Below are 72,089 nucleotides of genomic sequence, written 5' to 3' on the forward strand. Positions count from 1 at the left end.
ATAACAGTACCTCCCGATATTTGGTATTTTGATGATTTTAGCGACATTATTCACCGGAATTGTTTTAAATTTGGCATTTGAAGTTCGTAATGGATACTACAGCCTATGACAGAAAATAGTTCGTACAGGTCCACGTCTACGTATAGCTCTCATATAATGGTGTCTCCCTATATTCGGTATTTTGATGATTTTAGTTACATTGTTCTACGAATTTCGCATTTGAATATTGTAATGGCTTATGACAAAAGTTGCCTATTCCTAATATAACGGCTATATTCGGTATTTTTAAGATTTTAACAGATTTTTTAACGAATTTTAGTTATTTATTTTTTTTATTTTATTTATTTATTTATTTATTCATTTATTATTTTTTCTTTTTTTTTAAATTACCAAATTTTTTCTAAATGGTGGAGGGTATTCAAACTTCGGTCCGGCCGAACTTACAACGAAGATAGTTTACAGTCAGCTTAAGACCAAAGATAAACATTTTTTTTAATGAAATAGACTTTTCGAAGGTATTGATGATTTTGAGTAAATTTAATGAAGTTCAATTTTTCTTTTTGGCTCTGTAAATGGGCTTTTAGTAACAAAACACAAATCAAAAAAAGTAATAATAAGCGTAAGGATAAGTAAATATTCTAGCAGAATTTTATTCAAAAAAGAAGAAAAAAACTTATTGAACATTGTGACTTCTAAAAAAATAATAAATGGAATAATATTTAACATAATTAGTTTTTAGTTTTGATAATATACGTATTTAAGTATGCAAAGTTGTAAAATAATAAAAAAAAAAACAATATAAACGACAGCTTCACAACAACATAATATTAGTAAAATTAACATAGATTTAAACTAAAATAGGGATAGATAGGTAGAATTAAAGGAAGTTACCCAAAAGGAAGAAAGGCATAATAAAAGCCATTTTTAATGGAAGCAATACAATTAATCCAATTCTATTATATTAATATTTCCAGCTCTGCGGGTGGATAATATGGCTGGGCCATTGTCATTGGGGCCTTCCGATTTCAATGAATCAACAATTTTAAATAGATTATTCATTTGTATTTTATACATTTTGCCCGTACGTTGCAAAACATCACGACGATCTTTTTCCTGAGCCAGTTTCAATTCCAAATCATGTGCGGTATTTTGTAGTTTTTTATTGAGTAAAATTTCTATGTTTATACAAAAAAAAAAAAATAAAAGAAAAATAACAACATAAATATTTAATAACAATGATATAGAAAAGTATTTTATTTTATATTTAATATTACAACGTTGAAGATGTTGACGAGGTGGAAGTAGTAGAAGAGTAAGATGACAAACCTTTTTGCAACAACTTATCATTGCTTCTCTTACAGGCCGGACATGTTTTCGTTTCACTTAAAATCTCTTTGGGATCCTGAGTAACATTTGCAGGCACATCTTCTTCGCGTTGGCACTGTGGGTGATAGTGGGATTTACATTGTTCACATTGCTCCAATATATAACCTCCTTTGAAGCATTCATTGCATGTACGTTTATCATCCTGAGGACTGCTGGAAGCTGAACGAGATGGAGGAGCTGAGTTAACATCCGAAGCATTGTCAGCACTGCGCCTTTTATTGCGTTTATTGGGTATGGCAGCTTTCTTCACTTGTGGTGATAGAAGGAAAGCTTTACGCTTCTTTTTCGCCTCGGGCTCACTGTAATTGGTACCAGAGGCCTGTAAAGAAAGAAATTTGTAAAGGTTATTTATAAAGTATGCGGTTTGGGATCGGTTCCAAATCATGACTTACCCCATAATGATAACTGTTATTTTGAACACAACGACGACGTCGTTTAGAACGTCTTTGTTGCATATGAGCATACACCTCAGGTGTAAATAAGTCAAATATTCTCAAAAACATCTCTTGGCCATATTCTTCGGCCTTGGTGCGAGTTTCTTCCAATTCATCGGGCCAATAGGCATGTGGTGGTGTGGGTCCTCTTTCTGGGGTTCCCTCTTCAGAGGAAGAAGAAACTTCAGGTGATTTGCGAAGCTTTGCAGCTGCGGCGGCTGCAGCGGCAGCAGCGGCAGCAGCAGCAATGGCAGCCTTGGATGGTCTTCCCTTGGTAGCTGGTGGTTTGGTGGGAACCACAGCAACGGGTTGTGGTGGTGGCGGTGGTGGAGGAGGTAATGGTGCTGAAACAGCAACAGCGGCTGGTCCTCTAACAGCTGCTTGGGCCCTTTTTAATGCCTGTCTCAAATTCATACGACTCATCTTCACATTGGTTGACACCGGCTGTTCCTCCTCTTTCTCCTGCCTACGTTGATTGTAAATCTCAGCTAATGTTGAAGTCTTTTCCAGTTTGGTTTTGACATCAGTCACAACTGGTGGCACTGTTTCATTGACAACACGTTGATTCATCGGCTTGAGCAGTGATGTTTGCGGCCCACTGGGACTGGTCATAACCATTTCAAATTTCTTCAGTAGACTCTCACCGTTGTTGTGGGCATTGCTACTACTACTACTAACAGTGCTTTGTGGGTATTCCCTTTTTTGTCCCCTTTGCCTTTGCTGCTGCGTTTTGGCAATTTGTTCCATAATATTTCCATCGTCATCTAAGTTAATTATCTCTACACAATTGGCCATCTCCTTTTTGTGTAAGTGTGTTGGAGGAGATGGTGGTGGTGAGGCCACAGCTTGAGGTTCCCTTTGTACCTCGAAATATTTTTCTATTAATTTCTCCTCACTATTACGATGTGTAACTGTTATGGGCTGTATATCAACACTTGTATCGCTAATAAGTGGTACAATTTCACTGGAAACCATAGCATTGGTAGCATTTACGTCTGTGGGTATGCCATTCTTTTTAAGCATTTTATAGAATTGATCGATAATACGACGTAAACGAAGTAGTAGAAAATTTTGTTCAGCATTGATTTCATAAATTTCCGATTCCAGTTCATCTATGATACGTTTCTTCTGCTTGGGATCCTAAACAAAAGATTGAGAGGAGGAAAAGGTAAGTTAATAAAAGTTTGTATATTTTTTATGTATGTATAAAGTTTGTATATGTATATATTACATTCCAAAAATGAGACTGAAAGTGAGAAGATATTTTGATTGATATAATTTTTCTTTCATTTTGATATAATACTATTTTAGATAAATTAATGAGAGTAAAATATATTAAAAAATGTATATATCGGAGCCAAGATCCACAAAATGGAAAAGTACGTCCCAAAATTCACTCCATTTGGGCTGATATTAGCCATTATTGAAATCGGATTAAGGATATATATGGGAGCTATATCCAAAGATTAGCCGATCTCGATAAAATTTGGCAAAGGTATTTCCGAGCTCTATAAAATATCTGCAACCATATATCATTGTTTTCGAATGCATATTACGAATGTGAGGGACTTAAAAACCAAATCGGATGAAACATATATATGGAAGCTATAGCTATATCTAAACCGATTTTCTCCAAATTTGATGTACTTACTTCTAGGTTGAATTCAGTCGGATATACAAAAATTCAGGTCGTTAAATATATATATGGGAGCTATATCTAAATCAGATCCGATTATCACCAATTTCAATAGGGTTCGTCCCTGGGTCAAACAAATATTGTTTGCAAAATTTCATCTCAATCGGATAATAAATGCGACCTGAATTTTGATCACAAGAATAACATGGACTGACGGACTGAGATGCATAAATCGACTCCAAATGTGATTCTACGAAGATCCTCAAAAGTAACCATGGGTCTATCTCGCTTTCTTCTTCATGTTACAAAAAAATGCACAAAGACATAATACCTATAGCACTATGTGGTGTAGGGGATAATAACATCTATATTAAATAACAGATAAAAAAGCACCTAAGTTCGGGCGGGCAAAATTTAAATAACCTCCACCATTTTGAAGGAACTTGAAAGACGTTAAACCAATTCCGTTGAATAAGGTCCCTAAAATCATAAAAATACCGAAAAAACGGATTTACTGTTATATGTCGGGTACACGATGAGGTGAACCTGCATAGACAATATTCTGTCATAGGTTAGAGTATCCAATACGACCTTTAAATACGACATTTAAAACAAATACGTTTAAAAACTTCGCTAAAATCATCAAAATACCGAATATTGGGAGAAATCCTTAAATGGTGGCTATTCGAAGAACTGGACTTGCATACACAATTTGTTTTGCCATAGGCTGTAGCACAAATTCCGAACTTTAAATACGAAATTTTAAACAATTCCTGCCTATAATGTCTCTAATAAATACCATAAAGATACCGAATATTCGGAGATACCGTTATATAGGGGTTATACGAAGAGGTGGACCTGCATAAGTATTTTTTTTTTTCATAGGATGTAGTACACATTCAAATCTTCCTGTACGAAATTTGAAACAATTCCGGTCTATAATGCCGCTAAAATCATCAAAATACGGAATATTGTGAGGTACTGTTATCTTGAGATATACGAAAACGTGGACCGACATGACCCCTTTACGAACTTAAAGTATGATGAAGGGTATAAAAATTTAATAATTTATCGAAAAGTATTTGATTTTTAATAGAGAGAGAAGATTCAGCACATAAATCGACATAATGCCCTCAATCACTGTACTGTTTTTAAAAAGGTTTCTTTCCAATCGCTAAATTGCAGTTATGTAATGTGAAAATAAACAAACTGCTTCAAAATACCCTTAACTAGTGCGCGGTTATGTCCCATGTAACCAAATGTTAAAACAAGAGGCGATACATTTACAATTCTTCATTGTTTTCTGATTGAACATAACATTTGCCAATCGAATAGTGTAAAGTACCCTTAAGCTAAAAGTCATTGGTAAGTGTCAAGTGTAAAAATACAACTCAGCTACCCTCAAATAAATACAACCCTCAACAGGTAAATGGAAATTATGATATGCCATTAATAATAATCGTTAAGATATTTAGGCAAATGGTGATTAACGAATTGGAGTTAATTGTTTTCAGATCTTTACAAAGACAAAAATTCGAGCACACATACATACATAATATGAACAAAGATCTTTGAATGGGAAAGAAAGTAACAACTTATATTGTATTCATAGTATGTATATATGTTATAGTATGTATATAATATATATTATGTTCCTCATTATTTTTACACACACAAGCACACACATTTATTGATAGAAACCAACTTTACGAGACTGAGGGAAAAGACAGACTACAACAACAAGCAGCGTACAATAACACAATTTAACGACCTTAAATAAATAAATAGCAAAAATAAAACACACACACAAATGTGTACATGAGTACTAGTACAAGTAGATGATAAACAAATCAGAGAGCGAATAACATAATAATAGCAACAACAATTATGTACAAGAAGCATAGGTGAAAATGAAATTAGCATCAGCCACAAAATGGCGATCGATTGAGATTGCAGTGATTACAAATTTTACTTTCTCACCGGAAAGGACTTTGTTATGCCCTAAGGGGGAAATATGATGATTTTTTGTTAGAATAAAATTTGAAGAAAATGTGGATCAATGACAATTTTTAATAAATTATATGTGAATTCTCTGTCCATGACCAACTTGATATTCTTTTTAGGAGGAAAAATCACTTTGTTTGAAATTAAAGAAGAAAAATATTGGTCAATCTCTGTAGAATAATGACTCATTCTTTTTCTGTGTTCATTTAAATCAAAATAAATAACGATTGAAGCGACATGTAGGTGTTGTTTTAATACAATCTATGTTGGTCGACTGTAATAACTTTATAACTAAACTAACAGCAGCAACAACAACAAGAAGTAAAGCGTGTACACATTACTTTCATTTGCAAGAAAACCCCAATGGAATTCCAAAAAGGTGTTGCTTAACCTTGACGCTATTGGCAAACATTTTAACCGGTTTAACATATTGTATTCTATTTAAATGCGACAAAAGATGAGAAGTCGATTAAGCTATGTTGAAATCTTATAAAAGCCCATTTTTTTATGTAGAGTTTTAAAATTTGGAACAAAAATTTACATTAATATATTCAATTGTGTCAACTGTAATTTGACATATGGGGTAGGCAATGGGTGGAATTTGTATTGACAATATAACTTCAATATAATCCCTATATGGCCTATAAAGAGATCACACAGAAATAATAAATGATTTCCAACTTTTGATATAGTTCCATTGTTTGGTATAAAAATCCCATTGCCGTATTTCCTCGTTATAGTGTTTTGTAAGTTTCAGTCAAAACTTTCAATTGAATTGGCTGTAATGTCCCATCTGGGTTCGAGCCTGTCCAATTTTAGGGGGTTTGTAGGTTGTTCCAACTAGGTCGAACTTAAGGTTTTTTACAATTTTTCTAATTTATACCCTTTATACATTCTACTTTTTCATTAGGTTAGAGGATGGGTAGTTACAATTGAAATGGTAACTACTTCACTCAGAGACCTTTCGGTCCATTGTGATCAGCCTGCGTGAAAAAGAAAAGGAAAAAGGTTGAGATAGATGAAGGGTAATAGATCTGTTTATAGAATTAGAAAGGATGAAGAAAAACGTCGAATAGAGTAATTTTTTAATTCCGGCGACAGAACAAAGCCTTGCGAAGTTATAGATGACTCGTACTGTTAATTAAACTGTAATTTTACATTTGGGGTTGGCAATGTTTGGAATTTGTACTGACAAAATAACTTCAATATAGTTCCTACATTGTCTATAAACACATCACACAGAAATTCCAAGTTTTGATATAGTTTGGTATAACAACCCCATTGCGATCTTTCCTCTTAATGGTGTTTTTGAAAGATTCAGTCACAATTGACTGAACCTGTCCAATTTTAGAGGGTTTGTAGGTTCTTCCAACTGGGTCGAACTTAAGGCTCTTTTTACAATTTTCAATCCGATCTCCACGCATTCCACTTCTTAGGTTTGGTTAGAGAATGGGTAGTTACAATTGAAATTGTAACTAACTCACTCGGAGACCTTTCGGTCCGTTGTGATCAGGCTGCGTAAAAAAGAGAAGGAAAGAGGAACAAGTGTTGAAATAGATGAAGGGTGATAAATCTGCCTATAGAAGTAGAAAGCATATAGAAAAACGTCGAATAGAGTCGTGTTTTAAGTCCGGCAACATAGCCAGCAAAGCCATTTTGCGAAGTAATAAATGGCAAAGGGATCCGTGTCTGAATGTACACTAAGTACATGAGTCGAATGTTCGCCCATAGCTCTCTTTCCTTTGGGAGAGCAGGACATTGGTATTAAAGGTGTTCTATCTCTTCATTCTCTTCCACACACAGACTGCAGCATTCAAAGTTTTATCATATGGGCGATTTCAAAATCCGTTGAAGCGAGTACATCCATGCCAAATCATCTCATTTCCTTCAATATTACAATGACCAGGTAACCAGCAAAGCCGAAGAGAAGGGGGCAGATTTCACAGAGCCGTTCTACAGGACTGCATTGGAATTGATTGTAGAAGATTAAATAGTTTTAATAGCCACTTGAGTATCCATATAAAGGGTCATCGATCCGCAGATTTCATTCTCCATAGTTTAAATCAATTATGCCGCAAAGATCTCTACCTGAATGTGCCATACATTTTCGAGTAGTAGGCCATTCCTAGTTGCTCACACAATACTCCGGCTCCCGTACCTTCTTCCATATTAGATCCTATATATATCGGCTGACTGATTAGAGGTAGTTTAGTTAGGTTCCATTCATCCCTGCTTGGAATCAGTATCTCAATTCTATCAAACCCCATGGTTTGGGATACAGGATGAGATGAAAAAATGTGAAAAAAATCTTTTGTGTCTCGTACCATTGCTCGTTACCCTGATACTGATAGCATAGACCGACGTCAAGGAAGTGGACGGAAGAAAACAGCAACATCAGCAGAAATGGTTCGAAAAGTAACGAAGCGTCTAGATCAAAACCCCGAAACATGGCCCGTGAGCTGAACATATCGCAATATTCCATTCGGCAAATATTGAAAAATGAGCTCGGGGTAAAGCCATTGAAAATCCAAAAAGTGCAAAAACTTACACCGCAACGGAAAGAAAGTGTGTGACGGTTTCATTGGCCTTTTGAAAGGCATAATTCGTGCCAAAGGTGACCAATTCAAACAAATCTAAGCTTATTATAAAATTTGATGTTATTTGCTTTCATTCAATAAATTCAATAAATTTTAAATCTGCCTATAGAAGTAGAAAGCATATAGAAAAACCTCGAATAGAGTCGTGTTTTAAGTCCGGCAACATAGCCAGCAAAGCCATTTTGCGAAGTAATAAATGGCAAAGGGATCCGTGTCCGAATGTACACTAAGTACATGAGTCGAATGTTCGCCCATAGCTCTCTTTCCTTTGGGAGAGCAGGACAGTGGCATTAAAGGTGTTCTATCTCTTCATTCTCTTCCGCAAACAGACTGCAGCATTCAAAGTTTTAAAATGTCGGCGATTTCAAGTTCCGTTGACTGCGAGCACATCCCAGCCAATTAATCTCATTTCCTTCAATATTACAATGACCAGGTAACCAGCAAAGCCGAAGAGCAGTGGGCAGATTGCCCAGAGCCGTTCTACAGGACTGCATTGGAATTGATTGTAGAAGATTAAATAGTTTTAATAGCCACTTGAGTATCCATATAAAGGGTCATCGATCCGCAGATTTCATTCTCCATAGTTTAAATCAATTATGCCGCAAAGATCTCTACCTGAATGTGCCATACATTTTCGAGTAGTAGGCCATTCCTAGTTGCTCACACAATACTCCGGCTCCCGTACCTTCTTCCATATTTGATCCTATATATATCGGCTGACTGATTAGAGGTAGTTTAGTTAGGTTCCATTCATCCCTGCTTGGAATCAGTATCTCAATTCTATGAAACCCCATGGTTTGGGATACAGGATGAGATGAAAAAATGTGAAAAAAATCTTTTGTGTCTCGTACCATTGCTCGTTACCCTGATACTGATAGCATAGACCGACGTCAAGGAAGTGGACGGAAGAAAACAGCAACATCAGCAGAAATGGTTCGAAAAGTAACGAAGCGTCTAGATCAAAACCCCGAAACATGGCCCGTGAGCTGAACATATCGCAATATTCCATTCGGCAAATATTGAAAAATGAGCTCGGGGTAAAGCCATTGAAAATCCAAAAAGTGCAAAAACTTACACCGCAACGGAAAGAAAGTGTGTGACGGTTTCATTGGCCTTTTGAAAGGCATAATTCGTGCCAAAGGTGACCAATTCAAACAAATCTAAGCTTATTATAAAATTTGATGTTATTTGCTTTCATTCAATAAATTTTAGAAAAATTTAAAAATTATGGCGTTTGACTTTGTTGCAGTTTTTTATCTCACCCTATATAATAAGGGATCATACACAAATTTGTCTGTACAGAAACACGTTTTCTGTGTGGTTCCAACCGTTTGGTTTAGTTTCGCCCACAAAATTTTCCAATTGCTGTTTTGATTGCTCGCCATATATTTTTGTAGAAAGTTCGTAGTCTTACAAAAATAAAAGTGTAATAAATTCATTTAGTCAAAATGATGGGAGCAATTGGCAAATTCAGAAAAAGGTTGTCCATACGTTAAAATGTTAAAATTCTCCCTGTTTCTTTAATTCCAATACCAATTAGAAGAGGGATGGTAAAAAGGTACAGTTGTGTCATAGATATCATTTCATACTTATCATCAAAGATGTTATCTACTTGAAAAACATCTTCAAATCAAGATTTATTTGTCAACGTAATCAAATGCTAAAAATAGATTCTCTTAATTTTGTAATATGTCTATTGCCTCAGAATATTGGAATACGAAAACTAATATGATATTATAAACAACAGCTGCACATTTCGCTTTTTAGAGGGGGAGTTCAGTCAGTTCACTGATGCAAGACTAAAGTCGAGATTTTAGAAGCGAAGAAAAAAATCTAATAAGAAAACATTGTACGTGACACATGAAACGTAATTTTCAAGATTCCTTTGGGCAGCTGCATGCACGTGTTTTCAACAAGACCCCCAATATTGTCTGTATAACATAAAATCAATATGAATGAGAAAAGGAATCTCTAGGTAAATATTTGTTTTTAGAGCATAAAGTAAAGACTCCATTCAGAATGGCCAAATTGTCTGTGGCGTACATTGAACCATAGGAATACATATGATTGATTTCAATTGTATTCTATTTAAAAGTCGATTCTAAGGAAACGAGAAGCCTAATATGTTTTAAAATTTTTTTCCTAGCTAAAGCATTGATCGATTTAGGTCAAGGTATTTTTTAACATCAACATTTTCTTTTAAGGTAAAATGAACGCATGTATTGGGAACATGACAAAGTGAAAATTTTCAGTTAGGAACTAAAGTAAGTACTTTTGTCTTTTAAATTAAACTAATGACACTTTAGAAAAAGGCATCCAATTTTCAATTGATTTTTAAAAAAATTCTTTCCTAAGGTAGCAGCTATCAAATACCAACCTTTTCTTGGCGAAGATGCGGCAAAAATTCAGGAAATATCAGGAAAATACCTCTTACTTCCGAGTGTGTCCAACTCGGATATCTTTACAAAAAATATTCTTTGTTGGCTTCGGAGTTAGTTTCTGGAATTGTGTAGCAAGGCCATATAAAAACTTCAGTTTTTTTCTTGCTAATCCATAATGCTTTAATTTCAATTGTCGGAGGGGAAATCCCTTTTAATTTTTTTTAATTTTTGTTAGGTAATAAAGTTTGCAGTAAATAACCGACTTCATGTCTTATTGAACAATAAATGACTCATTAAGAAAATAGTGATGATAGAGGAAAGAATTTCGAGTGAATATTTGAAAATTTAAGTTTGGCCGGACCGAACTTTTTGTACCCTCCACCATTGGGTACAGAAAATAATTTTTATATAAATATCTGAATTCAAACGTGTTCCACATTAAACTACAAATATCAGTAACACTGTTTAGATAATGCTGTTAAACTTTTCAAAAAAAAACATAAAGTGGGTGAGGCCATTATATAGGGGCCATACCAAAACGGGAATCTATATATGCAATTTTATACTTCAAAAATGGTTATCTCGGAAATCTCTTGAATACCACATTTGAAACAATTTCGTGGATAAATGTGACTAGGATTATCAAAATATCGAATATCGGTGGGTATCGTTATATGTGTGCTATTGAAAAACATGGACCTATATATACGAAGTTTCGCCACCGGAGCTAGAACCCATTATGAACTACAATTACGAATTTTTAGACAAATTCGTAAAAAAATGTAGCAAAAATCATCAAAATATCGATTATCGGGAGGTACCGTTACATGGGGGCTATACCAAAACGTGAACCTACATATGCAATGTTTCGCATCGCAGCTAGAATCTATTATGACCTACAAATACTAATTTCTAGACAAATTCGGAGAAAAATGTGGCAGAAATCATAAAAATACCAAATATCGGAAGGTACCGTTATATGAGGGCTATACCAAAACTTGAGCCGATATATCTTATATTCAATACCAACCATCCTAGACGCAATACAAATTTTGGAGCTCTCCATCAAATGTGGGCTGTATAGTGATTTCAACAGACGGACGACAGACGGGCATCGTTTTATGCGGATCATGAATATATATACTTTATGGGGTCTATGACGAATATTTAGGGATGTTACAAACGGAATGACAAAGTATCGGCCTGTGTTACTGATGACCATCAATTATCGATACTTCGCCGTTTGCAGCAATTGAGCTTCTGCAACTCAACAACGTGGAAAATTTTGGGAAAGGAGTTATGTGTGAAGCCTTTTTAAATACATCTGGCACAAGAAATAAAGCCGAACGACCTATCGCACCGCAGAATTTTCGGTGAATGGGCTCTTGGAAAGTAGACCGAAGATCTTCTCTTTGATGGGAAAATTGTATTCAACGAGGTAGGTCATTGGTTTGGTGATTGGAGAAGAATTGTCGATTTTGCAGTGAAAATCTGCCAGAAGCATTGCAAAAGCTACTAATGCATCCAGAAAAATTCGAAGTTTGGTGCGTTTTACGTTCTGGTGGCATCATTGTGACGTACTTCGTTAGATATGCTGCAAATCGTAATGTAATTGTGAATGGTATTCAATATTTGCCCCAAAATTCAACAGACTTGCATGCCATGTGGACTAAACCATTTTTTGTGCGGCTATATTAATGATCATGTCTATACAGACGAGCCCATTTTGACGCCTTGGGAGCATTTATTTGTAAGTCACTGGCCGAAATGTTGGAAAGAGTGTGCAAAAATTGGATAACGCGTATGGACGACTTTAGGCGCAGTCGCGGTCAACATTTGCATGAAACAATCTTCAAACATAAAACTATTTTAAAACAACGTTTGTTTATGAGTGGAGAACGATGGTAATGTTTACCAGGGGGTAAGGCAGGGAATACCTAGGTTTCGGAAAGAGCCACCAATCCTCATCAGTTCCCTTGTTTCTTGTCTGGGATATTCTCCCCAGAAGTTATTTAAAAAAATAACTTCTATGACAAAAAACATTTTTTACCCAAGTGACGAGATCGTAAGCTCAATAGAAGAGGAACAAAAGAATTACATAAAACTAAAATTCTTTTGGAAAATCTTCTAAATCTTACAACCGCACTTATAAACATTTACATCTTTCTCCACTTTGTTATGCTTTCGTTCAACCTGAACGAAGTAACATAACCATGTAAGTTTGTTTTGTCTGTTACAACAAAAACCCCTTCGTCGACCGTGCCTGTGTCTATTAATAGAACAGAGTTTGGCTTGCTTGTTTGGGATACCATAGTATTTTGTTGTTGCAAAATCGTCAGGCGAAATCCCATTATTGTTGTTTTTATAAAAACAACGTTTGTTTATGAGTGGAGAACGATGGTAATGTTTACCAGGGGGTAAGGCAGGGAATACCTAGGTTTCGGAAAGAGCCACCAATCCTCATCAGTTCCCTTGTTTCTTGTCTGGGATATTCTCCCCAGAAGTTATTTAAAAAAATAACTTCTATGACAAAAAACATTTTTTACCCAAGTGACGAGATCGTAAGCTCAATAGAAGAGGAACAAAAGAATTACATAAAACTAAAATTCTTTTGGAAAATCTTCTAAATCTTACAACCGCACTTATAAACATTTACATCTTTCTCCACTTTGTTATGCTTTCGTTCAACCTGAACGAAGTAACATAACCATGTAAGTTTGTTTTGTCTGTTACAACAAAAACCCCTTCGTCGACCGTGCCTGTGTCTATTAATAGAACAGAGTTTGGCTTGCTTGTTTGGGATACCATAGTATTTTGTTGTTGCAAAATCGTCAGGCGAAATCCCATTATTGTTGTTTTTATAAAAACAACAAACAAACCTAGGTATTCCCTGCCTTACCCCCTGGTAAACATTACCATCGTTCTCCACTCATAAACAAACGTTGTTTTTATAAAAACAACAATAATGGGATTTCGCCTGACGATTTTGCAACAACAAAATACTATGGTATCCCAAACAAGCAAGCCAAACTCTGTTCTATTAATAGACACAGGCACGGTCGACGAAGGGGTTTTTGTTGTAACAGACAAAACAAACTTACATGGTTATGTTACTTCGTTCAGGTTGAACGAAAGCATAACAAAGTGGAGAAAGATGTAAATGTTTATAAGTGCGGTTGTAAGATTTAGAAGATTTTCCAAAAGAATTTTAGTTTTATGTAATTCTTTTGTTCCTCTTCTATTGAGCTTACGATCTCGTCACTTGGGTAAAAAATGTTTTTTGTCATAGAAGTTATTTTTTTAAATAACTTCTGGGGAGAATATCCCAGACAAGAAACAAGGGAACTGATGAGGATTGGTGGCTCTTTCCGAAACCTAGGTATTCCCTGCCTTACCCCCTGGTAAACATTACCATCGTTCTCCACTCATAAACAAACGTTGTTTTTATAAAAACAACAATAATGGGATTTCGCCTGACGATTTTGCAACAACAAAATACTATGGTATCCCAAACAAGCAAGCCAAACTCTGTTCTATTAATAGACACAGGCACGGTCGACGAAGGGGTTTTTGTTGTAACAGACAAAACAAACTTACATGGTTATGTTACTTCGTTCAGGTTGAACGAAAGCATAACAAAGTGGAGAAAGATGTAAATGTTTATAAGTGCGGTTGTAAGATTTAGAAGATTTTCCAAAAGAATTTTAGTTTTATGTAATTCTTTTGTTCCTCTTCTATTGAGCTTACGATCTCGTCACTTGGGTAAAAAAAAAATGTTTTTTGTCATAGAAGTTATTTTTTTTAAATAACTTCTGGGGAGAATATCCCAGACAAGAAACAAGGGAACTGATGAGGATTGGTGGCTCTTTCCGAAACCTAGGTATTCCCTGCCTTACCCCCTGGTAAACATTACCATCGTTCTCCACTCATAAACAAACGTTGTTTTTATAAAAACAACAATAATGGGATTTCGCCTGACGATTTTGCAACAACAAAATACTATGGTATCCCAAACAAGCAAGCCAAACTCTGTACTATTTTAAAATAATGAAAATGTCATGATTTTTTCTGAATTGTATGCGTTTTTAACTTTCCGATAGCTCTGAAAAAATCAACATTTTTAAATTTAGCCTGTAAAGTTTGAAAAAAGTAGAAATCACCTCAGGTTACCAAAAGGAATGCTAGCTAATAACTACAAAATAATCCAAAAACAAGTTAAAACCCCCTCATAAGCAATTATCTACGCAAATATCTTACATAATCATCCCAATAAGGACAATTGCTTAATATCAATACAATTTTGTATGTGAATATTGAGTTTTGTAAGAAATATTGGCTGGGGGCTGGTCATGTTTATAAATAGACGCAATATGAAAATATCCCAAAGTAATTTACGACACTTCAGACTCTGATTCAGAAAACCCCACGATTTGCTTGACCAAGAGCCACCAGTTATAGTACGTCGTATAAAAGAACAACAAAAGGTTATGGAAGCCAGTATATTTTAAATATCTTCCCAATTGTCCCACTTTATCAACCAAATCAATACAAAAATCTGCCAGAGTCAGTTCTCTTGTTAAAATGATTGCCTAAAGATTGAGTAGAAACTTTTGGTAATTTTATGGATAACAAAATGGTCGCATAATCAATGTAAGGTGGGCGCATAGCGGCTACTGCTAAATAAATAAATGAACATTTTCGGGTAATTTACCGCATCATGTAGTTCTATTAAGTATAAATTCAAATAAATTCCAAAAGATGTTATCGTCATTTCATTTAAAATATTTTTAAAACAATGAAAATCGGCCATTTAATTTTCTTGCTAAAGCCTGTTAACGCCATTTTACTCACACATCAACAACGACGTTAATCAAATTGTTGTTGTGTTACTCAAGCGCCATCTATCGCCATCAGCCGTTTTGCCACCAGCAGAAAGAAAGAGAAATGTCACTTTGACATTCAATTTTGATTGCTCAGTAAACAGCGATATGGAGCAACAATAAATTCTGTGGGAAATGGCATTCTACAGAATCAATTGTTAGGATAAAATTTTGGAGATTTTAACAATAATTTTTCAATGAAATTAGATCGATTAAATGCTTAGTTTATAGTTGGCAACATTACACCATTTCAGTATGGCCAATGTATTACCTAACACATTTGCTGATTTGTTAATTCATGGACGGAAATTGTGTCCAAATTTTCATTCATGGTGGCAAAACTAAAGGAATCCTCCGACCCTACATGAATTTCGCGTAGCCTTTTTATGATTTTCTTAAAATGCCTTTAAAAGAACAAAGGAAAATTTCAAGATTGGTATTGTTGAGTTAACCCAGCGGAGGTGGAAGATATTCTGGGGAAACAAAAGTTCTAGATGAATTATCCTTGGAAACTCCAAATTTAATTACAATTTCTACCAGAAATAAGATGTCAAACTCCCACTTTTTGTTAATTATGTTATTTCCTCCTAATAATTGATGCATACGTCACGTACTTTAGTCACAACATCTTTTGATATTATGTTTGTGTGTATGTATGTATATACATATCAAAGTGAATATTTATGTACATGGGGTTTATCAATTTATTAATTAAATGGATCGAATATTAACCAATTTTAAAGATACTTTATGGAAATATTTTTACATTTACGTGAAATTAATATTACACACCCTACATTCCAAACTTGAAATGAAACTAAAACGAATTACAATTAACAACAAAAACACGTTGTACATGTGACGTCTTTGGTGTTCTGTAAACCTTTGAACGTTACTTCAATAGGCAAAACATTTACATGCTTCCAAAAACAAAACTCATGATCGTCGCAGTCAGTTTCCTCTTAATTTACAGATTTTCCCAAGGATTTTCATTAAAAACACTATTTGGTACAAATAACAGTGAAAGTTCTGAACATATTTCGTTTAGGTGAGCCATCCAACTCAAAAACTAAACCAAAGCATTATGATAGAGTAGCACATTACCTCAATCAAAAAAGAAAGAAAAAACGTGTGCAAATCCAAAAACCTTAAAATTTTTGGCATTAATGTCGATTGGATATAATCAATCACTAATTGTAATAGCACTTGAAAAGTCAAGAAATATTTCAAAACGGCTTATCCTTTTGAGTCCTTTGCAGGTCCATTGTAAAAAATAAGTAATAATTGGGGCAATACTTACTGCATCGGGTTGCTGTTGAAACACATCCAAGACCATCTGAATAAGGCCAGCACAATGATGATGAAACACAAAAAACAGAAAAGTAAAACAAAAGACGAATTAGTTTTTTAATAAATCAATAATCGAACTCATTTCACGACGAGAAAAAAGTAATTACAAAATAAATGACAAAGAAAAATATTTTAAACAATGGCCATCCCATCCATCCAACCAACCTGTGCGTATATGGCTGACTGGCTGGCCACTACTAATAAATTTACACATCCAAACATACTAAGTACTTTTGCCATTTTGTTACAATTTTTTCCCCGCAACACACTCTTACTCACCTGATGAACCTTGATGTGAGCCTTCAGTGCTCGTTGGCAATAGATTATATCATTTTTAATATCTTTGGGAATTTTGAAAAAACTCTCCATATAGAATTGGAATAAACGGGAACCAGTTAAATCCCGTGAAGCGGCAGCCAAAACAATGTCACTATCGCCGCCAGTGCCACCGCCGCCACTGGAATTAACCACAAATGGAACTGCTGCTGACATGCTTGCTAATTTTTGTATAGCTGACAAACGACGACTCTGTATTTCTCTTCTTAAGCTTGCTGCTTGTGTTATCTGCTTTATATATTTTAAAAATAAATATCTTCGTCGTTTCTGTGTGTCTTATATCTTGTCTTTAAGCAATCACTTGGCACTCGATTTACTATTCATTAGCTGAATTATGTTACCGTTTTCTAATCGCACTCTACAGATAACTGCAAGGATAATATTTCAAATTCAAAAATGTTACATATTTACTCCTCTTTGAAATTTAAAAAACGTTGTTGATTGCTCCACAAAATCCAATCGAATGGAGTCAACAAGCAAAAAAGCAAAATGTTCTGCTGCTGGTTTTTTCAAACGTACATTCCCCAAATCTCTCTGTCTCGTGTTATACTCCCTCTCTTCTGTCGTTTGTGTCTCTCAACCAACAAACCATTCATTCATTGACTTTTGACAGTTCGAGCGCGCCTTTGTTGCTGGACGAAATAACTTGAAAATTGTCTTTATTCATATCACAGGAATTGCATCTTCTTTTTATTTAAAAAGTATTAAATTGTTAATAAAACACTACATTACAATCACACAACTTTACTTGTTAAAATGTTTTACTTTGCCAACAGATACAAAAAGCACTTGCATTGATGATTTTAAATTTGCGTCTGCTTCTTTTTTCGGTTTGTAACGTCGTCGTTGATTTGTTTGCCAATGACAGCTGATGGCTGGTGCTCACACACATCGATGCCAAGTGAATATCTGTGCGGGCCTTGAGTTGGATGTTTATTTTTTCTCTTAATTTACAAACAATTCCAAAAATTAAATTTATAATTGATGAATTAATTATTTTTTATTTAATAACTTCACTCCAACACTTTATATTCCTAAATAATCACCACAAAGCATTTCAGTTTCTTTTGAGGGTATAGGGATATATAGATCGATTTTCTATTAATCGATTCGCTAGTAATGAAATTCTTAATAATCGATTTCAGTCAAAATATGAATAGTCAATATATGCATTTATTAAATAAAGATATAATTAAAAAAATAAAGATATAAAAACGAAATTAAAAAAATTTAACGTCAACTTTTCAAGTTTCCTAAGATGAATGAAAAAAATATTTTCAAAGCCAATGATTGGAAGACACGTACATTGCGGCTCGCTCATTAAAGCTATTCGCCAGTTTTGTCATGTTATTGAATGATCGAACTATTTTGATCATATTTTTGAAAGAAAATCCAGGCATTTAATTCATTTTTCACGCTGTGTAACTGATCTTAAAAAATGGAAAATATTGAATAAATGAAAACAACTTGTTTGCATGCAAATTTGACAGGAAGCGGTCGTGGCCTCAGGGGTGTATTTCTGTAGTTTTACGAAGCTGTTCTACCTCCTTATTGTACCATGCGCTGAACAAAAAAGTCAATTGTTGTGTTCCAGAACTACAAGAATTTTGCAATTTTTACTACGATAGCCGGTTTTCCTTAATTATATCGAAAAATATTGCAAAACTAGTAGATTCTTGCATTATTCAAAATTATATGCAACAAGTTGTTTTCATTCATTTGATATTTTCCCTAATTCTTAAAACGAATTAAATAGCGAGAAAATAGATGAAATGCCTCGATTTTCTTTCAAAAATATAATCGAAACAGTTCAATCTTCTAATTCGCAATGCAATGTACGTTTCTTCCAATCTTTGGTTTTTAAAATATTTTGTTTTTATTTTTCAACACAATAAATACCTACACAAAAAAACTTTATTCCAGAACCTGCAGGTATCTACTTTTTTTGCCTTTTTTTCGATATCATAAAGGGAAAATCGTTTATCGTAGTAAACACATCCTTGCAGTTCTGGAACAGACCAGAGCATGGCAGAAGAATACAGGATAATATAAGTAGATTTTTATATGTTTTCTTATACTACGTCATTCGGAGGCTATTATAATTCGCGTTTTTCAAAATTTTTTACAAATTTAAAAAATTTTTCATTCAACATTTTCAATTCCAAAATTGGTTTGACAGTTCATTGGCCCCAGGAGCTGTGTCGACGCGTCTACCTATATTCTTCTACCATGGACCAGAGCATATACTACTAGTTTGAAACTTGCTGTTAACTTCATTGTTCTACCATGAAGAAGCCAGCCAATGACTTAAGCCGGTCAAAAAAAGCCTTTTATGTATTCTCACCTTTAGTCTCACATGCATTTCGGGCTGATATGCAAATTGCTTTCTGACTCTACAACTTTTTTTTCAATAAAAAGGTAAAGTCATGTAATCATATGTTCACAATTTTTTTCAAATTTTTACATTTGACAACATCTAATTGTCAAAATCTACATTCAAAAATCCATTGTATACACACACAAAATCGGAGATGGGAACTGTTTTTTATGCATTGAAATTTGACAACGTAAATTACAGAAAATGCATGGCTGGGAATGTTAATTTGAAATGAGGTTCTCTTATTTCATTGTACCATGGGTAGCTGTTATTTGACTCATTTTAGAAATTAACAAAAATATCAAATAAATTAAAACAACTCGTTGCATATAATTTTGAAGAATTCTGACAGGAAGCGGGCATAGCCTCAGAGCTGTATTTTTGCAGTTTTACGAAGCTGTTCTGCCTCCTTATTGTACCATGGGTAGAATCAAGAAGTTAAAGTCATGCAAACATATGCTTACAACTTTTTTCAAAATTATTCGTTTGACAACATCGCATTGTCAAAATATATATTTATAAATTCATACTAAATGCACAAATCAGAGATGGAAACCTATTTTTTATGCAGTGAAATTTGACAAGGAAAATTACAGAAAATGCAGAGATAAGTATGCTTATATCTTCTTAATTTTACCATGGTTACACCGTTGACAAAATTTCATTGTCAAAATGTATATCCAAAAATTCATTGTATTTCCACAAATTAAAAAAATTAAATTTGACAAAGTAAAATACAGAAAATACTAAGTTTGATGTTATGGTGGAATTAAAAAGCTAAAGTTATGCAATCCTATGTTTAATTTTTTTCTAAATTATTCATTTGACAATAATTTTTATATTTACTAATCCATTGTATATAAAGAAATCAGAGATGGGAACCTGTTTTTATGCAGTGAAATATGACAAGTCAAATTACAGAAAATACAGAGATTTTTTTTTTAAATTTTGTTTGTTGATTTTAATGGGAATTTATACGAAAATACATGAAATTCTCACTAAAATAAATAGAAGAAATTATTTTTTTCTCCAAATGATTTATCATATCATTAATTTTACAATTTACATTCATGTTTTCCACTTTTTAAGTAAATGTTGACAATTTGAACATATTTTTTTATATTTTTCTATTTTTAAATTCTGCTGGAGAGACGCCATTCAACATTGTAGTTTTTATTCATAACTTTCAGTCCTCCCTATTTTTTTTTAAATTCCATTAAATTTTTCTATTTTGAATTTTTAAATTCATAATTTATTTTTTTGATAAATGCTCTCATTTATTAGGGATGACACACATTTCATCATAGTTTTGAGAGTGATTTGAATGGAACAAAGAACAAAAACCATTGTTCGCTCAGCAAGTTTTGTGTGGAGAATTAAGTAGATATTTCTTTATTAATAGTCGAACAAGGAATAGAGATCGAATCACGTGCTATGTGAACTTAGCATAAGTTACATAAAATGCAGAAATGGATATGTTTATTTGAAATGAATTTACTTTCTTCATTCTACCATGATGGTTATTATTTGAGATGAGCTTACCTTTAATTAATTGTTATTTCTTTGGATTGACATGACAACTTTAGGTGTGTTTGGGTGTGTATTCTTTTCAATCCTTTGAGAAGTGCAATTATTTCAAGGTAGTCTCATTTCAATAAGCAATAAACATATCCAACTCTCTATTTTTCTGTAATTTACCCTTCAAATTAAGCTGGTTTGGCAAGGTCCATCTTTGATTTGTGTATATACAGTGGGTTTATAAATACACATTTCGTCAATGGAATAATTTTGAAGAAATTATAAACATGTGATCATTATTAATTCTACCATGGAAAAGTGTTTACAAATGTTCTATTCCAGAAATGCAAGAGTATAAAAGTTTTTACTACGATAACCGCTTTAACGTTTATGATATTGAAGAAAATAGGAAAACTAGTAGATTTTTGAAGGTACTGGAACTGAAAAAAAAAATATTTAAATTAAGTTCTAAAAAACAAATAAATCAAGGTAATCTCATTTCAAAAAATAACATCCTGCTCTGCAGTTTTCTCTAATTTATATGTCAAATTTAAAGTCATTGAATAGAAATTCCCATCTCTCCATTGTGTATACACAATGGATTTATAAATAAACTTTTAGACAATGAGGTGTTGTCAAAATTTTACCATGGTTGTGACAAAGATTATGTATGGCTCATTTAAAATTTTTATATGACTTAAACGTAAAACAGAATTGATAGAATTCCGACTGGATTTTTTCTTAAAAGAACAAAGTATTTCAGGTAGACCTAGTATATTTTTGACAGAAAGTCAAACACATTGTTTCGTAGTCGTTTTCCCATTGTTGCTGTTTTTGTCACCAGAAAACAAAATCAAACATCTGAAGAAAACAAAACAAAATCAAACATCTGTTGAAGGCTTTTTTCGTTCAGTAATTAATATCCGTTATAACTGCATGAAATAAATGGGCATCACTATTTTATATGAAGTGGCAACACTGATATACAAAAAGTGCTGCCATTCGCAAGTGACACTGACAGCTGTTTAATTTTTTTACTAGCCGCACTGACATTTCGCATTTTGGAGAACCGTAGCAGCCGAGGTTTTTCACGTAAATTCCAAAGGACATTTGACTGGAAATACAAATAAATAAATAGGTAATGACCGGTGTACAGTCTTAATTGCTTCATCTCCGTTCAAAATATGTATATTTTCAATAAAATTCCACTTTACAATCGTTGATTATGTTTGTTGTTTGGTGGTCATAACCTACAAAGTTACATAATGGACAAAATTTCAAGAATTTCGGGAGTGTTTCTTGGAGGACTAAATTCTATTTGTGTATAAGGATATGCGTTTTAATCGAAAAATCTTTTCATATTGCAGAACAATATGTCTTTCGTCAAGAACGCTCGTATGTTGGCCGTCCGCGGTTCCCGCATGATCCAAAGCCGTGGATATGCCGATGAAATGAAACTTACTTTTGCTGCTGCCAACAAAACCTTCTACGATAATGCTGAAGTGCGTCAAGTCGATGTGCCCTCCTTCAGTGGAAGCTTTGGTATCTTGGCCAAGCACGTCCCAACCTTGGGTAAGTTTGACAAAACAATGATGATGTGAATATTTATAATTTCTCTTGTGGGACGATGCGTTTTTATGTAATAAACATAGATTGAAGTTTTGAAAAGATACAACATTTCATCGAATTAATTTAGTGACATAAAATTGATATGAATTTTTTTTCGGAATTTAAGTTGCAATTTTCTCGGAGACTTAAGAACGGCACTGTTCCACAACAATGAAGTTGGATGGTTTATTGGCATTGGCTTCAAATAATTTTGGCAGTATCAGAGCTTTAACTAAATATTTTTGGAATATATCAAGGAAATGCAAATAATGTATAATGCCCTTACCTAAAATCTGACAAACAGCAAACACAGTACTCACCTTCCCATTATTGAAAAATGTTCTGTAAAACGACATTAAACAACAAACGGTATTTAAGCCAGACAAATGAAGGAAATTCGAATTTTTCAAAATAATTAAACTGATTGCAAATTTACTTAGTGAATATCAAGTCTATTATGAACTGACAATGGCTTGGAATATTATATTAAAACAACAACAATACATATATTCGAAAAACAAAAAAAAAAAAAAAACATTGAGAAATGATATCAATACGTTGTCTCTGCTAAAAAGGAAGAACAACTTCTTGAGCAGGAGTATTATGCACTGCGCAATCTTATCGTATTTTTCTACTTTTTTATAAAAACAATATTTTTAATTTATTTCTACATTATATTTACAAAAAAACGGATTTACCATGTAATTTTCTCATCTAATTCTAGCTGTCTTGAAGCCTGGTGTTGTTCAAGTCTACGAAAATGACGGCAAAACCTCCAAATACTTCGTTTCCAGTGGTACCATTTCCGTAAACGAAGACTCTTCTGTCCAAGTTTTGGCTGAAGAAGCTCACAGCGTCACCGACATCGATGTCAATGAGGCTCGTCAATTGTTGAGCCAATACCAATCTGCTCTTTCCTCTGCTTCATCTGATGAGGTATGTTTTCGTTAATCGGTCTTGTATAAAAATAGTATTTACATTTATTTTCCCTTTCAGGCTAAGGCTGAAGCTGCCATTGCCGTTGAATGCTGTGAAGCCCTCATCAAAGCTGCCGAATAAATTTAATAAATTTTCAGTGTATTTAGATTAAAATCGCTCATTGGAGCAAAAAAACAAGAAACAAGAAAAGTATCATCATCTTTCTTTAAATTCCGTTGTAATTTAAAATAACAAATTATTTAAGTAAAGAAAAAGATTTGTGGTTTTCAAAAAACCCTGATTGTCGAGAACAACAACAAAAAATGGGAAATGGTATTTATTTGTTAATTAGATCGGGATTTGAATACTCAATTATATTTTAATGTGAATACATGATTTTAGAGCGGGAGATTTTGACTTGATGTTCAAGAAAATACAGATTTGGTTTTAGAGCGGCAGATTTTGACTTGATGTGCAAGTAAATACAGATTTCGTTAATTTAAATTTTGAGCAAAATAATGATTTAAAGAAATAATGTTTCAGACAAAAACCAAAATTCTTCAATAATTTAGTTGTGAATGAGAAGAGAGGTTAAAAGTCGGGCAGGACCGACTTTTTGATACGCTTCACCAATCCTATTAGAGCTACCCGTAAAAAGTAGCCGTTAATATTTGGAATTTAAGTGTAGTAGATCACAACAACCATGAACCTTTTTTGAATACGTATTATGGTTTTGTACTTACACATTTATAATTTTATACTTTATACAATGTGAAATTGAATGAAAATAATATATAGGAGGTGTATTCTTGTTGGAATCGATTTCCACTATATTTGAAGGAGGCACTTGTGTCATCCGATTTTCGCCAAAATCCATCCAACTTCCAGCTGATTTAACACTATTATATATGGGATCTATATCTAAATTTGAATCTATGCTGTATCTGATAGCTGGATCCAATACCTTTGGTGGAGTACATTTTACCAGTGTGAGGGACCGTCATCCTTGGGATGCTTGGAGGGACAATTGTCCTTGGTTTCAATAAATGCACTTTGCAAAGTTTCAAATCAATCGGACAATGAATGTTCAATTCTTGTCCTTGAAATTGTGAATTGAAAACTATAAAAACTATGAAAAAATTTGAAAAAGTGAAAATGAAATAGAGATATAGAGGAATAATGTTATATATCATATTTTTTTAGAACAAGACCCCAGTGTCTGTATTTATACCCTATACCATATAGTGGTAAAGGTATTATGTATTTGTGCATTTGTTTGTAACATGGAGAAGGAAGCGAGATAGACCCATAGTTACTTTTGAGGATCTTCATAGAATCACTTTCTGAGTCGATTTAAGAATGTCAGTCCGTCAATCTGTCCATGTATTCTTGTGAACAAAATGCAGGTCGCATTTATTATCCGATTGAGATGACATTTTCCAAACAATATTTATTTGGCCCAAGGACGAACCCTATTGAAATTGATGAGAATCGAATCAGATTTAGATATAGCTCCCACATATCTTCAACCGATTTCGGATTAATTGTGCGTCAAAATTTGGTACATCCCACCGAATTCAGCCTAGAAACAAGTACATCAAATTTGCAGAAAATTGGTTCAGATATAGCTATAGCTCTCATCTATATGTGTCATCCGATTCGGTTTTAAGTCCTTCACATGCGTAATATGAACTCCGCAAGAATGAAATTTGGTACCGGATATTTTATAGAGCTCGGAAATACCTTTGCTAAATTTGATTAAATCGGTTTAGATTTGGATATAGCTCCCATATATATCTTCAATCGATTAACTGTGCACTAAATGACCAATTTCAGTCCAAAAGTTCTAAATTGGTATGGTACACCTGACCGAATTCAGTCTAGAAGCAAGTTCCAGTCATCTTATAGAGCTCAGAAATGTCTTTGACAAATTTTATCGGCTAAAATTTGAATATAGCTCCCATATATATCCTTAATCCGATCTCAGGCTTATTGTGCAAATAATGGATAACATCAGCCCAAATGGAGTGAATTTCGGAACGTACGTTTCCATTTTGTGGAACTCGGCTCCTATGTATATTTATATAAAATATTTATATTTTTATATAATCCTTCTTAAAGTGAAATCATGCACTCTATAGCAATGTTATTTGGCAAAAAAGATTATAATGTGTCCGTCAAATTTAGTGAAAATCGATTCAGAATTGGATATGCCTCCCATATATTAGTTCCCTCTGAAACCAAACTATAATTGCCCTATACGCAAATGTTGATAGGTGGTATGATCTACTTCAAACAAATTATTTTGTTACGGGAACTCTACCATATATGCATAGTGATGTAAGGTATCACATAGTCGGCCCGTCCGACTTTTGACTTTACCTTACTGTTTTTGTTTACAAAAATATATGGACAGAACGACCGACGAACGGACATGCATAAATTGACTCAGAATGTGATTCTTTGAAGATTACCAAGAGGAACTATGGGACAATTTAGTTTCCTTTTGCCTGTTACAGCAAATGCATAAAGACATATTATACTGTACATATACATAGTGGCGTAGGGTGTAAAAAAATTAAACCCTGGTTAAAAGGCATTTTGTCACGTCCATTGTATTCTGCCTAAAAGTATACTAGGCTATTCTAATATTTATATTAATATGTTCTGCTTTAATAGCCGATCTATCCTTTTTAACCAACAATTTTTAATAGACTATTGTGCTCAATTTCGATTGAAATTACTTCACTAAAATATATACGGACTTCTCCAAAAATTATAAACTCCAAAAAATTGTTATTTTATCTGAGCTAAAATAATGTTTCTTAATGGTTACTGGCCAAAATATCCATTATAAACCTTCGTATTACATTAAAACAAAGTTAGAGTACGTTTACAGTTTGCCAGATTTAAGTCCAGTGGAATGTTTGCAGCTGGAAAAGACTACATTTTGAAGAATATAAGTCTTAATGTTGATAACATGGTACAATTACCAAGGCAATCTTATACAATCACAATTTTTATACCCTCCACTATAGTATGGAGGGTATATTAAGTTTGTCATTCCGTTTGTAATGCCTGGAAATATAAATTTTTGACCCCACAAATTATATATCATCTGTCCATCTCTGGAAATTACTCTAGCTTCCGAACGAAATGAAGTAGATTGATAAAATTTTACTCAAATATATATTATGTCTGCAGGACTTTTGGTATTGAAAACAAAGACATAGAAGTATAAAGATGGGACAAGACAGAGTCACAAAATGGCAACCCTGTGAAAATACCTCTGTTGTTATGATATCGTAACAACATAGTTAGCAATGTTAAGCGATTTAAACCGCTTAGGCAATATACAATTAACTGGGAAAGTCTATGGAGTAGAATATTGAAACCCAATTTTTTGATTTTTCAAACTTTTGTTTGTCTTTTTGTTCTATAAATGGCTTTTTATACCCTCCACCATACTATGGAGGGTATATTAACTTTGTCATTCCGTTTGTAACTCCTCGAAATACTCATGTCAGACCCAACAAAGTATATATATTCTTGATCAGCGTAAAATTCTAAGTCGATTTAGCGATGTCCGTCCGTCTGTCTGTCTGTCTGTCTGTCCGTCTGTCTGTCTGTTGTAATCACGCTATCTTTCGAATGAATTGAGATAGATGGCTAAAATTTAGCACACATGTTTATTTTTCCAGTAGGCAGGTTAAGTTCGTAAATGGGCCATGTAGGTCCACGTTTTCATATAGCTACCATATAACGGTAACCCCCCTATATTAGGTATTTTGATGATTTTAGCGACGTTATTCACCGGAATTGTTTCAAATTTGGTATTTGAAGTTTCAAATGGATACTACACCCTAAGATAGAAAATTGTCTGTGCAAGTCAATGTCTTCGTATAGCCCCCATATAACGGTACTTCCCGATATTCGGTATTTTGATGATTTTAGCGACATTATTCACGGGAATTGTTTCAAATCTGGTATTTGAAGTTCCAAATGGATACTACACCCTAAGACAGAAAATTGTCTTTGCAGGTCCACGTCTTCGTATAGCCCCAATATAACGGTACCTCCCTATATTCGGTATTTTGATGATTTTAGCGACGTTATTCACCGGAATTGTTTCAAATTTGGTATTTGAAGTTCCAAATGGATACTACACCCTAAGACTGAAAATTTTCTGTGCAGGTCCACGTCTTCGTATAGCCCCCATATAACGGCACCTCGCTATGTTCGGTATTTTGATGATTTTAGCGACATTATTAACCGGAACTTTTTAAAATTTGGTATTTGAAGTTCGTTATGGGAACTACAATCTGTGACAGAAAATTGTCGGTGCGGGTCCAGTTTCGAATTTGAATATGGTAATGGCTTATGACAAACAATGCATATGTATGTCCACGTCATATAGACCCCAATATAACGGCTATATTCGGTATTTTTAAAATTTTAACAGAATTTTTTAAGGATTTTATTTTTTGAAAATTTCCAAATTCGTTGCAAATGGTGGAGGGTATTAAAAGTTCGGCCCGGCCGAACTTACTGCTTTTTAACTTGTTTATATTAGCATGGTCCTGTCATGAGCTGTTATCTAGATAGTATAGACACAAACCATTTGATCAAAATGCATTTTGTCTAGTCTTTACCATTTTAGGTCTTTGTTGAAAATCGGCCATGTAGGACCACGTTTTGGTATAGCCTCCAAATAACGGTACCTCTCGATATTAGCGACAATATTTACCGGAATTGTTTCAAATTTGGCATTTGAAGTTCGAAGTAGATACTACAACCTATGACAGAAAATTGTTCACGCAGGTCCACGTCTTCATATAACCGCCATATAACGGTTCCTCCCGATATTCGGTACTTTGTTGATTTTAGCGACATTATTCACCGGAATTGTTTCAAATACCAGGTCCACGTCTTCGTATGGACCCCAATATAACGGCTACATTCGTTATTTGGAAATTTTAACAGAATTTTAAACAGATTTTTTTTGAAAATTCGCAAATTCTTTGCAATTGGTGGAGGGTATTCAATGTTCGGCCTTAGTGCTTTTTTTACTTCTTACTGGTTATGAAGCTACTCTAAAACAAATAAAAAAAATAAGTTCGGCCAGGCCGAATTTTTAATGCCCTCCACCTTATCACCAAAAATCATCAACATAACGAATATCGGGAGGTATATACAATACAAAAACTTGAACCTATACATACAATATTTCGCCAACGGGGCTAGAACCCATTAGGACACACAAATATCAATTTTTAGACAAATCCACGAAGACATGTGGTAAAAATCATAATATACCGAACATCGGGAGGTACCGCTATATGGGGGCTATACCAAAACGTAGGCCTATACATGCAATGTTTCGCCACCGCAGCAAGAACCCATTATGACCAACAAATACCAATTTTTAGACAAATCTGCGAAGAAATGTGGCAAAAATCATCAAAATACCGAATATCGGTAGGTACCGTTATATGGGGACTATACCAAAGCGTGGACCGATATATCTCATTTTCAATACCAACCATCCTAGACACAATACAAATTGTTCTGCTAAATTTTGACGCTCGACGGACAAACGGAAATCGACTTAGAATTTTATGCTGATTATGAATATATATACGTTATGGGGTCTACGACGAATATTTAGGGATGTTACAAACGGAATGACAAATTTAATATACTCTCCTTTCCAAGGTGGAGGGTATAAAAATCAGATCAATCAGTTGTATGGAAACTTTTTTGTCACACCTTCCCATACATGTTGGACAGTGGATGCCGTGGATGCTTGTGAACACGAAGCAAGAAAATATATTTAAATATTTAAGAGAATTTGTTTCCCTTGGCCATCAATGTATGGAACATCAATTGTTGTTTCCGCCAACCTTTTTATTGTGTTTGTTTTAGTACAGGTGTATTGTTTAACTCACAATGTTTGTAGGCGGCACTATTCGATTGAATCTTCGAATTTAATCGTTGCCTTCTTCTTTTTCTTTGTAATGCTAATGACTCTTCTGAAGCATTCCAGATTACAACACCACCATTAAGATGATGACTTATTAAAATGTTATGCTAATGATTGAAACTGGAATGTTAACTATGGATGCATAGTAAAGAGTAGCTTGAGTAGACGATCAAAAGAGATGACACGATATAGAGTTTCGGTGTTTTTTGATGGCATGTTTTTATAAGTAGGCCAAGGTCAATGTCAACGTTGGATTAAGTGTTGGGGTCATTTGAAATTTAAGAGAAAACCCGCAACCGAATTCGAGAAAATTTGATAAGTTTTAGCACTGAAATCCATTGAAGTGTTATTGGATAAGGAATATTTTTCGTTAGTAAAGCCACAAACTTTATGAGTATTTTTGAAAAAAAAAGGTCTAGGACCTCAATAATAATGTATGAACTAAAAAATAAATAATTTTTAATTAACAAAAAAAGGTAGTTTTTTGAAATCAAATTTGGGTTGGCTTTTCCTGTTTTTAGAGAACTTGGGAAATTCGTCATACACGATTTTCCGATATGCCCAACAAATGAGACAGTCTTTAGGCTCTGGACTTTCCTTATATTTAGATGACGATCAAATCCGTTAATAATAGTTTCACTTTTTGATTCAATTGATTTGCCTAGCCCAGGTATTGATTGAAATTTTAGGATAAATTGAGATTCTTAGAGGTTTCTAAACACGGATTTCGAGATTCCTCGCCGATATAAAAACTCAATTTTAATTTTGATATATATTTTTGTTGCTTTTATTGTTTAACGCTAACTATTACTAATAACATTAACTAAATCTAAAATGCATGTAACAGGGCAGCTACAAAATGAGGTTTTGTGTTGTAGTCCGCTTGTTATGTTCTATATGGCCTTTAAGTATTTCCTCATGGAGGAATTTTCTAGAAAGTTCCTAATATTGAGGTGGTCCATACGTTTGAGCTGGAACGTGTTGGGGAACAGGTTCTGGGGCAACAAATGAGGGCTGGGCAACTGGGGCATTGTATTGGGGAGCGGGAGCATGGAAATGGGGTGCGGGTTCATGTACAGGTGGCAAATATGATGTGGATGGGGAAACAACTGGGGCAGGGGCACTGTATTGAGGAGCTGGTGCAGGGGCACTGTAGTGAGGAGCTGGAGCAGGGACGCTGTAGTGTGGAGCTGGAGCAGGGGCACTGTAGTGTGGAGCTGGAGCAGGGGCACTGTAGTGTGGAGCTGGGGCAGGGGCACTGTATTGAGGAGCTGGAGCAGGGGCACTGTATTGAGGAGCTGGAGCAGGGGCACTGTACTGGGGAGCTGGAGCAGGGGCACTGTATTGAGGAGCTGGAGCATGGAAATGTTGAGCAGGTTCCTGTACAGGTGGCAAGTACGAAGAAGTTGGGCCAGCAGATTGAACTGGAGCACTATATTGGGCAGCTGAAGAACTGAATGCAGAGCTGGAAGATGCGGGTGCCAAATAGGATGGTTCAGGAAGAGATACATGAGCCTCTGCTTGTGGTGCCAAATATGAAGTGGATGGAGCAACAGCCGAGCTTGAAACATGCTCATGAATTACGCGAAGAACTTTGGTTTGTTCCTGATGACCGGCACCAGCTGAATGGCCAGCAGCATGACCACCAGCAGAGTGACCTTCAGATGAGTGGATTACTTTAATGGTCTTGACGGCAGCTTGAGATTGAGCTTGACCATGACCATGGCTATGGCCATGTCCATGGGAAGAAGCTTCCTGTTGATGTACAACTTTAATGACTTTTTCGGCCGAAGCATGAGATTCAACAGAAGGAGCATAATCATAACCACCGTCAGAATGAGATCCACCAGAAGATGAGGCGGCATGGCTATGTACAACTTTGATAACTTTTTGTACGGGAGCGGGTGCACTTACATGGCCACCTGAGCCGTGAGATGATTGCTGATGAATAACTTTGATTACTTGAGGAGCTGCAGCAGCGTGTCCATGGCCGTGACCATGATCGTGACCAGCAGATGATGATGCATGTTGATGAATTACTTTAATGACTTTTTGTGGAGCACTATGACCACCATGACCACCACCGGAGGAGGCCGAGTGTTCAGACACAACCTTTATTTTATACACCGGACCGGATCCACCATGGCTATGACCATGACCAGAATAACCAGAGCCACCGCCTCCTCCACCGCCACCCAAGAGACCATTCAACAAGCCAGCATTGGCCACGGCCATCAAGGCGAACAAACACACAAATACCTGCAATGAAATGGAATGAATAAAACGTTGATAAATTAAATCCATGTTGGTTGTCATGTAACTGTCATAATTTACATACCTTCATTATGTTAAACCAAAGCTTAAATGTTACGGGATGGCAAACTTTAGATGTGCGTGTGTTATCGAATGCTTGTCTCGAGCGTTTGTTGCCAAACACATGGAGTTCATGACATTATATACCAGATCCAATTTAGAGATCATCATGCAGCATCATTGTCACACAAAATTAAAAAGAGATGCTTCTTTTTTCTATTTCTCCCTGTTCCCACTGTTCACTAATGAAATGCCAAAGTTGCTCATCTCTCTCTTTCTCGCTCTCGCTCTATTGCCACTTGACATAAAATCATTGAGAAATCAAAACATGCAAGGAAAGTGTTGATGTTTCACTGAAGCATTTCTTTATTCGGGGGAATCCAACGATTTTTGAAAAAATCGGGCCAAAAACTAGTAACAAAAAAAAAAAAAAAAAACATTAAATAAACGATCATTAAAGAAATGAGTATCTATCTCCACATCATAGTTGACCAAGTGAAGTTTTTAATGGGTTTATAAATATGTTGTTGCTAAAAAAAATAAATAGACTTTAATTGCCAACATTATTGTTTAACACCAATTTCACATTATATTTGTATTTATGTTATGTTATCTTGTTCGGAAGCCAAATTTGGAAAAAAAAATTGGATTTGCATAAAATAATATTATTGAAGATAATGCAAAAAACTAAAAATAAACGACTGCCAATAAATGCAGTACATGTGCACCAAAATCTCTTCATAAAACGGGTTTAAAATTTTGATTTATAATAACTTAGCATTTTATAAGTTGTAATTCCATTGAGGATTTCATTTTTAATATATTTGGAGTTACTAACAATGATTTAAGGGACTCAAATAGAGGGAATTTTTCAGATTTTTCATAATTTTTCAAGAGTGGAGTGGCAGGATTAATATTTTTTGCTTTTCAATTTTTTTTTAGATCTAAATATTTTTATGATCAATGAGAAAAACTCTTTCTAGTTTTGTAGGTTTCAGAACATTTTTATGTGTCTATATACAGTAGCTCCAAAAGAAACTCGCACTGCTAAAGAAACATTTTTATTTTTCTTTTAACTTCCGAAACTCAAAATTTACAAAAAAAATATTTTATTGGTACACTAGTAAGTAATTTAAAAAGCAAAAAAAAAACTTAAAATTTTAATTCATTTAAAGCAAAAAAAATCTTATTTCAATGCCAAAGCGAAACTCGTACACTTCGTATAATTTAAAGTATTTCTGGGCATTAATATTTTGTATGCATTCCTTTACTTTTTTACCATTTGTAGCCTACTATTTGGCATACTTTTAAAAGTTTTTCGCAAAAGTTAGGTTCAATTTTTTGCCATTCGCCCAATAAAGCTTTCTTCAGATCTTCTTTGCGAGATATGGCGGATTTTTCTATAGCTCCAAAATTCTCTATAGGGTTTATGTCTGGATTCTGGGCTGGTGCATCTATGACATGGGGACAAATGTATGGTAGCCATTACCTCTCTTTATAAGCCTTGTGTTTCGGATCATTGTCTTGATAAATATAATAATCTTCTCTAAGGTCGAGCTTTTCCTTAAAGAGTGGCCAACTTTCTTTCAAAATGTTAAGGTACATAGTCTGATCCATAATGCCCTCAATAAAATGCAATATACCAGCTCCAGAAGCTGAAAATGAACCCCACACCATTACTGAAAATTTGTCATAAATTAGTTTTTAGGGACTTCCCCAAATACATTTTCCACCAATCTCGTGAAGTTGGATGCAGTTCGAAACAGGGTTGCCGTTTAAATGTGAGCTACGTATCAAAAGTTTAGCTTTTGTATAGAAATTTGGTGAGTTTTAGAATAAATGCCATTACTTTATTAAATAAATAAAAACGGTAATCTTTTGTTCTTCGGTTAGTTCTAGTATCCTAATAATACACTAATAAAAATATAAGTTTCTTCTGGTAGTGAATTTGATAACAATCATATATTGCATTCAAGAAAATTGTTTGCTAATTGTACGAGTTTCGCTTGGAGCTACTGTACATCTCTACCTAAATATCTATCAATTACCTATTTTATTCCTTACGCCACACTGTGGTACGACCCATAATTCCTTTTGATGATCTTCATAAAATCACATTCTGGATCGATTTAGGCATGTCTGTCCGTCTGCCCATGTATTTTTGTAAACAAAGTACAGGTTGCATTTATTGTCTGATTGAGATGACCAACCCTATTGAAATAGGTACTAATGGGATCGGATTTGGATATAGCTTCCATAAATAGTGTCGTCCGATTTCATAAGTATTGTGCACCAAATGTGTAATATACACACGGCCAGGTTCAGTCCAGAAGTACATATGTCTGGCAATTTTGATGAATATCGGATTTAGATATAGCACCCATAAATATTTTCGCCCGATTACAATTTTTTTTGTTGCAACATGATTAATATTCGTTAATTAGAATTGGTTTTTTCACATACGACCAAATTCAGTCTAGAAGCAAATACTTTCAAGTTCGTGGAAATCGGTTAAGATTTAGCTATATCATCCATATATATGTTTTATCCGATTTGATATTTAAGTCCCTCACATTCGTAATATGCACTCCACAACAATGATGTTTGGTACCAGATATCAGATACAGATCACCACTGTTAAATTTTATCGATATCGGTTCAGATTTGGGTATAGCTTCCATATATATCGTCATACGATGTAACAGTTATTGTGCACCAAGTATGTAATATCAACCCAAATTAGATAGATTTTTGCATATTCACACTCTAAATCCTGGAGGGTATAAAAAGCTCGGTCCGGCCAAAATTTACATTTTTTTAATGATGAAACATGCAAAAGAGGAAATAGAACATAGGAAATAGTAAATAGTCTGAGAGAACTGTTACTTTACTCTCTGAGAAATAAGTAGCTGGAAAACCAAAGTCATCAGAGAAAGAGCCTATTTATCTCGAATATTTAACAAGTAAAAAACATTAAGTCTTGTAATTGACAGATGTACATATATCGTCATATTCATGTACCTATTATTAGAATATCACTGTTGACCCTCAATTATCTTAACTTTTAACTCTCTTAATTTAATTTGAATTTTAAGCTCTCTTTCGCTCTCGTTCTCTTTTTCTCTCTCTCTTTCTTCAGACACCCAGCGGATTTTTTAGCACATACATCTTCCATCTGAGACCAATGACGATGTAGGTGCGACCCATCCAAAGCCTGTATACAATTCCTACTTACATTTACACAGCGATGGCCTAGGCCGTCAGACTAGTCCGAAATCTACCAACAATGTAAGCGAATGTTGGATGGGTCCGAAATCGACCGACAACGTAAGCGAATGTTGGATGGGTCCGAAATCTATCAACATTGTAAGTGAAGGTTGGATGGGTCCGATTCCATCAAGATTTTAGATTGTGGAACTTAAATTTCAGCTGTTTTTTATTAAAATATTCGTATTATAGAACAGTGTTTTCAACAATAAAATATTCTTATTATAATTGGAAATAATGCTTAAAAAAGAAATTCATAAAACTTATTCAAAAGACGTGGGAAGAAACAAAGCTTAAACTGAAGGAAAAAAATTAAATTTTTCCAGTTTTTTTATTGTAGGACATTGTTCGGAAGTGTCTGGCCTTAGGGAATTTGAAACAATTTCTATTTTTTTGGCGTAATCCTGTTCAGTAAATCCTCCACATATCACAGCTTCTGAAATAAGGATAGAAAATATAGAACAATTTTTTAATATTAAACAGTTATACTATAGAATAGACCAATGGACTACATTTAAAGGTAATATAATATCTTTTCAATAATGTAAGAAAAAAATTAACTCACCGAAAATGGCCATGTTTAAAAGTTTATATTCCTTAAACGCACTTTTGTTTGGGGACCATCATAGTTGTAATATAATATTATAGAAATGTCAATAATCTTGCAGAAGTTTGCATGGAATCTGCTCATTTAGTACAATATCATTGTTTTCCAAACAGTCCGTCCTCAACTGTGCATTTCTTTTTAAATTGTCTGCTTCCACTTTCTTTAATCTCTTAAATTTCTCCTACTGAATCATAACATTTTATTTAACTTATTTAACACACAACACTTACTATATTCTTATTTTATTAATTTATTTTATTAACTTTTTTTCAATATACACAACTTGCACTTTCAAAATCACTTCACAGAATAAAATTTTGCTTTAAAAAAGAAAGAAGCATCAAAAATGAATAACGGTACAACACCGGCTGCAACAACACACAAAAAAAAAAAATTTACAAAACAATACAAAGGCATCCGATTCAGATGCAAGTGCGATGGACACATTTTATTATATTCTGTTTTGTTCTTTAATTCTAATATGGATTTTGTTCCACAATGTAATAGCAATGCGACTCATCCAAATCGGATGCTAGTTGTATGCTATAAACCACTTTTATTTCATTTTTTCCTATTGACAAAGTAGCATACATTTGGATGGGTATTAAATTGTAATGGCGAGCGGACTGCTGGGCATTATCAACCTCTCATACTCCCAATTTCTTTCAGTCTCATCCACTTAGCTCCCACCAGAATATTATTGTTATTATTTATATTATTGCACGTTCTTTCACAAAAGAATTCAATTGTTGTACACATCTTGAAAAGATATGTTGATGTCGGCTATTTTATTTATAATTGAATTTAAAAAATTGAAAAAATAAATACATTAATTTAATTTAAAATCTTTTTTATTTTTTAATGTTTTATAAGAAATTTGAAAGATAACTATATGTTCTTTTGTGTATTTAAGAATTTTGTGTTAATTTTATATATTTATTAGTCTAACTATATATCTATTGCATTTTAAGATGTTTTTTTTTCTTAAGAGTATTAAACATTTATAGACATTGGATCATTGCTACGTTTTAAGTTTACGTGTACAAATTTATTTTTTTAATGCTATTAGAATTTAGGATTAATATTATGTTTATATAAGAGTTGTGCCGGGGTTATGAGGATTTATTTGGTGTATATGCAATGAAATTGATAATTTAAATCCGGTAAACGGTAGACGTGTCATTACAAATGAAATTTTCGATTCCAAACCAATTTCAAGGTTAGTAAAAAATTACCTTGTAAATGACATGTTTCCCATGTCGAAGAATCGAATTAAATCAATAAACATAAATTGTCGTTTGCCAACTGGCGGTCTATCTCGTTATCATTTGAATGACATTTAATTCACCACTTCAGTCAATGAAATCAATCGAAAATTCCCGCGCATTGTGTGAATTTTTGCATATTTTATTGTGTATTTTTGGGCATTTGTAACGCACATTTTTTGTTAAATCTTCTGACATCTGGTTTTGTTTGAGTCGATTTTTGATGTTCCGATTGAATTTTTTTGGGAACTTGCATTGTTTTCATTTAGTTTCTAACAATGCCACCCTAGCAGCAGCACCTCTTCAAATGTTTTGGGATTTGGTAACAAACTTGTTGTTGAGTGCCATAAAAAGGGGCTAGTCGTGGTTTCTTAAGCCTATGAAAAAAAATTGAAGTGAACCTACCGGTGACCCCATCTACTGGGGAATAAAAAATGAATGCATAATTTGGTTTATATCTCTGCATAATTTGAGCTTAATTGTCATTTTTATTATGATTTTTTTTTTGGTAGGCTTTACAAACGAATGGAATGTGGATGCAAATATTATGACTTAAATATAAGTCTACGTGCCAAGTTCATAATGGAAATCTAAATCATAACTTAAGGTTAGAGATGAAGACATACCCACTTGTGTCTGTTACTAATGTTATATTATGCATAGATTTTATAAATTGACATTGGGGATTCTTTGAAAGTAAAACATGAATTATTTTTTAATTTTATATATCGGTATTGTCGAGACTTCGGAATTGAATACAACAATTACATTAAGCGATTGTAATTTGACATTTGGCTTGCTAACGGTCTGTAATGGTATATTTAATAAGGAATAAGTGACACCCAGCTGCTCTTATACTTTTTCCTAAATTGACTGCCGTAAGGGCAGTCCAATATACTTAAAATTTTGAAAAATTTATGAATGGCTATTTTTTGATATAAATTAACTAAAGTAAACAAGAAAAAAGCTGTAAGTTCGGCCGGGCCGAACTTTGAATACCCTCCACCATTTGGTACAAATTTAACAACTTTCCAAAAAAAAATCCGTTAAAAATGCTGTTAAAATCTTTAAAATACCTAATGTAATGTACGACGACGTGGACCTGCATAGGCAACTTTTGTCACAAGCTATTACAATATTCAAATGCGAAACTTGAAATGAAATCTGTATGTACCTAAAATTATCAAAATACCGAATATAGGGAGGTACCATGGGGGTTATAAAACGTGGACCTGGACAGACAATTTTCTATCATAGGCTGTAGTATCTATTACGAACTTTAAATACAAAATTTGATATAATTCCGTTAAATAATGTCGCTAAAATCATCAAAATACCGAATATCGAGGGTTCCGTTATATGGGGACTATACGAAGACGTGGACCTGCACACACAATTTTCTGTCATAGGCTGTAGTATTCATTACGAACTTCAAATACTAAATTTGAAATAGTTCCGGTAAATAATGTCTCTAAAATCATCAGAATACCCAATATCGGGAGGTACCGTTATATGGGGGCTATACGAAGGCGTGCACCTACATGCCCCATTTTCTGTTTTATGCTGTAGAATCTATTACGAACTTCAAATACCAAATTTTAAACAATTCCGGCAAATAATGTCGCTAAAATCATCAAAATACCTAAAATCGGGAGGTACCGTTATATGGGGGCTATACGAAGACGTGGACCTAGATGGTCCATTTTCAATACCAAAAATCCTGCAGACATAATACACATTTGAGTAAAATTCTATCAACCTACTTCATTTCGTTCGGAAGCTAGAGTGATTTCCACAGACGGACATTACTAGATCGACATAGAATTTTATGCTGATCAAGAATATATATACTTTGTGGGGTCTAAAATGTATATTTCAAGGTGTTACAAACGGAATGACAAACTTAATATACCCTCCATACTATGGTGGAAAGTATAAAAACGAACGGTTGATAGCTTAATTTGATCATTCCGATAGAATTCGAAACATATATTTACGTTACCCCCTGGTAAACATTATCATCGTTCTCCACTAATAAACAAACGTTGTTTTTATAAAAACAACAATAAAGGGATAAAGCCTGCCATTTTGCAACAACAAAATACTACGGTATCCCGAACAAACAAGCCACACTGTTCTATTCGAGAAAATTCTAAAAGTAGTCTGCACTGACTTAAACCTTCAATTGACAATTTATTTTCTATGACAACAATACCAAAGAAATATATAATCCGTATCTGATTTTGTAGGTCAAATACTAAACGAATGGTATTTTGAAGATTTTAGCCAAAATTTGTCAATGAAATTGTCTTAAAATCCACAAAAGGAGTTCCTTGTGAGTACATAACCCCCTGGAAGAGAAGTGTCTGTATGTCCACGATATCATATATCCTCCGTATAACGGTTCCTCCCGATATTCGGTATTTTGATGATTTTATCCACATTTTTCAACCGAATTGTCTGAAGATCCTCACAAGGAGTTCCTTGTGAGTACTTTATTCCCTAGATGAGAATTGTATATATGGGTAAACGATATCGTACCTCCCATATAACGGTACCCCCGAGATTCGGTATTTTGATGATTTCAGCCAAATTTTTTAAATGGAAAATCGACTCAAGGGGTTCCTTTTGAGTACTTTACCCACTAGAAGAGAATAGTCTAAATAGGTCCACGTTTTAGTATAGGGCCCATATAACAGTACCCCCGATTTTCGGTATTTTCATGATTTTTGCGACATTATTCACCGGAATTGTTTCAAATTTCGTACATATAGTTCAAACCGTTAGCACAGCCTGCACTTATGCAGGCCCACGTCTTCGTATAGCCCCCCATATAACGGTTTTCATTTGAGCGGTATTTTTCGACTTATTTTTTTTTTTAATTTTTCAAGCTTCTTCCAAATGGTGGAGAGTAGAAAAAAGTTCGGCCGAACTTATCTACTTTTTTACTTGTTTTTTCTTCTTGTTTCCTTCGTTTTATTGGGACATATTTCAGCTTCTTTTATAAACCCATGTTTTGATCTTTAAGACCGGTATTTTCAACCGAAATGCCAATGAGTGAGTGTCAACCGAAATGCCAATGAGTGACATAGCCTCTCAAAACGCCAGTCAACCCGGCAACGTCACTTAAAGATGAAAAATTTGGATATTTCGGTCTCGGGTTTATGGTTCTCAATCCATCCTCTTCTCTAGACCACGGCAAAAATTAAACTTTACAAAAAAAAAGAACTTACATATAACTCCATAGTTTCTACATTTTTGGAAAACTCATCCAAATTATAAAATAACCTAACGATAAGTGCCGTTTTCGGCAAATTTCTGCAAAAATAAAAATATGTGAATTGTGTAAAATATTTTGTGTAAAATATTCTTGTAGTTTTTATCTTTGTTGTAATTTAGTGCATACTTTATAGAAATGTGCACTTTTCTCCGCTTTAATTTTAGCTAACAATATCCAGAATTAAAATAATTCAAAAAAAAAAACAGACAATTTTAACTATTAAATAAATTGTGTTATCTTAAGAAACTAATTGGATAATATGATTTTTTTATGCATTATTTCATATGCATTATTATTATAAATTGTATTAATCCTTGTATCATTATTCCAATTAAAGTTTTTTGTTGTTCTCAATAATTTAAAATTGTTATCTTACTAAAAAGAATACTTTTTCTTACTATTCCAAAAGGAAAAATTTAAATGTTCGCCTAAAAGTATGCTGCACATTTAGGCATTTTATTTAATGCATAAAATATTTCATATGCGTCCAATAGATTAAGAAATTAATTAATGTTTATACCCTCTAACCATGGTATAATTAGTAGGCAAAAGCAAAAGAACAACAAATATAGTTCGACAACAACAATAAGGAAATTTGTTTTCGTAAGTAATGCCATAGTGTCATAGCAATCTGTCCAAAAATAAAAACAAAATAATTAATTTTCACTAAAAGAACAATTTTGGAATTTGTTTATTAAATTAAAAGTGAAGAAGAAATGTTTCTAAACTGCTTATTTTGTTGTTGCAAAATGGTCAGGTTTTATCCCTTTAATGTTGTTTTTATAAAAACAACGTTCGTTTATTAGTGGAGAACGATGGTAATGTTTACCAGGGGGTAAGGCAGGGAATACCTAGGTTTCGGAAAGAGCTGATGAGGATTGGAGGCTCTTTCCCTTGTTTTTCCTGCTTATTTCTAAAAAGTGTATAATTATACCCTAAGCCATATGGCTAGAGGGGGTATATATCATTTGATACGACCAATACGTGCCTCATCTAAATAACGGTTTTACACCCTAGGTCAATTTGGACCAAATCCGTTTCAGGACATTTGGAGTCGATCTAACGACGTCCGTCCGTCTGTCTGTCTGGCTGGTGCGCACGATAACTCTCGAAGGGAGTATCCGATTTGGTCCAAACTTGGTACATCGTAATATTTTTATCAGATTTCGGAGATGGTATATCGGTCCACTTCTCCCGGTCCACAAAAAATATTTTGCTACATCTTTGCAAATCCAAATATTTGAATCAGTTCTAGGTCAAGTAGGAAAATGGACAATATCGGTTCACTCTATCAAGTACCTGCTCTACAAAGGGTCAACATTTTGAATAATTATTACTCATATAAAATGTGATGTAAGAATCCGATTGTCTTTAAATTACATACATTACAATACGTTTATCAACCCATCTTCTGCTGTGAAGATGGAATATATCGGTCAACTCCTTCTTGTACCTCCCCCACAAAGGGTCAACATTTTGAACATCCATGGAGCTCATAAAACGGGAAATTAACACAATAACACTCAGACTTGGCACATCGCAATATTCCCATCAACGCAAGATCTGTTATATAGGTGTTAGAGACCGGACCATCTTCAAACATTAAATTATATTCGCCACTGCGAAGGGTACGGCCTCAATTTTGAACCAACTCAGATGTAATATGAAACAGTCAGAATCTTTGTTGATATATTAACTACTCTCAAACAAGCTTCCAACAAGTTTTAGAGATTTTGAATTTTTTAAATTGAAACCCAATGTAGGTCTACAAGGTTTTGCAATTATAAAAAAACTTGAAAAGTAGTGCTTATATAGACCCTAAATCGGCGAAAAATATACGGACAAGAAAAATGAGTATTAATGAAAACATCTAAAAAAGCAGTAAGTTCGGTCGGGCCGAACTATGAATACCTTCACCATTTGGAACCTGGACCTATATAGGCATTTCCCTTCTAGGGGGTAAAGTGCTTAGAAAGAACTTCTAGAAAGAATTTTCTGACAAACTCCATTGAAAAATTTAGTTAAAATCATCGAAATACCGAATATAGGGAGGTACCGTTATATGAGGGACATACGATATTGTGGACAATACTCTTCCAGGGGGTAAAGTACGCAGAAGGAACTTCTTTTGTGGATTTTCAGACAATTTATATGCTAAATTGCTCGTGAGCTGAACATATCGCAATATTCCATTCGGGAAATATTGAAAAAGGAGCTCGAGGTAAAGCCATTGAAATTCCAAAAAGTGCAAGAACTTACACCGCAACAAAAGGAAGGCCGAATGTGGTGAACTGCCGAATTTGGTTTTCTCCGATGAGAAAACATTCGTTGTCCATCAGTTTGCAAAATGCAAAACAAGCAAAATGATCGTGTTTACTTTCCAAAGAGGTCAGCTGAAAATGTGCACCTTCGATTAGCCACCAGAACTCAAGCGCCGGCCAATGTGATGGTGTGAGCCGCCATAACAGCCGATGGTCGCTCTCCGCTCATATTAATCGACCGTGGCATCAGAATAAATGCCGAATATTATCGCGAAAATATTCTGGAGGGTGATTTAAATATTTAAATATTATTATTAATATTAAATATTTTGGACGCAGACCTTGGACATTCCAACAAGACTCAGCACCATCGTACTCAGCACGCGCCACCCAAGAATGGTTAAAAAGTGAGGTTCCTCGCCTTATTTCCAGCGCACAATGGCCACAAAAATCTCCGGATACCAATCCGTTGGACTATTGTGTTTGGGGTATTTTGGAAAGCAAGATAGGCACTAAAAAATACCAAAGTGTCGATCACCTCAAGCAAGCGCTTCGCCGGTAATTGGCCAAAATACCGCAGAGCAACATTCAGGCAGCGTGTGACGGTTTCATTGGCCGTTTGAAGGCCATAATTGGTGCTAAAGGTGACAAATTCGAACAAATCTATACTTATTCTAAAATTTGATGCTATTTCCGACTTTTTTTCCTTTCATTCAATAAAATTTAATAAAAATTGAAAAATTATGGCGTTTGACTTTATGGCAGTTTTTTTATCTCACCCTGTATGTCGGATGGTATAAACAAGGATTAAATGTCTTCAAAAGCATTCTCTTTTAAAAACTCACTTCTCTTTCCGGAAAAGGCAAGGAGTGAGTGTGATTCTCATTCATTTTCCACCCAAGTCGTCATATCAAAGCTGATAAAGCCAAGTGACATATCAGCAAATATTGCAAAGCTGTCAGTTTCGCTTTTGAAAAATATTGCTCTCTGTAATAAAGAGTAATATGAAGTTAAGTCAAGAGGGAGAATACTCCAGACTTGAGCAATCATAATGTCATAACAACAACTTACTAACAAAAAAAGCTAAATTTAAAACATTAAAAAGAGTACTTTTCGAATTTTAATTAATTTGAATACATTTCTATTATTTATTTAATTAAATTATAAATAAATAAAAAAATACTTTTATTCCTAATAATGAAGATATAATTTAAAAATGACCTAGACTTACACATAAAAATGGTTGTAATGCGACACTAAATGACTTTGACTAAATGGTTTACCAACCATGGGATGGGGGTCCATGGGATGGGGGACCATGTGGTGGAGGACCATGTGATGGAGGACCATGTGGTGGGGGACCATGTGATGGTGGACCATGGGGAGATGACTGTTGGGCACCACCCTGGCCCAAAAGACTCTGTAGGAGACCAGCTTTGCCGGAACCGGAACCTTGACTGGGACCCTGTTCAACGCGAGTTATTTTAAGTTCGCCTTTTTGTACGACATGTCCGCCGCTGAAATAACTGTTTTGTCCTCCCTTGCTGCGTGTAACCACAGCGCTGCCTTTTTCACCAAAATGAGCAATTAGCTGGCCATTGATATCAGCAACACCACCAGCCCCACCTCCTGCTCCGCCACCAAAACCACCGCCAAATCCATGATCGTCTTGCAAAACCAATTGTAGAATTTGTGGCAGAATTTGCTTCAATTGAGCATTGTATGCACCGGCATTGCTGCCACTGCCATGAGAATAGCCAGAGGCATATGAGTGACCTTGATCATAGGCAGCACCACCACCACCGCCGGAGTAACCATGTCCACCATCTTCAGTAATAACTTTGAAGATCTGAGCTTGGCCACCATCACCATGACCGTGACCATGGTCAGCAAATTGGGCGCCACCATAGCTATAGGCCTGACCTATAACAGCAGCATCGGCAGCGCCAGCGCCATAAGAATGATCGTGGGCGATTGCAATGGTCTCAGCTGCATGACCATGTCCGTGATCATGACCATGGCCTTGATCATGACCGCCATGCTCAATAATGACTTTGAAAATCTTGGCATCGCCACCAGCACCACCAGCCGCAGCATGTCCCGAGCCATGTGAATAACCATAGTCATGGGCATAGGAGGAACCATGTGAAGCGCCGTAACTGCTGTAACTGGAACCATGACCACCGCCGTAACTGTAAGCATGACCACCGCCATAACTGGAACCATGACCACCACCATAACTGGCACCATGACCACCGCCATAACTGCCACCATGGCCATGAGCCGATGATGATCCTCCATGACCACCTACCGAAGGTGTGGCCACTGCATTGAAACTGCTACCACCGCTACTGGCTCCGGCACTACTGCCGCCAAACAGCTTCAAAAAAGTCGCATCACAGATGCAAACTGCGGCCATTAAACAAACTAATATCTGCAAAAGAGTATCCAGTTAGACCTGTGTATCCTCCAATATGTCAGCCAAAGTGTCCATCTTACCTTCATCTCAGTTCAGTTTCCGCTTGGGGTGTTTGGGGATTCGTGTAAAAAACTGACTGAACTTGTAAACTGTAAACTATGGAATGATTTGACTTTCTAATATTTCTCTACATTTATATGGGACCCTCCAGTTTTTTTTTGGCTTCGATCTTTGGCAAAGCAATTCTCTTTTTTTCGCTCTCCCTTTGGATCTCTGCGAGTAGGCCAAAAGATTGCTGGGAACAATCATTTACTTAAAAACGTATTAATGTTTTGGATATGCGTTTATTTCTTCATCGAGCGGGCAAACGGAACGCAGCAGGGTTTCAGCCAATCCAGAGCAAGAGGTTTCAGGTTCATCCAAACTTATAATAAGTATTTCAAAATTTCTTTTCAAGTTTTGTTTTTACACACAGACACACACACAAACAAATGCTCAATTGCCGATGGACGGAGCGGAATGGATGGAGCGACCGGCTTTTGATGCTGTTCAAAAATAGTTTTCAAAATTTTTGCATATTTTAAGCAAACTTGTCAGCCCCAACATAAACAGCAGCAACAAAAACAATCCAAACAAAAGCCACAACTCAAGACGAATTTGCCGCCACCAACACCAGCCACCAGATGACTTACAACGAAATTCCGCCAGACAAATTGTGGTCAGATTTTAACAACAGCATCGGCATCTAAACACATTATTCGCATCCATGGTAACAAGATGCAGATCATCATTAATCGATGCCCCCCCTCTCAACACACATTAATGATAGGTCGCACACACACACACTCATTCACAGCCTCTGTTTGTACCACAAAAAAGTGTTTGATTCACTAACCTTGGTCAACATGTTTGTGAGCTGGGCCAAAACGTGTGTCATTACAAGTGGTATCGCTTAGCCACTGTCTTTCTACAACTCAAACACGCACGCACACACACACACGCATGCTTGCTTTGCTTCATTTCTTTCCATTCATAATGAATTGAATTGGCCGACTGGTATAAGGTTCTCTGGCTTTGGGTTGCGTTGTTCGTCGCCTATTAAATAAAAATTAACTAATTTTCATAAATAATTTACAAATAATTTTAATAGTTTCTTTGAAATGCGTTAGGGTTCCCAGTTCATCGCTCTGTAATATGAAGGCTTGCACAATGCATTTATTTCTGATGATGATATTTCTGTCAAGGTCACACACAAAGTTCATACCTATCCTAATTTTGTTTTGTTTTTCTCTCTCTCACTCTTTCTCACTAATTCTCTCCCTCAGTGAGGGGATATTAGCATAAAAATGTGACACTATGATGTTGTAAACAAAATGACATTTTTTTGTAACGTTATTTTTTTTAAATTACTATAAGTTTGGTGGGCCTTTTCAAACATATGAATGTAATTTCAGTCTAAGCGAATGTATTTCCGGTCATTATTCTCTATGCACAGCTGGAGAGTAGAGATTTTTAAATTTGTTACACATTCCAATATATGTAGTTTATAACTCAGTATGTTGGCAATGCTTGACGTAGGAAGTTCGGAAGAAAGAAAACAAGAGTTTTTGTTAAAAAATATATTTTTATTCATAAACATATTCGTGGCAGAATTATGTTTACAATTCTCATTGTCAAAATGTTTATTTATAAATACATTGTATTTATATACAAAAATATACAGAGATGGGAACCGGTTTTCTATGCTGTGAACTTTGACAAGGTAAATTGCAGAACATGCAGAGATGGATATGCTGATATGATTTATTTATTTTATTACCTATAGAACATGCACTTTAATTACCAATAACGTTGTGCAGAGGTTTTAAACTACACCAGAACGGTATATATGGTATGTTGGGCAAGTGACCCAGACCTGCAGCGTCGAGCCATTTTTTTCAGACTTTAACCAATTTTATTTACGACTTCGACTTCTTTGTTGACTTTGAAAAAAAAAACAAGAATTGCCATTTAACAAGTTAAAAAGCAGTAATTTCGGCCGGGGCGAACTTTGAATAACCTCCACCATTTGGAAATAAATTGAAAATTTTCAAAAAATAAAATCCGTTAAAAATTCTATTAAAATCTTAAAAATACCTGGTCTATACGACGTGGACCTACAAAGGCTTTGTTTGTCATAAGCCATTACCATATTCAAATTCGAAACATGAAATACAGGCTGTAGCATCCATTACGAACTTCAAATACGGTGAGTATTGTACCTAAAATCGTCAAAAACCGAATATGGGGATGTACTGATATATGGGGCCTATACGAACACCAGGACCTGCATAGACAATTTTCTGTCACAGACTGCAGTTCCCATTACGAACTCTAAATACATAATTTGAAACAACTACGGTGAATAATGACGATAAAATCATCAAAATACCGAATATTGGGAGGTACCGTTATATGGGGGCTATACGAAGACGTGGACCTGCACAGACAATTTTCTGCCTTAGGCTGTAGTATCCTGCACTGACAATTTTCCGTCTTAGGCTGTAGTATCCATTACGAACTTCAAATATCAAATTTGAAAAATCAAATCATAAAATCATCAAAATACCGAATATCGGGGGGTACAGTTATGTGGGGGTAATACAAACACGTGGACCTGCATAGACAATTTTCTGTCACAGACTGTAGTTCCCATTACGAACTCTAAATACGTAATTTGAAACAACTACGGTGAATAATGATGCTATTATAGACTGTAGTAGCCATTACGAACTTCAAATATCAAATTTGAAACAATTCCGGCTAAAATTGTCCATAAAATCATCAAAATACCGAATATAGGGAGGTACCATTATATGGGGGATATACGAACACCTGGACCTGCACAGATAATTTTCTGTCTTAGGCTGTAGTATCCATTTCAAACTTCAAATACCAAATTTGAAACAATTCCGGTGAATACTGTCGATCAAATTATGAAAATACCGAATATCGGGAGGTACCGTTATATGGGGGCTATACGAAAACGTGGACCTACATGGGACCTACATGTCTACTGGAAAAATAAACATGCGTGCAAAATTTTAGTCGTCTATCTCAATTCGTTTGAGAGATAGCGTAATTACAACAGACAGACGGACAGGCAGACGGAAATGGCTAAATTGACTTAGAACTTTACGCTGATCAAGAATATATATACTCTGTTGGGTCGGACATGAATATTTCGAGGAGTTACAAACGGAATGACAAAGTTAATATACCCTCCATACTATGGTGGAGGGTATAAAAATAATTTAAAAAAAAACAGCAAGGACAAGTCAAAAGTCGGGTGGTCTGACTATATGATACCCTACACCACAAGGCATATTTAGTATAGCTACCGTAACAAAATAATTTATTTGAAGTAGATCATACCATCTATTGACATTTAGCTTTAGAGCAGGTATAGTATGGTTTCAGAGAGAACAAATATATGGGAGTCATATCCAATTTTTAATCGCGTTTCAGTAAATTTGACGGAGACTTTTTTATCTTTTACACCAAATAACATTTCTATAGACTGCATGATATCACTTCGAGAAGGATTATATTTAGGAAATATATATCGGAGCCGAGCTCCACAAAATAGAAACGTACGTCCCGGAATTCACTCCATTTGGGCTGATATTAGGCCTTATTTGCACAATAAACCTAAAATCGGATTAAGGATATTTAGGGGCTATATCGAAATGTTAGCAGATCTCGATAAAATTTGGTAGATATCAAATATTATTTCTGTCGGATGGATATTACGAATTTGAGGGACTTAAAAATCAAAACGGATGGAACCTGTATGTGGGAGCTATAGCTATATCTGAACCGATTTTTTCCAAACTTGATGTACCTGCTTCTAGACTGAATTCGGTCAAATGTACCAAAATTTGGGAAGATATTGACCATTTGGTGCACTATTAACCTGAAATCGGTTGTAGATATATATGGAAGCTATATCCAAATCTGAACCGATCTTTATAAAATTTTAGAGAGGTATTTCCGAGCTCTATAAGATATTTGGTACCAAATATCATTGTTGTCGAATGGATATTACGAATGTGAGGGTCTTAAACACCATATCGGATAAATATATATGGGAGCTATATCTATATCTAAACCGATTTTCAGCAAATTTTATGTACTTGCTTCTAGACAGATGCCAGAATTCAGGTCGTTTGGTCATTCATTTGGTCAGGTTATTGGCCATTTGGTGCACAATTAACCCGAATTCGGTTGAAGATATAAATAGAAGCTATATCTACATTTAAACCGATTTTCACCAATTGCAATAGGGTTCATCCTTGAGCGAAACAAATATTGTTTGGAAAAATTCATCTCAATCGGATAATAAATCCGACCTGTATTTTGTTCACAAAAATACATGGACATAAATCACGACCATTCTTATGGCGATAGTGCCGATGCTGCTGTCATGTGGACACTCAAAGACAGTAGTGTTCTTCAAAAAATACATAAAATTAACAATTTTGGCACAAACTCTGTTTTTTTTTTAAGACGATCATCGGTGGCGGAGCAAGTGGTGGGGCAAATATCGAGTCGATAATTGATAATTAACAGTGACCAACACAGCTGCGATATTTTCTTCAGTTCGCATACTTTTCGAGAATTCTTGTTAGTCCTTGTAACAAAAAATGAATGAAAACTTTCTTAGGCGGGATCGTAACAAGTCGGAATATTCTACGAAATGATTTACCATAGAATTGTTCTATGTACCTTAGAATACATCAATATTGTAAATCTTGCCTAAACTCCAGGAATTTATTAATATACGAATACATTTTAGGATTAAAGTCGTATTTTGTATAATTTTATGCAAAACATAATTTTAGACCGACCGTCCAAAATCATTGCCATCTGCCCTGTCCTTAACTTAAACCCGCGACGATGGTCAAGACAAATTCAGTTTTTTGGCCCAGTTATATCCCTCTAATATTTGGCGAATATATTAAAAAACAACAAGTTTCTATTCTGGCCCTTCTCTAGTTCCATGCAAAATTTCGTGAGGTTCGATCTATAACTGTGATTACAAACTGACATAAAAAAACGAATGGTTGGACACCTATGATTGGACACGCATAGCTAGTCGGACACACCACAGCTGGGTGAGATGGGAAGATCAATAATACCATTTAGCAGATGGGTCTAGGGCAAATATTAAAGTTAGAATTTTGGAACTGGAAAAAGCTACACATGGAAGAATATTATTTTTTTTAATTCCCTGCTTTTATTTATCCGGCTTCAATATATGGACTTTGCGAATTTTTACCATAATCGGGGAAGTTGAGTATTTTTGGTAGGTCTTGTATTAGGTAGGCCTTTTCGACACTTCATGGTCATGTGTAATGTTCATAACTCTGCCTTTACATATGCATGTGTCAGATTGAAAAAAATTGATTTTTCGACAATAAAATAGTGCTACACGTGCGGGTTAATAATTAAAATGTGTGTTTTTTATATAAATAGTTTGCATACATATGTATTTGTACTTATTCACTTTACACCAAATTCCGATTCCCCTTTTCCATAATTCGGGTCAATAATAAATGGGACAACAACATCTGTGGTTATGGTCACACGCGCTCTCTCATTTTTTTGTTTCTTTGGCACAACATAACCTACCGCAAGCTTTAATTTTGAAGACTGGAAAAATAAGTATGCAATATTTTTTAAATTATGAACAACAAGAAGACGACGACGACGAAGCGGCCAATAGAAAACATAACAAAAAATAATAATAATAATAATATTGTGCTTACAAACAAAAGAGGAATTAATTATAACGAGTTTTGAATGGCTGAGCGTAAAACCAATAATGCACAGTGGATAAAGTGCTAGAAAATATTGAAATGTTACATGAAATGTTGGTGCTGGAACACGAATCCTGTCGCCCGTCCATGATGCCAAGCTGCTTATGTACCCACACCTTGATCCTCATGCGTAGGCGTAGGTTTGTGATAAGGCTGGGTTTTTTGAAAATTCGTATTTAATTGGTACGAAAAGTACTAAAATGTACTTAAAATTCAATACTTTGTATTGTACAAACGGAATGAGCTAGAATTCTGGAATTTGGAAAGAGGGTCACTAATTGAGTGACCCTCTGACAGGTTGGCCTGAAGGTTTTTCGAAATTCGAACTATAAGGTTACGAAAAGTTCTAAAATGGTACTAAACTTGTAAAATTATACCATTTGGTATTATGTGAACGGTATGAGAATGTTTGGTATATGAGGGTGGTTTTGGAAATGTGTACTAAGAGTGCGAAATGAAGCTGGAATTTTGAAATTATATATTGGGGTCCCTTTCGGCGGTAAGTTTTTGATAAAGAGGTGGTTTTAAAAATGTGTACTACAAGTGCACGAGAAGTACTAAATATCACTATAATTGGTACAATTTTGTAGTGGGAGAACAGATAGCGCTTCAAATTTTATATTAGGGTCGCTGTTCAAATGTTGTCTGGACATATGGACTTGGATTTGAAAATATTTTGTATTGGAGGGAAGGGAGATTATTGCTGGAATCGGTGTTTGAGATTTAGCGGTCGTTTGGTAATGCGGCCTAAATTTTTGCGAAAACTATCAAATAGTATTAAATTTGGTATTGGGTGAACAGATAGTGCCTGGAATATGAAATTTAGTATTAGGGTTTCTGTTCGTGTGTAGCCTGGACAAATGGAGGTGGTTTCGGAAATGTGTTATATAATTGTACGAAAAGCACACATATTCGATATTAGGCAAAGGAATGGAGATATAATTCTGAAATTTAATATTTACATTACTAATGGTATCTGCGATTTTTTGATTTGGTGGTGGTTTGGAAATGTGTACTATAATTGTTCGAAAAGTATAAAATGGTACTAAATTTGGATATTGGGTGATGAGGTTGAGCTGGAATTCCGAAATTTGATATTGAAGTCACTGTTTTTATCTGGAATATGAGATATGGAGGTGGTTTTGGAAATGTGTATTGTAATTGTACAAAAATTTTAAATAGTACTACATTAAGGAATAGAGCTGAAGCCGTAAAATTTTATTTTGTGATAACTGTTGGTGTTTCGGATTCAGATATGGAATGGTTTTGGAAATGAGTACTAAAATGTTGAGAAAAGTACTAAATGTTACAAAATGTGGTAGGGAGTGAATGTATAGAGCTGGAATCGCGAAATTTGATGTTGAGGTCTCTGTTGGTATCTGGTGGCAGTTTTGAAAATGCGTACTATAATTAATAGAAAATTATTAAATAGTGCTTTTGATCACTTTTGGTATCTCGAATGGAGAGATGTAGATTGTTATAGAAATGCGTACTAAATATTACTGTCTTTAATGAAATGAATGAAGTCTCAATAAATAAATAATAATAAAATAATAAATACCCTCCACCATAGTAAGTTTGTCATTCCGTTTGTAACACATCGAAATATACACTTTAGACTCCACCAATTATATATGTATATACTCTTGATCAGCATAAAATTCTATGTCGATTTAGCGATGCCCCTCCGTCTATCCGTCTGCCTATCTGTGGAAATCACTCCACCTTCCGAACGAGATGAAGTAGGTTGATTACATTTTACTGAAATGAATATATGACTGCAAGACTTTTGATATTGAAAATGGGCCATGCAGGTCCACGTTTTGGTATAGCCCCCCAATAATGGTACCTCCCTATTTTCGGTATTTTGGTAATTTAAGCGACATTATTCACCGAAAAGGTTTCAAATATGGTAGTTGAATTTCGTAATGGATACTACAGCCTATGACAGAAAATTGTCTATACAGGTCCAGGTCTTCGTATAGACCCCATGTTTTGGCACCTCCCCATATTCGATAATTTGATGATTTTAGCGACATTATTCACCCGAATTGTGTCAAATTTGGTATTTGAAGTTCGTAATGGATATTACAGCCTATGAAAGATAATTGTCTATGTTGGTCCAGGTCTTCGTATAGCCCCATGTTTTGCTACCTCGCTATATTCGGTATTTTGATGATTTTAGCGACATTATTTACCGGAATTGTTTCAAATTTGGTAATTAAAGTTCGTATTGGATACTACAGCCTATGACAGAAAATTGTCTATGCAGGTCTAGGTCTTCGTATAGCCCCCATGTTTCGGCACCTCCCTATATTCGGTATTTTGATGATTTTAGCTACATTATTCACCCATATTTTCAAGTTTCGCCATTGAATATTGTAATAGCTTATGACAAAAGTTGCCTATGCAGTTCCAAACTTACAGCTTTTTTACATGTTAGAATTTACATTTGGAGACTTTGAAATAGTTTTGGAAGAAAAATTGGATGTGGCTCCATTGTGCAATGGTTTTACTAATATCCTGCTCGGTAAACTTCCGAAAAAGTGATAAATATATATAAAACTACCTGAACCTGGTGCGCTAAATAAAAATATGCATTTAAAAATTTATGAATATTTTATGGTTTAAAAAAAAATCAAATTCAAGAATTTAAAAAAAATCATTTTTTGTATTCGTTCTTGCATCGCGTGAACATGCCAGGCACAGCTGACCAGGACCAGGCACAGCTGAGAAAAGCAGGAACATGCCACATTTAGACCGCATACACGAAGGGGTTTTCCTTCGGATATATTAATTTCATAGCAAATGCAAAGCGTGCAGGAAACTGTAATCTTTTGAAGATGAGTGGCATTTCCATTGAAATTAGTAAATTCGAGGTAGCAACATAATCGAATCCTCAATTTAATCGTTGGGTAGTTTTTTACTGTTAGCCTAATACCATTGCGAGGACATAAAATCATATTCCAATCTGAACCGATTTCAACATAATTTGACAAAATTTACTTTACTTTACTATTTACACCAATTTCCGTCACACCATCCATATTTCATTGAAATTGGAGGTACTTACCGTGTTTGCATAAAATAAATGAAATCGGCCGAGAATATATGGGAACTATATCCAAATCTTAACCAATTTCTAATTAATTTGTCAAATTTATTATTGGAACCAAATTCCGCCATTCTGAATTTCATTGGAATCGGACATACATGTCGCGTTGGGTGCATCAAATATGTAAAATCGGCCGAAAATATATATGGGAGCTATATCCAAATCTGAACCGATTTCGATAAAATTTCACAAATTTATTTTCTGATCAAATCCCGTCACACATTCCAAATTTAATTGGAATCGAAAGTACATATCGTGTTTGGTGCATCAAATAAACGAAATCGGTCGAAAATATATGTGGGAGCTATATCCAAATCTGAACAGATTTCAATATAATTTCGTAAATGTATGTTCGTTTTAAATTCCGTTACATATTCCTAATTTCATTGAAATTAGAGATACATGGCGTGTTTGGCGCATCAAATACTTGAAATCGGCCGAATATGTACTATAAGGGGACTATATGCAAATCTGAACCGATTTCAATATAATTTCGCAAACAATCTTGTTAGACGAATTCCATCACACATTTTAAATCTTTTTGAAATGTGGCTTATACGGCGTGTTTAATGCATCAAACAAATGAAATCGGCCGAAAATATATATGGAAGCTATATCGAAATCTGAACCGATTTCAATATAATTTCGCAAATTTATTTTTGTTCTAAATTCCGTTATGCATTCCAAATGTAGAGACTGTATCTGCAATCGATCAATAGATATGTGCATATCAAATCTAAATTTTTGGAAGGTAGTGGAATTATATAATCTATGTTACTTTCAGGCGATTTTGTAGTATACTTGGAATTTTTCAGGGAAATCTGTTCAGAGGTTTTCGAGTCCATAAACATACAAACATTTTCCTCTTTTATAGATGTAGATATATAAATTGTGACGTACGAGACAAATGTTTGACCTGAAAACTATACATTTTATGGCGGAGAGAATAAAAATATTACTCTCCCAATAAACATATTGATCTCTCCCAAACAAATGTCGGAATAAGACAAGTGGAAACCCAAAATTTATTTCAAAAGTTAAATCGCATATATTCACTGTGCAACACCTTATTCCCCGATATGAGACACGTTTTCTACTGTAAACAATATATTTTTGATGATTGTGGTGAGAAAAATGTTGATGTGACCACAACAAAAAATTCAAAATACAATGAATGAATTTTATAACTTCTTTAAAAAAAAATATTCAGTAGTAGATAATCAAATCAAAATGAAAACATTGTGAAATACAAAACTGTTGCATTGGATGCCGAAGTCAGATTTAAATTAACAACAAGTGCACATTAATGACCGTATCTATGGTGAATCGATCTGACAGCTTGCACCTGCCGCGATGCCTTTGGCCAAGTATTAAACAACAGAATATTTCAGTTTTTGAATTTTGTCAGCTGGCAGGCGACCAAACAGCGTATCATAAATCATTTCGTTTGTTTTTTTTTTTTTTTTTTTTTCAAAAACATCAAATTATGAAAACATTAACTAATTTTACACAATACTGACAAGAGACAAAAAAAAACACATAATTTGAAATATGTTTTTATTAAAATCAACTTTGGGGTTATATCATATCCAAGTCGAAAAAAAAACAAACAAATGCTGCCATTGCCATGCTGAGCCATTCATAAAACTATTAACTGAAACAGGCTATAATAGTTTCATTTTTTATTCCACCAGAAAAAAAGTTCGCCATGCTTTAGCAGAAGTTTTGTTCAACATATTTCACACCAAGTCATTAACATTTATCAGGTGTGTCAAAATAGGGTAATTTTTTGAAAGGAAAAAAAAAATTAATTTAATTTTTGGGATGTAAATCGAATCGATTATTTAAATTTTCCGTAGGGCTTTGCTGTGCATGTTTCAATTTTACACGATACGATAGGACTAATTACTGACATTCTTAGTGAAAGGTGGTAAAATATGTAACCGAAAATAATACTGGTTCGATTTGTAAAAGTCCGACATTACTTCACCATGTGATTTTTACAATAAATTTAGTATTCATTCAGGCACATCAGAGATTGCGGTTGTGACAGAAAGGAGATTAATCTTGTAGCATGGCAAGCTATCAAATCAAAAGAACATTGTCAGCGGAAGTCTAGGACGATAAAGGTGAGAAATTGTAATTCTATTTTTCGGCTGGCTTTTTTTATAAAAGAAACGAGTTAAAAAGCAGTAGCTCGTCTGGGGCGCATTTTCAAAAAAAAAAAAAAAAAAAAAACAAGTAAATAAAAAGCTGTAAGTTCGGCCGGGCCGAACTTTGAATAACCTCCACCATTTGGAACGAATTTGGCAATTCTCAAAAACAATAAAATATGTTAAAACTTCTGTTAAAATCTTAAAAATACCGAATGTAGTATTATAATAGGGTCTATACGAGGACATGAACCTGTGTAGGTAAAATTTGTCATAAGCCATTACAATATTCAAATGCGAAACTTAAAAAAATCGGTTATAATGTCGATAAAATCAAAATACCGAATATCAGGAGGTACCGTTATATGGGGGCTATACGAATACGTGGACCTGTACAGACAATTTTCTTTTTTGAAACAATTCTGGTGAAAAATGTCCCTAAAATCATTAAAATATCGAATATCGTGAGGTTCCGTTATATGGGGGCCTTACGAAGAGGTGAACCTGCACAGACAATTTTCTGTCTTAGGCTGTAGCATCCATTACGACCTTTAAATACCAAATTTGAAACTATTCCGGTGAATAAATTCGCTAAAATCATCAAAATACCGAATATCGGGAGGTACCGATATATGGGGGCTTTACGAAGAGGTGAACCTGCACAGACAATTTTCTGTCTTAGGCTGTAGTATCCATTACGAACTTCAAATACCAAATTTGATTCCGGTGAAAAATGTCGCTAAAATCATCAAAATACCGAATATCGGGAGGTACAGTTATATGGGGGCTACACCAAAACGTGGACCTACATGGCCCAATTTCAATACCAAAAGTCCTGCAGACATAACATACATTTGTGCAAAATTTTATCAATCTACTTTAATTCGTTCGGAAGCTAGATTGATTTCCACAGACGGACAGACGGATAGACGGACGGACATCGCTAAATAGACATAGAATTTTATGCTGATCAAGAATATTTATACTTTGTGGGGTCTAAATGTATATTTCGAGGTGTTACAAACGGAATGACAAACTTAATATACCCTCCATACTATGGTGGAGAATCCTATAATGGATAAAGAATCCTATAAAAGTTATGTTAAAATTGTATACGAAGACATGGACCTGCATATGTAATTTTCTGTTACAGGTTGTAGTACTCGTTATAAACTGCAAATACGAAATTTCAAACAACTGTGGTGAATGTTTTCGCTAAAATCATAAAATATCAAATATAGGGAGACCCCATTTTTATAGGGGCTATACTAAGATCTGGACCTGCATAGACAATTTTCTGTCATCGACTGTAGTAACCATTAGAAACTTCAAATACGAAGTTTGAAACAATTCCGGTGAACAATGCTAATAAAATCATCACAATAACGAATATAGAGAGGTACCGATATATGGGGGCTATACGAAGGCGTGGACCTGTAAAGACAATTTTTTTGTCACAGACTGTTGTACCCATTATGAACTTCTAATACGAAATTTAAAATTTCCAAATACCAAAAATAGGGATGTACATTTATGTGGGGGCTATACCAAAACGTGGACATATATAGCCCTTTTAAAGTAAAATGCTATTAAACTACTTCAATTCGTTCGGAAGCTGGAGTGATTTCCACAAACGGACGGACATCGCTAAATCGGCATATAATTTTGTGGTGATCAGGAATATATACAGGGTGGGATAAAAAAAACTGCAACAAAGTCAAACGCCATAATTTTTAATTTTCTTTTTTTTTAAGTTTTATTGAATGAAAGCAAAAAATGTCTGAAATAGCATCAAATTTTAGAATATGTTTAGATTTGATTTAATCGGTCACCTTTGGCACGAATTATAAACTTCAAACGGCCAATGAAACCGTCACACTCTCCCCAAATGTTGCTCTGCGGTATTTTGGCTCATTCCCGGCGAAGCGCTTGCTTAAGGTAATCGACATTTTGGTATTTTTTAGTGCCAACCTTGCTTTCCAAAATACTCCAGACACAATAGTCAAATGGATTGGTATCCGGGGATTTTGGTGGCCATTGTGCGCTGGAATTGAAGCAAGGAACCTCATTTTATAACCATTCTTGGGTGGCGCGTGCTGAGTGCGATGGTGCTGAGTTCTGTCGGAATGTCCAAGGTCTGCGGTCAAAATGATTGCGTGCTAAAGGCATTAATACACCCTCCAGAATATTTTCGCGATAATATTTGTCATTTATTTTTATGCCACGGTCGAATTATACGAGCGGAGAGCGACCATCGGCTGTTATGGAAATCTGGTGGCCAACCGAAGGTGTTCATTTTCAGCTGACCTCTTTGGCAAGTAAATACGATCATTTTTATTTTGTTTACAGTCTGCTGGACAACGAATGTTTTCTCATCGGAGAAAACCAAATTCAGCAGACCACCACTTTCGTCCAAGCGAAGCAACTCTTCAGCTCTGTTGAGTCTATTTTCATTCTGTTGCGTTGTAAGTTCTTGTACTTTTTGGAATTTCAATGGCTTTACCCCGAGCTCATTTTTCAATATTTGCGAAATGGAATATTGCGATATGTTCAGCTCACGAGCCATTTTTCGACTACTGCGACGCGGGTTTCGATCTGGTCGCTTCTTTGCTTTTCGAACCATTTCTACGCTTCCAGTATCACGGTAACGAGCGATGGTACGAGACACAAAATATTAATTCACATTTAAATGCTGGAGTGCTCTGACGATAGTCAATTATGGTTTTCCAGCCAAATATAAAGAAATCACACTATCACGCTTGAATTCCATGAAGAATAACTTTTTTTTGGAGAATTCTCACCAAAATGCTTTTGTACGCTTGTAAACAATGTAATGAGCTGTCACTGGAATAATTTTAACAGCTGTCGGACGAGTGGCTTAGAAATGATAGTAGTCTGAAGTTGGTTGCAGTTTTTTCATCTCACCCTGTATATATATAAATAAAAGTGTTGGGCGCCATCGTTCTTACGACAGATGTATACTCTCAACCTATATGTGTTTATTGAAAGGGACCTCAATATTCAATTTAACGATTCAAGCTCTATCTATTCGCTCAACGGCAAATTTAGTACCATTTAGAACTTTTCGAACAATCATAGTACGCAAATTGCAAATCCACCTCCTTCTTTTAAAACTATATACCAACTATTTCAGAATTTAACCTATATTCCTTCACTCAATATCAAGTTTAGTACTATTTGATACTCTTTGTACAAATATAGGACGCATTTTCAAACCATCGATAAGTCTTAAACAAAGATTGCATCAATAATCTGAATATTAAATTTCAGAATTTTATCTCTATCCTTTCTTCCAATACTCAATATACTTTTGAACAATTATAGTTCACATATGTCCAGGCTATAAATGAACAACATCCCTAATTCCAAAATTCAGATTTCAAGCGCTATCTGTTTGCCCAATACCAATTTGTACCAAATATAGTACTATTTAGTACTAAGTTTACATTTTCAGAACCACATCTTTTTCACAGACCTACCACCAACAGGGGCCCCAATACAACTTTTCAAAATTCCGAGTTCATCCGTCCAAATTTAGTACCATTTAGTACAGTTCGCACATATAGTACACATTTCCGAAACGATCTTCATATATCAAACTTACTTTCGAACTTTTCTTCTCATAAGCTCATAGGTGCATTGATTCAATAGATGGTGTTTAACATAGCGGATACTTTAATAGGATTTTCGCTGATTTTTTTACTCTCCACCATAGTATGGAGGGTATATTAAGTTTGAAATTCCGTGTGTAACACCTCGAAATATAAATTTTAGACCCCACAAAGGATATATATTCTTGATCGGCATAAAATTCTATGTCGATTTAGCGATATCCGTCCGTCTGTGGAAATTACTCTAGCTTCCGAACGAAATAAAGTAGGATGATAAAATTTTACTCAAATGTGTCTTATGTCTGCAGGACTTTTGGTATTGAAAATGGGTCATGTAGGTCCACGTCTTCGTATAGCCCCATGTAAACAGGGTTCAATAATTAAAAGACGCAAAGTCCTTTCCGTTTGAGCGATTGTAAGACACTAAATTTATTTATTAAAAATATTGTTGTTGTTGTATATTGTTGACCTGTTATATTTATTTTACTTATTTGGTTAATTGCTTGGCTTAAGGTCATTAAAAAACTATGTTTTATTTTTGAATTTTTCCTTTTTTATTCATCCAATATTTCGATTTCCTCCGGAAATCTTCTTCAGGGATCTGTTTTACAAAAAACACAAATTACAAACTGATTTTAACAATATATAACACAATAAATAACATACATTTTTAAAGTAAAAAGCTCGTCTATTGAGTTTAAATGTCACTATCAAACTAAGTTTTCTTTCGTCGGTGTTTATGAACTAGGCTTCTGTAAATGTGAGCACAATGGTCTGTATCGGTTTTATAATTAATTCGTTTGTCATTTGGTAAACTTATAATATGTAACATTTCCAATGTAAATCGTCTTTTGTAATTATTTTCTTGTGCTAATATGTCGACGGTTTTAAGGTCGGGTTTATGTCCTGTCAATGTGCAATGGGCAGCTAAAGCAGTCTTCTGTTCGAGAGGCTTGTCACTTTTTTGATCCGATTTATGTCCGGAAAGTCTAGTTTTTAATTTCGTCTTTGTCGTGCCGACATATGACTTTTGGCATATGTCAGCGTCGTCCCCATTACATGTTATCCTATAAACTACATTGCACTTATCCTCATTCTTAATTTTAGATTTTGTTTTACTAAACAGACTGTCGACATTATTACGAGATTTAAACGCTAATTGATAGTGGTCCTTATTGTAGATGTTTGATTTACCAAGTCTTTCTGAGAATCCCGGGATGTAAGTAACAGCTTTATATTTCTTTTCTTGTCTTGCCTCCTTTATTTGGTCCGTTTTGCGTGTATAATTAGGTCGTCAATGGTGCTTTTTGGAAAATCATTTTGGCTTAATATGTGGCGTATTTTTCTTTCGTTCTCTGAGTGGAATTGTTCGTCACTTATATTGAAAATCCTTTTGATGAAATTAGTCGCTGTGTTTATTTTTATTCGTCGGGGGTGTTTAGAATAAAAGTTAATCAATCGTCCTGACGCCGTTGGTTTTTGGTACCAATCTAATATAAGTTTTCTTCCTTGTCTGATTATTATTGAGTCCAAATAGGGTAGTCTGTCATTGGTCTTCAGTTCGTGTGTAAATTGTATGCTCGGGTTGAATGTATTTAGGATATTTAATGTGGTGTTGATATCCGATTTCTTCATTATACAAAAAATGTCGTCTACGTATTTAGTTACTGCTCTCGGCTTTGTCATCAGTTTTTCTAAAGAAGCGTCCAATAATTCCTCCATTACGATGTCAGCAATGATCGGTGACGCTGGTGATCCCATAGGAAGTCCTTTTCGTTGTTCGTACACCTTGTCCGAGTATATGAAATATCTACAGTCCTTTATACAAAAGGTCAGTATTTCTTTAAAAACATCTTTAGGTATTTTCGTGTATTTTTGTAACATGTTCCACTTTTCATCTATTGTTCTTAAAGCTAGGTTAATCGGTATGCTGGGAAACAAAGAAACTACATCAAATGATATTAATGCCTCGTCTTCTTCAATCTCCAAATTCATTATCTTTGTTTTAAAATCAATTGCGTCCTTAATGTTATATGGTGAATCCCCTGTCAAGTGTTTTAAAATATTTACAATATACTTGGAAAGTCCGTGAGCTGGTGAATTTATTGAAGAACATATTGGTCTTAGAGGTGTGCTTTCTTTATGTATTTTTGGAAGCCCGTAGATTCTTGGCGCATTTGCAGTATTGATTGTCAATTTATTTTTCTCCATCATGTCAATTACTCCCATTTTATATAATTTATCTATTAATTTGTTGTTTTTATTCTGTAATGTCGTAGTTGGGTCCCGCTTTAACCTTTTGTAGGTGCAAATATCATTTAAAATGGTTTTCATTTTCATATCATAGTCCATCTTGTGCATTGCAACCGTCTTACCCCCTTTATCAGCATTTAATATCAATACATCTTTATTTTCTTTTAAAAATTGTTTTGTTCTACCCACTGTGTCCATTAATAGTTTATCTCTTATACTCAATTTTGTCTGTTGTAAGTGGTCGTCAATTAGAGAGACTATTGCATTTCTCGCGTTCTCTTGATCCTCTTTGTCGTCTAAGGTTTGAATACATTCTTCACTTTCTGCAATGACATTCAGTAAGGGGAATGCCGTTTTTGTTGTTGGCAAAGCATATTTGGGGCCCATCGACAACAGCCACTGAACGTCGTTTGGTATGCTTACGTTGGTGTTGTTGGTGAACCATTGGTTGTTGTGCTGAATATTCAATATTGATAGTTGTTCTTGTTTTAATTTTTGGTATTTGTTGATGTGTCTTGTTTTGTTTTTGTTGTCGTAGCTGCGACGGAGAACATTTTCGCTCTCAATGTATTTGTTGTAATCTTCTTCGTCCATTACCTGCTGCAGTTTCGTTTTAGTTTTTTTGAGTATAGTTTTGTTGTTGTGGAGTTCTTTATGTTTTTGTTGTATAATAAGCTTTAATATTTTTATGTGGAAATTGTAATTGTATTTTTCGAGTGTTGATAATAAATTTGGCGGGATTTTCTCATTTGTTTGGAATATGTTGTTGGTGTTTTTAGTAGTGTTAGAGATGAACTTTGGAACTCCTAGCTGTCTGCATTTTATTAAAAAGGTTGTTGATGCTGTCAAAGTTGCTGTTTGCCGGTTACGTTTGGAATATTGCTTGATGTTATTAATCGTGTTTGTGTCATATTTTTGTTTAATTTCTTTGTATAAATGCATTTTTAACGTATTTCTCTTAATTATGATGCGGTGTGCCTTCCGTGTTAAATGTTGTTGTTGTATATTGTTGACCTGTTATATTTATTTTACTTATTTGGTTAATTGCTTGGCTTAAGGTCATTAAAAAACTATGTTTTATTTTTGAATTTTTCCTTTTTTATTCATCCAATATTTCGATTTCCTCCGGAAATCATCTTCAGGGATCTGTTTTACAAAAAACACAAATTACAAACTGATTTTAACAATATATAACACAATAAATAACATACATTTTTAAAGTAAAAAGCTCGTCTATTGAGTTTAAATGTCACTATCAAACTAAGTTTTCTTTCGTCGGTGTTTATGAACTAGGCTTCTGTAAATGTGAGCACAATGGTCTGTATCGGTTTTATAATTAATTCGTTTGTCATTTGGTAAACTTATAATATGTAACATTTCCAATGTAAATCGTCTTTTGTAATTATTTTCTTGTGCTAATATGTCGACGGTTTTAAGGTCGGGTTTATGTCCTGTCAATGTGCAATGGGCAGCTAAAGCAGTCTTCTGTTCGAGAGGCTTGTCACTTTTTTGATCCGATTTATGTCCGGAAAGTCTAGTTTTTAATTTCGTCTTTGTCGTGCCGACATATGACTTTTGGCATATGTCAGCGTCGTCCCCATTACATGTTATCCTATAAACTACATTGCACTTATCCTCATTCTTAATTTTAGATTTTGTTTTACTAAACAGACTGTCGACATTATTACGAGATTTAAACGCTAATTGATAGTGGTCCTTATTGTAGATGTTTGATTTACCAAGTCTTTCTGAGAATCCCGGGATGTAAGTAACAGCTTTATATTTCTTTTCTTGTCTTGCCTCCTTTATTTGGTCCGTTTTGCGTGTATAATTAGGTCGTCAATGGTGCTTTTTGGAAAATCATTTTGGCTTAATATGTGGCGTATTTTTCTTTCGTTCTCTGAGTGGAATTGTTCGTCACTTATATTGAAAATCCTTTTGATGAAATTAGTCGCTGTGTTTATTTTTATTCGTCGGGGGTGTTTAGAATAAAAGTTAATCAATCGTCCTGACGCCGTTGGTTTTTGGTACCAATCTAATATAAGTTTTCTTCCTTGTCTGATTATTATTGAGTCCAAATAGGGTAGTCTGTCATTGGTCTCCAGTTCGTGTGTAAATTGTATGCTCGGGTTGAATGTATTTAGGATATTTAATGTGGTGTTGATATCCGATTTCTTCATTATACAAAAAATGTCGTCTACGTATTTAGTTACTGCTCTCGGCTTTGTCATCAGTTTTTCTAAAGAAGCGTCCAATAATTCCTCCATTACGATGTCAGCAATGATCGGTGACGCTGGTGATCCCATAGGAAGTCCTTTTCGTTGTTCGTACACCTTGTCCGAGTATATGAAATATCTACAGTCCTTTATACAAAAGGTCAGTATTTCTTTAAAAACATCTTTAGGTATTTTCGTGTATTTTTGTAACATGTTCCACTTTTCATCTATTGTTCTTAAAGCTAGGTTAATCGGTATGCTGGGAAACAAAGAAACTACATCAAATGATATTAATGCCTCGTCTTCTTCAATCTCCAAATTCATTATCTTTGTTTTAAAATCAATTGCGTCCTTAATGTTATATGGTGAATCCCCTGTCAAGTGTTTTAAAATATTTACAATATACTTGGAAAGTCCGTGAGCTGGTGAATTTATTGAAGAACATATTGGTCTTAGAGGTGTGCTTTCTTTATGTATTTTTGGAAGCCCGTAGATTCTTGGCGCATTTGCAGTATTGATTGTCAATTTATTTTTCTCCATCATGTCAATTACTCCCATTTTATATAATTTATCTATTAATTTGTTGTTTTTATTCTGTAATGTCGTAGTTGGGTCCCGCTTTAACCTTTTGTAGGTGCAAATATCATTTAAAATGGTTTTCATTTTCATATCATAGTCCATCTTGTGCATTGCAACCGTCTTACCCCCTTTATCAGCATTTAATATCAATACATCTTTATTTTCTTTTAAAAATTGTTTTGTTCTACCCACTGTGTCCATTAATAGTTTATCTCTTATACTCAATTTTGTCTGTTGTAAGTGGTCGTCAATTAGAGAGACTATTGCATTTCTCGCGTTCTCTTGATCCTCTTTGTCGTCTAAGGTTTGAATACATTCTTCACTTTCTGCAATGACATTCAGTAAGGGGAATGCCGTTTTTGTTGTTGGCAAAGCATATTTGGGGCCCATCGACAACAGCCACTGAACGTCGTTTGGTATGCTTACGTTGGTGTTGTTGGTGAACCATTGGTTGTTGTGCTGAATATTCAATATTGATAGTTGTTCTTGTTTTAATTTTTGGTATTTGTTGATGTGTCTTGTTTTGTTTTTGTTGTCGTAGCTGCGACGGAGAACATTTTCGCTCTCAATGTATTTGTTGTAATCTTCTTCGTCCATTACCTGCTGCAGTTTCGTTTTAGTTTTTTTGAGTATAGTTTTGTTGTTGTGGAGTTCTTTATGTTTTTGTTGTATAATAAGCTTTAATATTTTTATGTGGAAATTGTAATTGTATTTTTCGAGTGTTGATAATAAATTTGGCGGAATTTTCTCATTTGTTTGGAATATGTTGTTGGTGTTTTTAGTAGTGTTAGAGATGAACTTTGGAACTCCTAGCTGTCTGCATTTTATTAAAAAGGTTGTTGATGCTGTCAAAGTTGCTGTTTGCCGGTTACGTTTGGAATATTGTTTGATGTTATTAATCGTGTTTGTGTCATATTTTTGTTTAATTTCTTTGTATAAATGCATTTTTAACGTATTTCTCTTAATTATGATGCGGTGTGCCTTCCGTGTTAAATGTTGTTGTTGTATATTGTTGACCTGTTATATTTATTTTACTTATTTGGTTAATTGCTTGGCTTAAGGTCATTAAAAAACTATGTTTTATTTTTGAATTTTTCCTTTTTTATTCATCCAATATTTCGATTTCCTCCGGAAATCATCTTCAGGGATCTGTTTTACAAAAAACACAAATTACAAACTGATTTTAACAATATATAACACAATAAATAACATACATTTTTAAAGTAAAAAGCTCGTCTATTGAGTTTAAATGTCACTATCAAACTAAGTTTTCTTTCGTCGGTGTTTATGAACTAGGCTTCTGTAAATGTGAGCACAATGGTCTGTATCGGTTTTATAATTAATTCGTTTGTCATTTGGTAAACTTATAATATGTAACATTTCCAATGTAAATCGTCTTTTGTAATTATTTTCTTGTGCTAATATGTCGACGGTTTTAAGGTCGGGTTTATGTCCTGTCAATGTGCAATGGGCAGCTAAAGCAGTCTTCTGTTCGAGAGGCTTGTCACTTTTTTGATCCGATTTATGTCCGGAAAGTCTAGTTTTTAATTTCGTCTTTGTCGTGCCGACATATGACTTTTGGCATATGTCAGCGTCGTCCCCATTACATGTTATCCTATAAACTACATTGCACTTATCCTCATTCTTAATTTTAGATTTTGTTTTACTAAACAGACTGTCGACATTATTACGAGATTTAAACGCTAATTGATAGTGGTCCTTATTGTAGATGTTTGATTTACCAAGTCTTTCTGAGAATCCCGGGATGTAAGTAACAGCTTTATATTTCTTTTCTTGTCTTGCCTCCTTTATTTGGTCCGTTTTGCGTGTATAATTAGGTCGTCAATGGTGCTTTTTGGAAAATCATTTTGGCTTAATATGTGGCGTATTTTTCTTTCGTTCTCTGAGTGGAATTGTTCGTCACTTATATTGAAAATCCTTTTGATGAAATTAGTCGCTGTGTTTATTTTTATTCGTCGGGGGTGTTTAGAATAAAAGTTAATCAATCGTCCTGACGCCGTTGGTTTTTGGTACCAATCTAATATAAGTTTTCTTCCTTGTCTGATTATTATTGAGTCCAAATAGGGTAGTCTGTCATTGGTCTCCAGTTCGTGTGTAAATTGTATGCTCGGGTTGAATGTATTTAGGATATTTAATGTGGTGTTGATATCCGATTTCTTCATTATACAAAAAATGTCGTCTACGTATTTAGTTACTGCTCTCGGCTTTGTCATCAGTTTTTCTAAAGAAGCGTCCAATAATTCCTCCATTACGATGTCAGCAATGATCGGTGACGCTGGTGATCCCATAGGAAGTCCTTTTCGTTGTTCGTACACCTTGTCCGAGTATATGAAATATCTACAGTCCTTTATACAAAAGGTCAGTATTTCTTTAAAAACATCTTTAGGTATTTTCGTGTATTTTTGTAACATGTTCCACTTTTCATATATTGTTCTTAAAGCTAGGTTAATCGGTATGCTGGGAAACAAAGAAACTACATCAAATGATATTAATGCCTCGTCTTCTTCAATCTCCAAATTCATTATCTTTGTTTTAAAATCAATTGCGTCCTTAATGTTATATGGTGAATCCCCTGTCAAGTGTTTTAAAATATTTACAATATACTTGGAAAGTCCGTGAGCTGGTGAATTTATTGAAGAACATATTGGTCTTAGAGGTGTGCTTTCTTTATGTATTTTTGGAAGCCCGTAGATTCTTGGCGCATTTGCAGTATTGATTGTCAATTTATTTTTCTCCATCATGTCAATTACTCCCATTTTATATAATTTATCTATTAATTTGTTGTTTTTATTCTGTAATGTCGTAGTTGGGTCCCGCTTTAACCTTTTGTAGGTGCAAATATCATTTAAAATGGTTTTCATTTTCATATCATAGTCCATCTTGTGCATTGCAACCGTCTTACCCCCTTTATCAGCATTTAATATCAATACATCTTTATTTTCTTTTAAAAATTGTTTTGTTCTACCCACTGTGTCCATTAATAGTTTATCTCTTATACTCAATTTTGTCTGTTGTAAGTGGTCGTCAATTAGAGAGACTATTGCATTTCTCGCGTTCTCTTGATCCTCTTTGTCGTCTAAGGTTTGAATACATTCTTCACTTTCTGCAATGACATTCAGTAAGGGGAATGCCGTTTTTGTTGTTGGCAAAGCATATTTGGGGCCCATCGACAACAGCCACTGAACGTCGTTTGGTATGCTTACGTTGGTGTTGTTGGTGAACCATTGGTTGTTGTGCTGAATATTCAATATTGATAGTTGTTCTTGTTTTAATTTTTGGTATTTGTTGATGTGTCTTGTTTTGTTTTTGTTGTCGTAGCTGCGACGGAGAACATTTTCGCTCTCAATGTATTTGTTGTAATCTTCTTCGTCCATTACCTGCTGCAGTTTCGTTTTAGTTTTTTTGAGTATAGTTTTGTTGTTGTGGAGTTCTTTATGTTTTTGTTGTATAATAAGCTTTAATATTTTTATGTGGAAATTGTAATTGTATTTTTCGAGTGTTGATAATAAATTTGGCGGGATTTTCTCATTTGTTTGGAATATGTTGTTGGTGTTTTTAGTAGTGTTAGAGATGAACTTTGGAACTCCTAGCTGTCTGCATTTTATTAAAAAGGTTGTTGATGCTGTCAAAGTTGCTGTTTGCCGGTTACGTTTGGAATATTGCTTGATGTTATTAATCGTGTTTGTGTCATATTTTTGTTTAATTTCTTTGTATAAATGCATTTTTAACGTATTTCTCTTAATTATGATGCGGTGTGCCTTCCGTGTTAAATGTTGTTGTTGTATATTGTTGACCTGTTATATTTATTTTACTTATTTGGTTAATTGCTTGGCTTAAGGTCATTAAAAAACTATGTTTTATTTTTGAATTTTTCCTTTTTTATTCATCCAATATTTCGATTTCCTCCGGAAATCATCTTCAGGGATCTGTTTTACAAAAAACACAAATTACAAACTGATTTTAACAATATATAACACAATAAATAACATACATTTTTAAAGTAAAAAGCTCGTCTATTGAGTTTAAATGTCACTATCAAACTAAGTTTTCTTTCGTCGGTGTTTATGAACTAGGCTTCTGTAAATGTGAGCACAATGGTCTGTATCGGTTTTATAATTAATTCGTTTGTCATTTGGTAAACTTATAATATGTAACATTTCCAATGTAAATCGTCTTTTGTAATTATTTTCTTGTGCTAATATGTCGACGGTTTTAAGGTCGGGTTTATGTCCTGTCAATGTGCAATGGGCAGCTAAAGCAGTCTTCTGTTCGAGAGGCTTGTCACTTTTTTGATCCGATTTATGTCCGGAAAGTCTAGTTTTTAATTTCGTCTTTGTCGTGCCGACATATGACTTTTGGCATATGTCAGCGTCGTCCCCATTACATGTTATCCTATAAACTACATTGCACTTATCCTCATTCTTAATTTTAGATTTTGTTTTACTAAACAGACTGTCGACATTATTACGAGATTTAAACGCTAATTGATAGTGGTACTTATTGTAGATGTTTGATTTACCAAGTCTTTCTGAGAATCCCGGGATGTAAGTAACAGCTTTATATTTCTTTTCTTGTCTTGCCTCCTTTATTTGGTCCGTTTTGCGTGTATAATTAGGTCGTCAATGGTGCTTTTTGGAAAATCATTTTGGCTTAATATGTGGCGTATTTTTTTATGACACAAACACGATTAATAACATCAAGCAATATTCCAAACGTAACCGGCAAACAGCAACTTTGACAGCATCAACAACCTTTTTAATAAAATGCAGACAGCTAGGAGTTCCAAAGTTCATCTCTAACACTACTAAAAACACCAACAACATATTCCAAACAAATGAGAAAATCCCGCCAAATTTATTATCAACACTCGAAAAATACAATTACAATTTCCACATAAAAATATTAAAGCTTATTATACAACAAAAACATAAAGAACTCCACAACAACAAAACTATACTCAAAAAAACTAAAACGAAACTGCAGCAGGTAATGGACGAAGAAGATTACAACAAATACATTGAGAGCGAAAATGTTCTCCGTCGCAGCTACGACAACAAAAACAAAACAAGACACATCAACAAATACCAAAAATTAAAACAAGAACAACTATCAATATTGAATATTCAGCACAACAACCAATGGTTCACCAACAACACCAACGTAAGCATACCAAACGACGTTCAGTGGCTGTTGTCGATGGGCCCCAAATATGCTTTGCCAACAACAACCAGTAAGGAAAGCTCAAAAGTCGGGCGGGGCCGACTATATGATACCCTACACCACTATGCATATTTAGTAGAGCTCTCGTAAAAAGGTTTATACAGGGCATTTCAGAGCTCTATGAGATATTTGGTACAAAATCAAAATCTATCTAATTCTATCGTGCATTTTACGAACTATAGCTATATCTGAACCGATTTTCACCAAGTTTGATGTATTTGATTCTAGGCTGAATTCGGTCAGATTTGCCAAAACCCAGGACATTTGGGCTGATATTGGACATTTGGTGCGCAATCAACACGAAATTGGATGAATATATATATAGGAGGTATATCCAAATCTGAACCGATATTTGTAAAACTGAAAAAGAAGATATTTCTTGGCTGCATCTGATACCAAATATTATTCTTGTATCGTACATTTTTCGAATTTGAGGGACTTAAAGTACAAATCGGATGAAAGGTATATATAGGAGCTATAGCTGTATCCGACCGATTTTCACTAAATTTGATGTACCAATATTAGCCATTTGCTGCACATTTAATCCGAAATCGGATGAAGATGTATTTGGGAGCTATAGCTATATCTGAAACGACTTTTACTAAAATTGGTGTCCTTGCTTCTAGGCTGAATTTGGGCAGATATGCCAAAATTCATGCCATTTCGGTTGATATTGGCCATTTGTTGCACAATTAACTCGAAATCGAATGAAGATACATATGGGTGCTATATCCAAATCTGAACAGATTTTGAGAAAATTAAAAGCGACTACTTTTGGGCTTTATCTGATATCTGGTACCAAATATCATTCCTGTGAAGAGTATGCTATGCTATACTATATCCAAATCTGAACAGATTTTTATAAAATCAAAATCGACTATTTTTGGGCTTTATCTGATATCTGGTACCAAATATCATTCCTGTGAAGAGTATATTACGAATGTAAGGGACTTAAAGAGCAAATCGGATGAAACATATATATGGAGCTAGAGCTATATCTGAACCGATTTTTACTAAAATGTGTGTACTTGCTTATAGGCTGGTTTCGGTCGGATTTGCCAAAATTCATGCCATTTGGGCTGATATTGGCCATTTGATGCACAATTAACACGAAATCGGATGAAGATATATATGGGAGGCATATCCAAATCGGAACAGATTTTAATAAAATTAAAATCAACTATTTTTGGGCTTTATCTGATAACTGGTACCAAATATCATTTCTGTGGAGTGCATATTACGAATGTGAGGGATTTAAAGACGAAATCGGATGAAACATATATATGGGAGCTATAGCTATATCTGAACCGATTTTTACTAAAATTGGTGTACTTGCTTTTAAGCTGGTTTCGGTCGGATTTGCCAAAATTGATGCTATTACGGCCATTTGGTGGTCAATAACCCGAAATCGGATGAAGATATATATGGGAGCTATATCCAAATCTGAACCGATTTCGATAAAATTTAAAACAGTTATTCCTGTGCTCCATCTAATACCTGGTACCAAATATCACATGTAAGGGACTAAAACACTAAATCGGATGAAACATATATATGGTTGCTATATCTGTATCTGAACCGATTTTCACTAAATTTGATATACTTGCTTCTAGGCTGAATTTAGTCCGATGTACTAAAATTCAGTCCATTTGGACTTATATCGGCCATTTGGTGCACAATTAACCCGAAATCGGATGAAGATATATATGGGAGCTATATCCAAATCTGAACCGATTTCGATAAAATTACAAACAGCTATTTCTGGGCTGTACCTTATATCTGGTACCAAATATCACGGTTGTGGAGTGAACATTACGAATGTAAGGGACTAAAACACTAAATCGGATGAAACATATATATGCTTGCTATATCTATATCTGAACCGATTTTCACTAAATTTGATATACTTGCTTCTAGGCTGAATTTGGTCCGATGTACTAAAATTCAGTCCATTTGGGCTTATATCGGCCATTTGGAGCACAATTAACCCGAAATCGGATGAAGATATATATGGGAGCTATATCCAAATCAGAACCGATTTTCTCCAAATTTGTTGTATTTACTTTAAGGCTAATCTCGGTCACATGTGCCAAAATTCGGGCCATTTGGGCTGATATTGGCCATTTGGTGGTCAATTAACCCGAAATCGGATGAAGATATATATGGGAGCTATATCCAAATCTGAACCGATTTCGATAAAATTTAAAACAGCTATTTCT

General features: G+C 34.6%; 5 protein-coding genes across 5 annotated transcripts in view; 1 reads left to right on the forward strand and 4 right to left on the reverse strand.

Annotated features, from left to right (window-relative positions):
• Positions 1 to 392: 392 nt before the first annotated feature.
• On the reverse strand, positions 393 to 18,066 carry LOC101892627 (uncharacterized). The gene is made up of 5 exons (XM_005185832.4): positions 16,948 to 18,066; positions 16,619 to 16,654; positions 1,779 to 2,960; positions 1,327 to 1,705; positions 393 to 1,175 (listed from the first exon to the last, which is right to left on the reverse strand). The coding sequence occupies exons 1-5, from the start codon at positions 17,158 to 17,160 to the stop codon at positions 943 to 945; spliced, it is 2,043 nt and encodes a 680-aa protein (XP_005185889.2). The 5' UTR covers positions 17,161 to 18,066; the 3' UTR covers positions 393 to 942.
• Positions 18,067 to 21,878: 3,812 nt separating this feature from the next.
• Positions 21,879 to 23,627, forward strand: LOC101892283 (ATP synthase subunit delta, mitochondrial). The gene is made up of 4 exons (XM_005185830.4): positions 21,879 to 22,037; positions 22,267 to 22,471; positions 23,232 to 23,443; positions 23,504 to 23,627. Exons 2-4 carry the CDS (start codon positions 22,273 to 22,275, stop codon positions 23,564 to 23,566), a joined length of 474 nt encoding a protein of 157 aa, XP_005185887.1. The 5' UTR covers positions 21,879 to 22,037; positions 22,267 to 22,272; the 3' UTR covers positions 23,567 to 23,627.
• Positions 23,628 to 30,178: 6,551 nt separating this feature from the next.
• Positions 30,179 to 32,102, reverse strand: LOC101892803 (uncharacterized). Its single transcript, XM_005185833.4, has 2 exons — positions 31,747 to 32,102; positions 30,179 to 31,667 (listed from the first exon to the last, which is right to left on the reverse strand). Exons 1-2 carry the CDS (start codon positions 31,750 to 31,752, stop codon positions 30,351 to 30,353), a joined length of 1,323 nt encoding a protein of 440 aa, XP_005185890.1. The 5' UTR covers positions 31,753 to 32,102; the 3' UTR covers positions 30,179 to 30,350.
• An 11,417-nt stretch (positions 32,103 to 43,519) lies between these two features.
• On the reverse strand, positions 43,520 to 44,978 carry LOC101892975 (keratin, type I cytoskeletal 9). The gene is made up of 2 exons (XM_005185834.4): positions 44,901 to 44,978; positions 43,520 to 44,835 (listed from the first exon to the last, which is right to left on the reverse strand). The coding sequence occupies exons 1-2, from the start codon at positions 44,904 to 44,906 to the stop codon at positions 43,681 to 43,683; spliced, it is 1,161 nt and encodes a 386-aa protein (XP_005185891.1). The 5' UTR covers positions 44,907 to 44,978; the 3' UTR covers positions 43,520 to 43,680.
• Positions 44,979 to 61,841: 16,863 nt separating this feature from the next.
• LOC131801044 (uncharacterized) overlaps positions 61,842 to 72,089 on the reverse strand; it is a 25,956-nt gene continuing 15,708 nt past the window's right edge. Inside the window, exons 3-6 of the mRNA XM_059119008.1 lie at positions 67,620 to 67,886; positions 64,822 to 65,088; positions 62,024 to 62,290; positions 61,842 to 61,877 (exon numbers count right to left, since the gene is read on the reverse strand). Of these exons, the coding sequence (XP_058974991.1) occupies positions 61,842 to 61,877; positions 62,024 to 62,290; positions 64,822 to 65,088; positions 67,620 to 67,886 (837 nt within the window). The remainder of the gene's footprint in view (positions 61,878 to 62,023; positions 62,291 to 64,821; positions 65,089 to 67,619; positions 67,887 to 72,089) is intronic.

The sequence above is a fragment of the Musca domestica genome, unplaced genomic scaffold (genome assembly GCF_030504385.1).
Source record: "Musca domestica strain aabys unplaced genomic scaffold, Musca_domestica.polishedcontigs.V.1.1 14, whole genome shotgun sequence".
NCBI lineage: Eukaryota > Metazoa > Arthropoda > Insecta > Diptera > Muscidae > Musca > Musca domestica.

Bases quoted from the DNA above. Each gene is read 5' to 3' on its own strand.
- LOC101892627 (XM_005185832.4), bottom strand. From the start codon at position 17,160: ATGTCAGCAGCAGTTCCATTTGTGGTTAATTCCAGTGGCGGCGGTGGC. The intron at 16,655-16,947 runs GTGAGTAAGAGT...GGCCTTATTCAG, and splicing joins CTCACATCAAGGTTCATCAG to ATGGTCTTGGATGTGTTTCA. The intron at 2,961-16,618 runs GTAAGTATTGCC...TCTTTTGTTTAG, and splicing joins TTCAACAGCAACCCGATGCA to GATCCCAAGCAGAAGAAACG.
- LOC101892283 (XM_005185830.4), top strand. From the start codon at position 22,273: ATGTCTTTCGTCAAGAACGCTCGTATGTTGGCCGTCCGCGGTTCCCGC. The intron at 22,472-23,231 runs GTAAGTTTGACA...ATCTAATTCTAG, and splicing joins CAAGCACGTCCCAACCTTGG to CTGTCTTGAAGCCTGGTGTT. The intron at 23,444-23,503 runs GTATGTTTTCGT...TTTCCCTTTCAG, and splicing joins CCTCTGCTTCATCTGATGAG to GCTAAGGCTGAAGCTGCCAT.